The 72,089-nt window shown below is 32.2% G+C and overlaps 1 protein-coding gene and 2 long non-coding RNA genes across 3 annotated transcripts in view; all 3 read left to right on the top strand.

The window, feature by feature from the left end:
• LOC146999023 (uncharacterized) overlaps positions 1-10,714 on the top strand; it is a 12,225-nt gene extending 1,511 nt beyond the window's left edge. Inside the window, exons 2-4 of the long non-coding RNA XR_015039288.1 lie at positions 4,048-4,120; positions 8,697-8,725; positions 10,518-10,714. This is a non-coding gene — a long non-coding RNA (uncharacterized LOC146999023). The remainder of the gene's footprint in view (positions 1-4,047; positions 4,121-8,696; positions 8,726-10,517) is intronic.
• A 15,179-nt stretch (positions 10,715-25,893) lies between these two features.
• LOC146999022 (uncharacterized) lies at positions 25,894-30,487 on the top strand. Its single transcript, XR_015039375.1, has 4 exons — positions 25,894-25,927; positions 28,658-28,736; positions 29,120-29,166; positions 30,442-30,487. It is a non-coding gene; the product is annotated as an uncharacterized LOC146999022 (long non-coding RNA).
• Positions 30,488-31,117: 630 nt separating this feature from the next.
• Positions 31,118-55,782, top strand: LOC146999021 (uncharacterized). Its single transcript, XM_085810289.1, has 7 exons — positions 31,118-31,138; positions 32,720-32,938; positions 35,612-35,707; positions 40,483-40,650; positions 40,780-41,073; positions 51,675-51,749; positions 55,708-55,782. The coding sequence occupies exons 1-7, from the start codon at positions 31,118-31,120 to the stop codon at positions 55,780-55,782; spliced, it is 948 nt and encodes a 315-aa protein (XP_085666415.1).
• Positions 55,783-72,089: the final 16,307 nt, after the last annotated feature.

Below are 72,089 nucleotides of genomic sequence, written 5' to 3'. Positions count from 1 at the left end.
TCCCATTGGTCGTTCAAACATAATTTTCTGTAATTAATGATGCCCCTTTTCTTTGAAAAAATTCTATTGCAGACTTTTCGTCATGGGCAATTCCCAAATTATTAAATCCATAGAATATCAAAAAAGGATTTAAAAATTAAACCAGAAATATAGAACTGTCTACACAGTTTGAAATCAGCGTGTACGCTGGATTTGGTGCGCTGTTAAATGGGCATGTTTGCTAGATTGTTGTGCTTTTTTGTGCATACATATTCACTGCAATATTTTACGGTCCTCAAAACAGAATATTACCAGTTTCTCTTTGATGTATACAATAAAAACCCATGTATTTGTTCAGCAGTAAGTGAATTTCTTTATTTCTCACTACTCATTTGAGCTGCACCATCTGATAACCATCAGTTAGTCTCATTCTTGTCTTATTAATTACCAACTGCACAGAAAAAATTTTCACATCTAAATGTATGCTCAAACAAAGTGATTATTCTTGTAGCAAAAATTCACAACTTAGAATATTTTTTTTATAAGTATAAATAATATTTATTCAGATCTGTACCTTGAAATGTTTAAAAAAAGGGTTGGAGATGACTTTAAAGTACCCCTTGTATTATCGAGAAGTTGTTGTTTGGTTTATCGCCAAGTTGTTGTATTATTTATGGTAACTAGAATAGTAGAATTTTATGGAAACCCTATTAGGAGGTAATCGTTTGCATTATTCCGGGAAATTTTGAACCATGGGATGTTTTGCAAAGGCTTTTGTGGTGTGTGTTGCTTATGAAGTACATTGCTTGTTTCATTGTTTAGGCAGTATAATGGCTGAATGTAGTAGGATTAATTTGAAGTTTCTGTACGATTTAGAATGAAAGTGGAAAAGTGCATTAATTGGGTGAATTAATTGTGTAAATGTAGGTTTACTTAGTAGCCATAGTCCGAAACTATATAGTATATTTTTGACTCTTATTTTTGTGAATTTCTGTGGCAACGCCGATTTACGGATTGTAGATCAGATAGTTTTAGGAAGTTTTTGGATGCTGTTAAGGAATTTTGTGTGCCACAGACTGAAGATGAATGAATTTCTAAATAATGTAAGGGGATTTTTGCTTTGTGTAGTGCTAATATACATAACAGGTTTTTCATTTTTATGTTATTTTGTTTGGTTTAAAATGTAGTTTATTGAGATTATGCACTCTTTGTTTTCCTCTACTGTAGAATTGGGTGCTCCTTTGACTTTTTAAGTGAAAATATATCGATGTGTACATGGACAAACTCAAGGGAGTGCATAAAGCATAGTTTGTGCAATTCTCTGATCTTTTTTTAAGTGAGAATAGGTCGATGTGTACATGGATAAAGGGAGTGCACAATGCCATTTTTGTGCAATTTGGGAATTTTTTTTAAAGTGGAAATTGGTCGATGCGTACATGGATATACCGAGTTTGTGCAATTCTTTGGCTTCGTAGCAGCAGCCAAAATAACAAGTCAAAGAATTTCATGAACTCGGTATCCGTGTATCACAAAAAATCGCCAAGTTTCGCCAAGGGGTACCCTAAAATGTACTTTTCCCAAAAAAAGTTATATGAATTCAATATCTTTATATGAGTTATATTAAGCAAATTAGTTCCATTTGTGATTGGGCAATACTCATATTCGTTTTGAATTATAAAAAAAAAAAAATGATGTAAAACTCCAAATCGTTAAAATCTGGAACTTTCTCTTCAAAGTTCTGTCATAAGAATGCCAATTTAGTTGGTGGATATATATTCATAAGATACGTGAAATTGCTTTCGGGGTCACTTGAACCTTGCAGGCCACTAGTTTGAGATGACTGCCTTAGAAAAGTTCTTTTTTTGTTAATATACTTCATTTTCAGAAATCATCAAAATGAGATGTTTTATTGTATTTAATATACGACACTTTGACTATTTCTATCACATTTTAAGTTCTGCACAGGCCACATTATATATTCTATTGTTATGAATTAAGGAACTAAAGAATATTGCTATGAATTAACGATATAAAAGCAGTAGATCCAATTCGTAAGAATATTATTCGTTAATTTTTTAACATAATTGATCTAAATAAAAATACATTTAATTCATGAATTTTTATTTAAATCAATCGCATTTAAACAAATATTTTTATACAATTATATATATATATATATATATTCACTTTTTAAATGTACAGAAAATACATAATATTTCTCATGTCAGTTTAAATGGATATTCATCTAATTTCCTATGAAATGTTTTGCTCTTCCACCTGAGCTATGTCTGTTGACAGTCCTAGCTGATAAACCGTGGTAAATTTAGAATGATCCCTTTTGAGCAATTGTTAAATTTGAACTGTTTCAATTTTCCTCCCTTTTTTCTTTCTTGTTCATAATTTCATTATTTAATAAAACTGGCATCAGTATAAAGAAAATGCACCGTTATGTACACTGCTCAGCTGATAAGAGGACAAGCTATTTGAATAAAGAGATAGCTGCTGATAAATATGCTGCATGCTGTTAAATATGTTTATGAAAGTGAGAACTAAATAAAAATGTAAGAAAGGAATAAAATTGTAGGAAACATATCTATTACAGAAAACTCATTTTTACCCATATCTTTCAGATAAAAAAGAGGTATGCATTAAGGAATTCTGTAAGATTTAATTTAATAAAGATTGTAGACACGTTGAATCAGCGAGACACTAGGTTTCACGTCTGTGAGAAATTGAATCGATTACTTGATATATGAGGTTATGGGAGATTTTTCTCTTTCCCTACTGAAAGTAGCTGAAGTTAAAAGTTTTATCAACAATGTATCCCGTCTATATTCTACTAGATTCTGATGCTCTGTTATTTCATCCTCATGTGTTCAGTTCCCGAAGTTGGCAATTTTGATGTACAGAAAGAGTGGAAGCGCCAATGGCAGCACTGCAAGGCATTACCAAGATTTTAAAAATTTCTTCTGTGTACAATTTAAACCATAAGAGGAATCCAGTCTGAATGATTTAGAAGTTCATACATCCATATCTGCTGAAACAAACATGCAGCTTCAACCAAATGAGTTCTTTTTAGATTGTGTTGCATTAAATTGCACATTCTCTCCATATCAGAAGTCGTGGATTAGCCGTCTCTGGGCAAAATCTGGATTTCTAATGGAAGAATACTTGTCTGTGCATTTGTGCAGTCTCGAAATTTTTAAGTCCAGTACCTTAAATCCTAACCTCCACATGGAAAGATGTAAATTCTTTGTGTAAGCTTCTTGTAATAGCCATTGGACACTTTATTTGTAGCTGTGAGGCATTTTGTCACCTGTTCAGAGGGGTTATTATTTGCAGATAAGGGTCATTCTTTTGAACTGTTAACTTGTGAATGACTGTGACCAATATGTCTATAAATGCTTCCTGTCTCTTGGAATCATATTTGGGAGTGTTACTTAGCTCACTTCAATGTTGGCTAGTAGGATATATTGATAACTGGCATTTCATCTTGCTATGGTTCATCATATGATATTTTAATGCAGAATCCTGCAAAAATCTGCTGTTACTATAAAAAATGGCTGAAGTAAGCAGGTTTGAAAGAATCACTCATTTTATGAGATAATTTGCATTTTAATCGGCTTTTTACGCCAGTTTTTCCATTATCCAAAGTAATGAATTTTATTTCAAACCTGTTCAGTAAACAATGCTTTAGTGAACTGGTTTGGAAAAAAAATATATTTTGAAAGATTCTCTTATGTTGTTCAGCATCTGTATTATATAAGTTTCCAGTTTTTTGTTTCCCGTTTGCATTTTCTAATGCTGTACAGAAGCCCTGGTGTGAGAAAAACACTTTTTAGGATTTCTTTTTGGTAATCAAACACAAATCACAGTGGTTTGGTAATCGATCACAGATTACCAAATCATTGGTAATCAATCACAGTGGTGTAAACTATTATAAAGCAAAGAATATATGTGTTAGAGATTATATGAAGTACAATAAAATGCTTTCTAATTTACTAAAATTTTTATTTAAATGTAAAAATAATTTATATAGCACTCTAATTCTGATATTATCCTTTTCAGGCTGTCGGCCTCCAAATTCTGCTGGACCACGTGGCCGGAATAAGGAGCATTCTGGAGAGCTCCGCCACGTCAGGTAAATAAGAGTAAAAATGTTTTTTGGCATATGCTGAAATTGAATCTTTTAATATTCAGAGTTCGTACGGTGCTTAAGAGTCCTTAAAAGTCCTTGATTTTGGCCAAAATTAGCAGAAGGTCCTTAATTTGAATGATCTGAAATTTCTGTCAGTTTTTACGACTGCCATTTTGAGTGTGAATTAGCATTTTGGAGGAATATTTTTGGTGATTCACTGACATATAATATGGTTATCTTTTGAATGGGTTCATGAGACATAATTTGTTTCTAATATAAATGATGGGATATTCGAGTTTAAGCAAGAAGTAAAACATAAGCATTTCGAAAGTTATTTTTTCTAATGAAGAGCTTTTAAAATTTTTGCTTTTGGGGATGTGAATTCTTTTATTAAACGGTTCTAAATTTGGTGACTTTTCAACATTTTCGCTATTTTAAGATCGGTTTATATAGAAACTTTTTAATTCCGAGACCCGAGAATTTTTTGACGATTTTTTTTTAAAACATTGTAACATTTATAAATTTCAGTAAAATAATGGTAATATATTGAAATTATATTTAAAAAATAACATTGAAATGAAACATTTTTATTTTTCGCTGTCACATTATGAAGTTTTATTTTGGCAACTTATTATACAATATTTTTGAATCTGAAAAATAAACAAGGTATAATGCCATAAAGCACAATTTACGAAACAGCTCTTAGCAAAAGCAAAATTAGCTGTATAATTAATTAAAAATATCTTCTTTTTAATTTTTTCGTAGTAAGAGTTTTTCCCATGTAATTATCTCAGAATATTCAAAATTCTCAAAATGTGCATCAGTTTCCTCCATAAAATTAATTTTACATTTCTTCCCTCTTTTTTTTTTTCCAAAAGATTTCTGGCTTTTTGCTGTTACAGAAATGGTAGCAATAATTTTTCTTTAGGATTTTAGGCATTGCAGCTTGGAAAGTTTAGAAGGATTTGAAGGCAAGATTTATACATCCACGATTCTAGAAGACTCGAGAAATATGTGACAAAATGAAAAATGTCTCCGTGGTATCAACATGTTATGGGTATATTTTACAGAAAGTTTGCAATGAATTTCTTACTGAGAACGTCTGGAAGAACAATGAAAACATAATATTTGAATGTTTTACTTCCCATACTAGAACCTTAACCCCTTCGAGCCGGATAGCGCTTATCGCGGCAGTGTCTTACGCGAGCGTCTGTCCAGGGCCGGGGGCTTTTTTGCTACTAAGCCTAAATTCTTGAAATTTCCGAAGTATCAACGCATTGTTTAATAATGCTCTATAGAGTATTTAAACGGCTTATGCTTTATAGATATTTTTGTACTATATACTTTAATTACCTTATTTCTTGTTTAAATGCATATTTTACACGTTTTATTTTCATTACCCACCATTTTATGACTTTTAACATTATACATCTGATATATAAATATATTACTTAAAATTCTCTTTTCGTATGAAAAATTAGAAAACAGGGATCTACACACAGTCCTACGTTACATTCCTTGCACTTGTAATAACTTATTTGCCATTTTGGAGGATTTTTCCGGGAATGTGAACAAACGAAGTGTCGTCGTCTCATTTTCTTATCAGTCTCTTCTGAACAAAGTTTTGGAAAATGTCTTTCAGTTAATCTTTCAGAATCAATATCAGAATTTCAGAATCAATATCTGAAATATTTTGCATCATTTCTGCTATTTCATGCTCTGTTAAACATTTTCGACGCTTCAACATTGCAACAGTAAAAACAGAAAGAATTCATGTCTAACAAGATCTAATTATTTTCTAAAAACTGAACTGCAAACCAAAATACCCAACGCTTTAGCACAAATAAAACTTCTCTACTTAAATAAACAACTACCATGTGCGAATAAAGTTGAAATTTGTTCTAATCAGCAGGTCTCTTTTTAGTTAGACAGCAGCGGTGACAACATCCAGTCTTTTGTTATGAATGATGCTGATTATGATCTTACATCTCATTTTAACCTATGCTGTTTGACATAAAATCTACCTGCTATTTACTAAGCTTCTAGGCTGACCAAGTATGTGACAAAATGAGACATAAAAAAAATCAACATAAAGCTAACTGTTAGTAAATCGTAAATGTCACTTATGTTCTTTCAAATATGTGCAACTATTATGAGTTTAAAATATTTAATGCTACTTGATAAATTGCATAAAGTTTATTTTATTCTCAAACTTTATAATTAAGTTAATTAATTCATGTTTATTAATAATACATAGGAATCTATTTTATTTTTACAATGGCATTACAGAAAGGAAATTTAGACATAGATAATATTTTTAATTGAATTTATTCATTTCCCTTTTGCTCATAGGTCCTTAATTTTTTCATTAATGGTAACTTTTAGTCCTTAATTTCTGTGTGCAGAAATGTGTTCGAACCCTGATATAGGATATTTACTGTCATTTTCTTCTTCTTTTTTAACTAGGTGGTTAGAGTACTATTTCCTAGTAGTTGGCTTTAATTAATCTTATAATGGTAATAAAAGTTTCAATAAAATCGTGATGCTTCAGATGCAGTGAAGCCTAAGAACTGGTAGAATTTTGCATAATTTCCTTCTGTGGAAGTATTTGTCCTAGAGACAAGCAAGTTATTGTATCATTTATGAAATAAAAACTGAGTGACAAGAAAATATCTGAAGTATTTAATAGCGGCTAATATCGTCGAAACCTCTCTGTCCTATGAATCATATTTCTGTTCAGTATCACTGAATTTTCTGGAAAAGAATACTAGTGGTTCACGGGACTCAAGTGCCTATGTGTTGTCCTCAGGCATCACACATAAGAAAAAAATTCTTTTTTGGGGTCTGGATGTACTAAATTTGTAACTTGTTTCATATGCTGTTTCCATTGTCTTATGACCAATCTAACAGTATCTTGTCATTTTTCTGAGTGTACCTTTCAAAGGTAGCTGAAATTCAGCAGCATGATTTAAAAATTTCCTATAGAAATAAAGAATTCCCCAAAAAATGTCTGAATACATAAATAGTTTTCTGTTTTCGGGAAATCTTTGATAACTTTAAAAGGAATGATCCAATTTTTGTCAATTATGTGATTGTCATAGACTGTTAGATGGAGAAATCGGGACATGATGTCTGCGTTGGACAAATGGACGGGGTGCTAAAATCCCATAGCCTTTTTTACTTTCCAAACATTCTATTTCATTTATTATTGATGTTTTGAGAATGCTCAAAGAATCATTTATGTCTGTATGTCTTGCTGACTATGAATTATGAAAGTAATGGCCTTTATGTATGGTGTGCAGTATCTCCACTATTTCCTAGTAGTTGACTTGACCACTTGCTGTTTTACATGGGAAGTTCAAAATATCCATACCGCACTTGGTATTTTACACGGGAAATTCAAAATATCCAGACCGATCATGTCCATGTTTTTTTCTATACCTTATTCACAGAGATCAACTACTTTTCAAGATGGCGCTCCCCACTTCTAGGTTTGGTTTTTTTAAAACAGGCCTTTGAAGTGCATGATTATGAAATAGAACATTGTGTGTGCCATCTTTCATCCCCTAGTGTGAAAGTAGTAAAACAGACAGCAAAACTATATTTATGTGAGGTTAAGCTTTGAGATGCTTCAATCTGATTTCCAGAATTCTGATAGATACATTGTTGATCTGATGCCAACCTGGCAAATAATTATTTATTATACTTTTCCTTATCAAAGCGAGAAATTTCTGGTATGTGTTGTTCCGAAGAACAGCTGAGCATTATTTTCCTGGATTGATTAGGAGCCTCTGGGAGGTACATATAGAACATAGATTAGGAACTACGGGTTTAGAGATTAGAATTTGCTATCAAAAGTATGTTTCTGTGTATTAGAATTTTACGTAATGTAAGGTATATATTTCTAATGTAGAAAATGGCTATTATCTGCTATTATTATTTCCAAAATATGAGACTTGATTCTCTATCCCCCACCCCCAAGAAAATGTAAAATGTTTGGAATTGGTTTTTTAAGTCACAGTAATATTAACCCTCTGAGGTTTTTGCTAAAAAAGCACAAATTTCTCAAAACTTCTGCGAGTACAAATGATTTTTTTTTTTATTTTAATGTAAAAACTCTTCTGGTATTTCATACCTGTATTTCTATACTCTTGATGTATCGCCCTATATGCAAGTATATATAAGTTTTTTCAGATATCACGAAAAATATTTGCCGCTTAGAGGGTTAATAATATATTTTTGAGTTAGTCTAAAAAAAAGTAACTTTTATTTTTTCCTTTTAGCTGCTCATTGTGAAATGAACAAATCATTTTGATAACTAATTCTTTAAAGCATTAGTTGTCATTCCTTTAAACAAAAACCCTAAAAATGTTCAAAATATGTTCACTATTGTTTCTGCACTTTGGAATTTTACATGTCGCAAATTGCTCTTGCCATTCATATTTAAAACGATGGCTGTTATATTTGACTACAAATATTATCTGTAGGAAAAAGAGCTTTTTTTAAAATTTGAAATCAGTATATATTTTTCTTTAAATTTCAGATAATATCTTGATTCATTTTTTTTTCCCTTTAACAGGGGAGGCCTCGGGGACTGTCGTGCTGCAGGTATGTATAATCATAATAAAACTTTTTTAACACATTATCCATTTGATTTACTGTAGATGCCATGTAAAAGCAGTGGTCTCAAACATAAATTGATTGCACAATTTGAAAGCATTTTTCTTATTCCAAATAATTCTAGTATATTTCAATGCCTAACTTACTTAAACTGAAAATAAAGGATTTAAGAATTATTTCCAAGTATTTCTGGCTACAGATTTGAGGCATCAGTTAGTCTCATTTTTTCTTATTAATTTTCAACTGTGTAGGAAAAATGTTTACTCATAAATGTACACTCAAACAAAGTGATTTTTCTTTTTACAAAAATTCACAGCAGAGGATGTTTTATTTTTTGTTAAGTATGAATAAAATTTAGTCATGTCTGTAGCTTGAAATGTTTGAAAAATTTATACGAACTAAATATATTTATATGAATTTTATTAAATAAATTAGTTCTGTGTGTGAATTTTTTAGGAAATTCTCATACCTATTTTTAAGAAGTAAAATAATTTAAAAGTGGACTGTGAATCATTAAAATCTTGAAAAAATCTTGTCATAATAATGTTAATTAAATTACTCGGAATATATTAGCAAAGCATGCGAAATTGCTTCAGGGAGTCACGTGTAGCCTACAGGCCACCAGTTTTAGATAGAAAAGTTCTCTTTTTTTGTTAGTATACTTCATTTTTAAAGATGATCAAAGTTAAATTATTTTATCGTATTTAATATTCAACATTTTCGACTTCTATTTCTATCATACTTAAAGTTCTGGACAGGCCACATTGTTTATTAAATTGTTATGACTTAATTAACTTAATTATTTGATTGTGTGTCACTAAATTGTATTGAGTGCCATAGTCTCTCCAGATCCAAAGTCATGGATTAGCTGTCTCTGGGCCAAATCTGCATTTCTTTGAGAAGAAAGCTTGGTTGTGCATTTGTCCAGTCAAAGCTTGGATCCATTGGAAGCTTTCTTTGCAGCTGTGTGTCATTTTATCACCTTTTCAAAGAGGCCTTTAGTAGCAGATAAGGGTCATTCTTTGAAGTGAACTTGTGAATAACATCAACCAGTATGTCCATAAACTTTTCCTATCTCTTGGAACCATATTTGGTGGTTACTTCTTAGCTCCCTTAGCTCACTGGAATGTTGAATGTTAAGATTTATTGTTCACTGGCTTTCCATCTTGCTGTGGCTCATCATACGATGCTTTAATGCTTTAATGTGAAATCCTTTCCACTCAGGATTCTGATTTGAAGTAGGTGCAGAAATCTCCTGTTAAGACAAATGGTACAATTTACAGGTTTAAAAGAAACATTCGTTGTGGGATATTTTCATATCACATTAAAAAAGTGTCTCCATTGTTAATTTGCAGTTTAAACAGCTTTCTATGCCTGTCCTTCCACAATCCAGAGTAATGAAATTTATTTGAAAGCAGTTCAAAAAACAATGCTATAATGAACTGGATTGAGATAAGATATATTTTGAAAGACTCTCTTCTGTTGGCCAACATCTCTACTATGCAAGTTTCTCGTTTCGTGGCCCGTAAGTTGTACGTGCATTGTCTAATGCTGTACAGAAGCCCTGGTGTAAGCAAAACTCTTTTTAGGATTTCTTTTGGTAAGCAAACACAAGTACAACTGCAGATTTCTTGTAACATTACAGTGGTGGAAACTTAGAAAGCAAAGAATATATGTGTTAGGGCTTATATGAAATTAATGCTTTGAAATTTACTGAAGTTTTCATTTAAATGCAAAAATTACTTATATAGCACTTTAATTCTGATTTTATTCTTTTCAGTCCCAAAGAGTGCACCTGCAGCTGGACATGCTGGAAGAGTGGGAGGACCAACTAGAGTCCCTCATCCAAATAGGTAATTCACAGTAAAATGTTTTTTAGCATATGCTGGAATTGTATCTTTTATGTGTATTTAGTACAGTACAAAGTCCAAATTCCGGACGTCCATTATACGGAATGATCTAAAATCTGTACCTCAAAACCACCAACAAAAATTTTCTCCTAGGCTTTAAGCATGTGGATTTGATTTCCCCTCCTCGCATAAGAAAACATCTGGAGAGTCTCGATTCTTAATTTCACTTTGACACTAAATAAAATACCGGTACTTTTCTGCTTCGCCGGCGCAAATCTCGCCAAGCAGACTTTATTGCCGACAACATACAGTATACACAAAAAATATTTAAAAAATTTTAGTTCTAAGAATTCATTTTTTGAAGGCATAAACATTTTAATATTGCTTAAAACTTTGTAAAAAGCCAATAAATAAAGACAATAAATTTGTAAAAAGACATTAATTTAAGAATTTACTATGCTTTCATGGTTCAACATCCTAATTCGCCGGTTCGTATCACGTGACCCCAAGCGATCTCATCTCACGTAAACTACTTTACAAAAATCTAATGCTCTCAGTAATTATCTACATTAATTTCAAGTTAAATCTTAATTTGGAACACAAGTTTAAATGCAAGAAATATTTCAATGCGTATGAATAGCTTACTGAGAAATTATGTAAAACTGCAGTGCTTTACTTCACTAATGCATTCTCATTGATGAATTTAACCCATGACTTCTGTAGTTGCATATTTGCTTGGCACACATTCTCAAACTGAAACATTTGACATAGCTATATTGTTGATCTGATGCCAACCTGGTGAATCATTATTTATTATACTTTTCCTTTCATTACTGCAGGTTTATCAAAACATAACAACTTGAGTAGTGACTCATGTAGCGATGCCTAAAGAATTTTTTTATGTTAGCATTTGAAGAATAAAGGCATGTGGTAACCTTTTATGTTGACAGTACGCTTGGCTATGGTTACAGATTTCAGATAAATGCGATAAAATATGTTGAGGAAAAATTTACCAAAAATTTCTTTCTCTATGCTGAAAGTAGATTTTGTTGATGATACTCATAGACCTAAAGATTATGTTTAGGGCTATTTGAATTAAGAATAACTTATTTGTTTTTCGCATAAACGCAGAACCAGTGCCAAGGCTCGTATGGCCGTGCCGAGTCGCATAATTTAGGACCCACAGAGACTGCATCGGGCGGTAAGATATATAGTGTTGGCCCTCATTACTGCAGTAAGGCGGTAAGATATTAGTGTCGGTCCTCAATAAAGCTTAAATATATGGGAATTTATTTAGAACTCAAGCCTCAAGCATGGGAAAGAAATATACATAAATATAATAAATAATTAAGCTAATGCAATTCAGGCCTAATTGTCTCAGTGCGCATTAGAAGCAAGATAAAATTTAATGGAACAACTTGTCGTTAGTCGCCAAGCTCATGATGCATAGCCAAATACGTTGTAATGTATTTTGCAGTAATTAACAAAACAGGCAATCTTCTTAGTAGAACATACATTTTATTTCTAGTTCACGGAAATAGATAATTTGAAGAAATTCTTTAGCGGCAAAACTTTCGTACTACTACTTAACTTTAAGAACTTCACAATTCTAATTTTTAAAACAATTTCTTGCAGTGCTGAGCAACGGTTACATAATACAAATATGGCGTTGCCACTTCAACAATAAATTAATTAAATAATAAATAATTTTATTAAATAACAAGATATTAGAACCTCTTCCCCCTCCAGATAATCTTTAATTTATATTTTTTTATAAGTTTACGTTTTTTTTTCAAAACAACAAGATCAGCACAATACAGAATTGAAATAAAAGAATTTTAAGAAGAATTAAACAAGAAATAACATAACATTAACTGAGGAAGAGAGGAAGGAACAAAAACAATTTTTTTAAAAATCTATATAGAGAAACAAATTATTTAATCGGGCCAAGGAGTATGACTTAATGCGTCTACATTTTTATGGTTTTTACCACTTTGATGAGTGACCGTGTAATTGTAGAGTTGTAGTACTAATGCCCATCTCATAAGTCATGGATTTAGACTCACATTATTTTTGAGCCAAACTAAGGGATTGTGATCAGTCATGATGAGGAATATAGTATGCCCGTCTAAATAACATTGAAGTTTCTTTACAGCAAATATTATGACCGCACATTTCTTTTCTTTGGTAGAGTACTTTTTTCAGTTTCTGTAAACTTCTTACTCAGGTAAATAAACTCCTTAATCGAAATCAGGTGCATAGGTGCATGTAGTATGGGCCTTTGAGACAGTTTCTCCTTTAGCTCTTCAAATGCTTTTGTGCACTCTTCTGTCCAATTTAATTTCCCTTTCTTTAAGTTTCCTTTCAAAGTTTCTTTTAAAGGTGCTGCTATAGATGAGAACATGGGAATGTAATGATTATAATTCCCGCTAATCCTAAAAATGCTCTGACTTGACTTTTTGTGAATGGCACTGGAAAATCAAGAATAGCTTTTACTTTCACTTCACTTGGCATTCATATACCACGGCCGCCAATATTTCCTAGATATTTGTCTCTATCTTGAGCAAATTTACATTTTATAGGTTTAATAGTTAAACCAGCATCCTTTATTTTGGTGAAAACGGCTTTCAGGTGATTTAGATGTTCTTCCCAGGTGTTTGAAAAGATTGCCACATCATCTAAATATGGAACAGCAAAGTTTTCACAACCGTGAAGGGTTTCGGCCATCATTTTACTAAATGAAAATGGTGCATTTTTAAGTCCAAAAGGCATCCATAGAGGTCTAAATGTGCCAAAACTTGTAACAAAAGGGGCTAATCTTTGAGCATTAAGTGTTAAAGGTATTTGCCAGTATCGCTTTGTTAAATCCGAAAGAGTTATATATTTTGCGCCTGCTACCGTTTCTACTTGTTGTTCAATGTTAGGCAAGGGAAAGAATTGTGTTTTTGTCAACTTATTCAATTTTCTATAGTCGATACAAGGTCTTGGATCCCTCCCTGCTACTTCCACTAAAATCATAGGAGAAGTGTAATCTGAATCTCATATTTCAATTATTTTATGCTGAAGCATTTTATCAATTTCCGTTTTTAATATATCCGTTTGTCTAGGTGACATTCTGTATGGTTTACAGTGGATTGGGGTGTTTTCTGTCAATTGAATATCATGCATTATTAAATGAGTTTTTCCAGGCTTATTAGAAAAGATTTTTGAAACCATCAGCAGCATATCATATAATTCTTGAATCTGTTGTTCATTTAGCTTATCACTTAAGGAACTGTTTTCTTTAATGTCCTCAAAATCAAATAATGTTGGTTCCGAGTCAATTGTTGGGAAATTTTCCATTTCAGATTCATCTTCTGCAATCATAAGGTTAACCGATTCTGCTCGCCTATGATAAGGTTTTAGCATTTTAACATGGTAGACTTGATTAAAGTCTTTTTTCCTTCGAAACTCGCAACATAATTAGTTTCGGATAATTTCTTCTCAACCTTCTGAGGAGCTTTCTATTCAATTGCTAGTCTGTTTGGTTTATTCATTGATACAACTAATACTAAATCTCCTTCAGATAATTCTCTTTTAATAGCTTTACGATTTTATCACACTTTTCTTTTGGTTTGCATTTCCAGCATTTTATCTGTAGCCAGCTCTTTGCACCTTTTTAACCGATTTATCAATTGAAAAACGTATTCAACAACATTATTTCCTTCGTCTTCAGGATTCATCCATCGTTCATATAATAATGTTACAGGTGTTCTGAGATTTTGGCCATATACTAATTCTACAGGTGTAAATCCCGTAGTCTCGTGCGTTTTTGTTTTTAAAGCAAATAGAGCTGCCGGAACTAGTTTCTCCCACTAAGGGGCTGCTTCGATACATAAAGCTTTTAAAATTCGTTTGATTGTTCGGTGAAATCTTTCAACATAATTGTTCTGCAGATGGTGTACTGAGCTTCTAGTTACTTTTATTCCAATTTTTTCTACAAATTCAATGGATAGATTGCTCATAAAGGAGGTACCTTGATCAGTTTTTGCATTCTTTTTCTTTTTCTTCTCTTTCACATTCTCTTTCTCCTCTTTTGCGTTCTTCTTTTCTTTCCCTTTCTTCTCTAATTGCAGCCAATAGTTCTCGAGTAAACTCCTCATCATAACCGGGACTTTCAGCAATCATTTTATGCAACTGAGCAATCTTAAATTCAGGTTTCACGGTTAAACCTATCTGTCCTGCTAGTACTTTTATATCCTGTTTTTTTTACTCCTAGCTAAGAATGACATGTTGACACAAGTTACTTTTATTAGGCTTCCTTTTGAAATTGAATCTAAAAGATCGTACTTGTACTAAAAATGTATAATTTCTGGCGAGACTTAATTTCTCAAATACAAAATTCACACTATCCAATTGGAGAGAATTATGTAAACAACTTTGCCAGAATGGCACTAAATAATATAATACTACGTCGGGGTGACGTTTTAACTCCCTATTCACAAGCCTCGTTAGCTATATAACTATATAAATACCTTTGCCAGTTAGGCAATACAATGAAATTTTACCCACGTCAGTTTGACGATTTTCTATCTATCTCCACGCCTGGTTGCCGATAACAAAAACAATTTTTGCCAGTTTGGCAATACAACTTTTAGAATATATAATCTGTAATACGTTGGGATGACCTTAATATCTACGACACGCTTGGATGGCGACAACTAAGAAAAGACTTTTGCCAATTCTGCAGTATAATCAAATCACACTACGTCAGTTTGATGTTGCTACTTATTTTCCACGCACCTGCTTGGCAACAAATTCAAAACTCAGCTAGCAGTTCTTTTATTTTTATTTTATTTTTTTATAAACGCCGGGATGGCTTACACATATCAATTATCAACATAAAAATTCAGTACAAATAAAAGTAAAGCATAAATAATAATTTTAAAATACTTCTTTGCCACAAATATCAATTATAAATTTAAGCTGAATATTTTTAGTGTCAGTTATTTTAAACAAAATCTTACACGATAAACTATAATTCTGAAACAAAGTATTAAAATTCAATAAAAGTTAATCTAATCTTCAGAGATCAGCAATATCCTATTACACGATAAACTATAATTCTGAAACAAAGTATTAAAATTCAATAAAAGTTAATCTTATCTTCAGAGATCAGCAATATCCTATTTTTGACAATTTTTTGCTCGGACACAAGTTATAGAAGAACAGAAGATAACCTTTGAATGATCCGCTTCAAATCTGACTTTAAAACGGCAGACTTCTTACATCCATTTCTCCTTGAAATAAACAAAATTGGCAATTGGTATTAGCAAACTTGTTCAATTGAGCAAATTTCTGGGATTAGGAGACCAGCACCATCGAAATTGATAATTGCACTTCTTATTTCCAGTATCTCGGTGGAACCTCCAATTAATTAAGACTGTAATGTATTTTGCAGTAATTAACAAAACAGGCAATCTTAGTAGAACATAAATTTTATTTCTAATTCACGGAATTAGATAATTTGAAGAAATTCTTTAGTGGCAAAACTTTCATACTACTACTAGCTGGTAAGAACTTCAGAATTATAATTTTTAAAACAATTTCTTATGTTGCTGAGCAACGGTTATTATGTAACCGTTGCTCAGCAACATAAGAATGGCATTGCCACTTCAACAATAAATTAGTTAAATAATAAATAAATTTATTAAATAACAAGATATTACAAAATATAGTGAAGAATAGCTAAACTTGATGACAGACGCTAATTTTAAAAGGTTTTCTAATATCACAAAACAAAGGTGAAATTTTTCAATTAATGAATTTTTTAAAGAAATGTGGAGAAGCGGTAATAAATGAAGATGATATAAAAGTTTTTCATGGTGAAGACAATGCTTTTCAATCATCAATCAATTAACGAATGGAGAAATCTATAGTATGGTTCTAGATCCAGAAAATATCGCTACTGATAGTGACGAAGGTGAGAGAGAAGTTACTGAAAACGAGAAAATTTCGATTGACAAGTTAGTTGGAATCCTCAAAACAGCAGTTACAGGACTTCAACAGTGTAACTAAACAAAAGATTATGTCTGTCTACAGAATTAAAGAGAATATATTAGCACAAAAAACAAAGCAATTTAAAATAGTAATTTACATTGAAAGAAATGTTTAATAAGGTAAACAATTAAATGTTAAGCTTTTTTTTTTTTTTTGTAAATTTTGATACCCTTTAGATCATTAATAGTTCATTATTTCATAAATTGCGATTTCATATTTTTAATTTTATAATTTCTACATGCCATCTTATAGATTTAAACTGATGATCTATTATCTGGATTTTGATCTATTTCGGACTTTGTACTGTATTATTTTTTCTTTCTTAAGTCAGTGGTTAGTATATTATTTTCCAATTGGCTTTAGTTAATCTTGCAATGGTAAGAAAAGTTTCAGTAAAATCAGGCTGCCTCAGATGCATTGAACCTTCTTGGATATGAACTCGTAGAATTTTGCATTATATCCTTCTGAAGAAGTATTTGTGCTAGAGACATAGAATGAGAACCGAATTCCAAGAAGAATTAAGCAAACTGTTTTATTGTTAAAGCTTTATTTGAACCAAAAGCATGATTCTGTTGATGTTTTAAATTTCTGTGGCTTCTTGGCAATCAATTAGCAGAAAGTTTACCTTTAAATTTAAATTCATTTAATACTGGATGAATGCATTGGCTGGAAATTGCACTGGAGAAAGAGCATTGGCTGAGCAATTTTCTGCATCATTCACATGTAATAATGCGTATCAGTAGTGAACTGACCTATAAAATTAAGTGTTATTAATTTTGCAACGGGGGAAATTGTTATACTTTTGGGAAATTAAAAAAAAAAAAAAAACTTTTGGGAGTGCCGTATGTTCTGTAAACATGTAAAGAAGTTCATTCCTGCAAACAGATATCTGAAATATTTAATAGTTTCAAATATTTCCAAAAATCTCACAGTCCAATGTATTATATTTCTTTTTAATATTACTCAATTTTCTAGAAAAGTATCATAGTGGCTCCCGTCTTAGTAACATGGAGTTCCTGGACTCAAGCGCCTATGGGTTTTCTCAAGCCATTATATATGTATATATATATATATATATATATTTTTTTTTTCTTTTTCTTTTTTTTTTTTGTTTGTTGTTGTTGTCTGGATGGACAGAATTTATAACTTGTGCCATAAGCTGTTTATAAGGCTGAAAAGTGTTTTAGTGTCTTTTGACCAATCTAAGGATATTTTGTCATTTTTCTTACAACTTCATAGTGTACCATTTAAAGGAAGTTGAACTTCACCAGCATGATTTAAAAACTTCTTATAGAAATTAAGAATTCCCAAAAAATGTCAGAGTTCAAAAATAGTTTTTTTTCTTCAGAATATCTTGGATAACTTCAAAAGGAATGAATCAATTTTCGTCAATTGTAACCTAACCTAAGAATTTTACACGTCCTGCATTTAGGAAGGTTGACAGTCAAATTATGATTTTTTTCCCTCTTAAAAACTTCTTTGATAAAAAGGATATATTCATAGAGAGATGAAGAAGAAATCAAAATGTCCTTTCTATGTATACAGTCAAAAGTCGTTAATTCGGACACCCATAATCCGGAATGATCTATAATCCGAACCTCAAAGCTACAAACTTTCTGCGCATGCCTCGCGTTGACGCATGCGCATAAGCGTTTACGTGTGCGCATAAGACCTTTACGGCTGCGAATATCCGTGTGCGCATGCGCATAAAACATTTATGCATGCGCGTTTAATGTATAACAGACGGTATAAGCTAAGCTAAAATTATCTAATTCATTTAATGTTGCAGATTGCGTTGTTCCTTAATCTTCGAATTGGATCCGGCTTGTTATTTTTTGCAGACTGTTAGAGCAATTTTATAAAAGTTAGCTTAAACTTTCGATTATATCAAATAGAATTTCCAATACATATGTGCTAATATGTAAAGGATCTAAAGCGAAAATATGTTTCGAAATCCGAAATCTGTTTATTAATTTCAGGCTGCTTGGCGGGGGGAAAGCCGCAGCGCGCAATGAATTGGAAGTTGATCTGTCAGCACTATCCTTATCTTCAGGGCAGATGTTTTTATTTTATTTGGCTTATAATTCCTTACTAAATGTAGTATTTCATCTCGATGTACTCCGTCTTTGATATGATTTAAAACAAGTTCCGATAGTGAAGAAACTGACAGAGGTTATTGAAAACGAAAAAATTTCGATTGGCAAATTAGTCGGTGTTCTCGACACAGCAATCATAGGACTTGAACAGTGGAACTTTGTAACTAAACAAGAAATTATGTCTGTTTAATAGAATTAAAGAGAAAGTATTATCACATGAAACGAAGCAACTTAAACAACTTACATTGAAAGAAATGTTTAATAAAGTAAACAAATAAATATTAAGCTTTTTCTTTTTGTAAATTTTGATATCCTTTAGATCATAATTGTTCTTTATTTCATAAATTACGGTTTCATATTTTTAATTTTATAATTTCTGCATGCCATCTTACCAGATTTAAACTGATGATCTATAATCTGGAATCGCCGAAGTCCCGACGAGTCTGGATTAACGACTTTTGACTGTAGTAGACAATAATTTAAATCTGACAAAATTTGATCTAGTAATGTTTGTATATTTGTGCAGCATTACGTAAGGCAAATGTTATGCAGTCTGCATGGGAAATTCAAAATATCCAGATGGATGACGTCCATGCTTTCCTCTATGCTTAGTTGCTTGGAGAATGCCTGCCTTTCAAAATGGCTCTCCCTACTTTTAGGTTTGCTTTTTCAAGCAGTCCTTTGAAGTATATGGTTACAAAACATAACATTGTATCAGGCCTTCTTCATCCCATGGCATGAACAATTAAACATTTGGGAGGCTATTTCGTGTTCAAACTTTTCACTTGAAATTTGTCTCCAGTTATGCTTTCGAAATTAGATACTGCTTTACGGGAGGCTTGATATTCCATCAAATGCTTCCACTCTATATTGTGTACAGTGTGTTAAAAAGGAGTTATCCAAACTAATATTAATAAAGATGTTCTCCTAAATTAGAGTTGTTCTTCCCAGACACTCTTATTATCTTGCACACCATCTGATTTTATACTCCATCAGCTACAATAAAGGAAAGTAAATAAATTTTTTAACAAATAGTGTTGAATACACTAAATTTATACCATTCACGAGAACACACAGTATTAGTTTAAATCTAGGAAGCAGTAAAACACACAGCAAAACTGTATTTTTGGGGTTTTGAGAAGCTTAAGCAGATTTGAGAAATTCTGGAAGGACTGAGAGTGAAAAATTTCTCGTATGTATGGTTCCGAGGAACAGCCCAGCATTATTTTGCTAGATTGATCAAGGAGCCTCTGGGAAGAACACGTGGAACACAGATTGGGAACCAAGGCTTTAGAGGTTAGAATTCCCTATCAGAATTATGTTTATAAGAAGTTTATAAGAATTTTACATAATGTAAAGTGTTCATTTCTAACACAGAAAACGGCTGTTATCTGATTTTTTACAATATAGGGCTTCTTTGTTTCTCTTACTGCCCCACCCGTAAATTTAAAATGTTTGTAATTTATTTTTAAGTCACAGTAATATTAATTTAATTAATAATTTATTCTTCATTTAGTCTCCAAAAATTTATAACTTCCGTTTCCTCTTTTATATAAATTAACAAATCCTATTGATAACTATTTCTCTAAAGCAGCACCTTGAAAGAAAATCCCTTAGCATTTTCAGAGTTAACTGTTGTTTCTACATTTTTGAATTTTATATGTCATCAATTGCTCTTGTCATTGATATTTAAAGCCATGGCCGCTATTTTTGTATAGAGATATTTTAAGCCTTTTTGTACTCATAATCAGTACATATGTTTCCTTAAATTTCAGATAATACCTTGATTCCTTTTTTTTTTCCAGAGCATGGGGGCTTTAGAAGGCATGTCTACCTCGAGGTTAGTATAAATATAATGAAACTTTTTAAGATACTATCAATTTGATTTCATGTAAATGTTGTTATTGAAGAGGAGTGGTCTCAAACATGAATTTGGCCAAATACGTGATTTGAAAGCATTTTGTTGCAAATATTCTAGCATTGAATAAGTGATTAACTTACTTAAGCTAAAAATAAACAGTTTTCAATTTATTCCAAAGTATTTCTGGCTACAGATTTGAGCTGCAATGCCAGTCAATCTAGTTCTTTTCATATTAATTTTCAGCTGTGATTTTTTTTGATAGGTATGAATAAAATTTAGTTATGTCTGTAGCTTGAAATGTTTGAAAAAATTTATACAAATTAAATATATATATTTATATGAATTTAAGGAATTAATTCTCTATTTCAGAAAGAGGAAAAATTTTCTTTCAATTTCTGAAAATGAAATTTTTCAGAAATTGGAAAGATTCATTCCAATTTTCATGTTTATTTTTAATGATAAGGAAAATAATGCAAAAGTGGACTGTGAATCATTAAAATTTTGAACTTTCTCTTCAAAGTCTTGTCATAATAATGCTTATTAAATTGCTGGGAATATATTCCCGAGCCATGTGAAACTGCTTCAAGGGGACATGTGCAGCTGGTAGGCCCCCAGTGTGTTACAACTGCCTTGGAAAATGTTTCTTTTTGTTAATGCAATCTGCTGAAATGATAAGAGAGCAGGTAATTTAAACACACAGATAGCTGCTGATAAATATGCCACACACTATTAAATATAGTTATGAAATGAGAACTAAAATATAAAATATATGTTATAAAAGAATTCATTTTTTACCCATATAAGAAAAGAGTACCGTGATCTGTTTTCTGCACCTTTATGACATGTGCCACAGCAATATTTAGGAAATTGCCATAGTAAAAAGATCTTTCCGAAAAAAAAAAAAAGGTATGCATTAATGAATTTTATCAGACTTCAGAGTGTAGCCATCTTGAATCTGTGAGAGACTAGGCTTCCCATCTGTGAAAAACTGAATTGATTACATGAAGGATGAAGTTTTTGGAGTATTCTTAGCAGGTTTCCTGACTGGAAGTTGAAGACAACAATGTATCCCGATCATGCTCAATTGGATTCAAATCTGAGCACAATTCCATATCCTCTATTATTTCTTGCTCATGTATCACGTTTATGAACCTGGACATTTTGATGCATGAAAAGGGGGAAATCACCAGTGGCACCTGTAACATGCCATTACTAAGATTTTAAGAATTTAGTCTCTGTAAATGTGGATCATGGGCGGATCTATTCTGAATGATGCACAGATCTGTACATCCATATGCGCTGAAATAAGCAGGCTATTTCCAGCAAAAGGAGGTCTGTATTGATTGTGTTACACTGAATTTTATTGAGTGTCACATTATCTCCAGATTATAAGTTATCGATTAGACACCTCTGGGCAAGATTTGGATTCTTTGGGGATGAAAGCTTGGATTTGCATTTGTCTTAAGTGCAGTTTATTCAAGCTTTAAACTCCTCTGAAGACAGAAATGCACGGGACTAGCCCACACCTGGAAATACATTTGTATATTCTTTGTGTAAGTTTCTTGTAATAGTCATTGGAAGCTATTTTTGTGGTTGCATGACATTTTGTCACCTCTCCAGAGGGGCCATTATTATTAGCAAATAAGGTCATTCTATATAGAATTATATAACATGTTTTTTTTTTTTCTTCCAAATCTATAGAAAATACATAATATTTTTCATATCAGTTTAAATGAATATTCAACTAATTTCCTGTAAAATGTTTTGCTATTCCACCTGAGCTACGTCTGTACCCCGATAAGGGTTGCTATTCCACCTGGGATCATACTAAATTTAATACGGTCATCTGGTAAACCATCTTAAATTTAGTATGATCCCTTTTGAGAAATGGTTAAGTGGTAACTTGGTGGTAACTTTCGCAAGTGGTAACTTGCGAAAGACATTGACCAATATCGCTTGGTACCAAAGTTGGTGGTTACATCTTAGCTTACTCGAATGTTGGATACTAATATTTGTTGATGTCTGGCTTTCCATCTTGCTGTGGCTCATCATAAGATGCTTTAATTCGAAATCCTTTTGACTCGAGACTGATCTGAAGTGGATGGAAAAATATGCTGTCACTACAATAAATGATACATGTATACAGGTTTAAAAGAAACACTCATTTTAGGAGACTTTCATCTCACATTAAAAAGTGTCTTCATTGTTAATCTTCATATGAAACAGCCTTCTACGCCTGCCTTTTTGTTATCTAGAGTAATTAATTTTATTTCAAGGCAGTTTAGTAAACAACGCTTTAGTGAACTGGTTTGAAATGAAAGATATTTTGATAAATTCTCTTCTGTTCACCAGCATCTCCAGCATATACATTTTCAGTTTTTGTGGCCCGTAGGCTCTACTTGCTTTGTGTTGCCGTGCAGAAGCCCTGGTATATGCGAAACTTTTTCGGATTTCTTCTAGTAAGCAAACACAAGTGAGGTTCTTCTAAAAGCAAGCTGGTGTAAGCTATTTTAAAGCTAAGAGTATGTGTATTAGAGATTATATGAAGTGTAATATATTACATATATATAATATGATAATATATGAAATATATGCAAATGCTTTGAAAGTTACTGAAGTTTTTATTTAAATGTAGAAATAAAATTATACAGCATTTTAATTCTAATTTTCTCCTTTCCAGATGCTCGAAGTCTGCAGGGCATGTGCATTGCGTCTCCGAGCAGCTGCAGGCAGAGGTAATGAAGAGATATTTCTTTTTTGGTTTATGCTGAAATTGAATCTTTTATATGTATTTATTGTCATTTTTGTCCTTTTTAACTCGATGGTTAGTGTATTATTTTCTAATTGGCTTTTGTTAATCTTGTAATGGTAGTAAAAGTTTTAGTAAAATCATGCTGCTTCAGATGCATTGAACCCTGTCAGATATGGATTCTTAGAATTTTGCATTATATTCTTCTTCTGAGGAATTATTTGGGCTAGAGATAAGCAAGTTATTATCTGTAGTGGTCATACTGGAGTTCTGCCATATTAAAGCTGTACCTGAGGAAGACTCCGGGGGGCATGACTTGAAATGAAAGTACAGTAAGTGAATCATAGAACAGCAGAACATCAGTAGAAGAGCAGCAAAAAATGGCCTAAGTTCATAAGAGGCTTTGGAAAAAAGCGTAGATATGTCAGCATAGGTGTTGCCATCTGGTGGTGGTGGAAATGGTGAGAAGATCTAGGAAAAGCTGGATGGTGAAAGCTGGGTTGCTGAGGATTAGGAGGCAGCGAAGAACTTGGAGGAAGTAGCTCATACCTGGGAGAAAGGATAACAGAAATGGCATCAGTAACCATTTTGATGTGAAAAAGAGTGTCAACTGGTCAATTTAAGAAACTGGTCAATGGCCAACTGGTCAATAAGAAAAATCTTACTTTTGGGTCTAGATGTAATTGTGAATTTGTAACTTGTGTCATAAGCTACTTGCATGTCTCAAAAGCTGTACCTGCTGATATTGCCCCCGCCCATCTGAAGCAGCATGAGCTGTCAATTTTTTTTGAGATTTAAAATTTACAGCTTGGTTTCTAGATGATTATTAAACATCAATTTTTAAAGAATAATAAATTCTTTTAATAAATTAAGATGACATTAATCTGAGTAATGAACTTAGACATTAGCAAAGCAGCCTTCACTTCCAGAAAGTACCTGAAAGTAACCAGCACTTCTTGGAAAATGAACAAATAAGCACATCAATGGTAATCATTTTTTGTAATGCAATCTCTCTATGGGAGTGCAAAATTGCTTAGAACTACCGGTGTAGTCATTTTTTAGATGTTTCAGTACAGTTCAGTACATAATTTCTAAGTACAGGGAAAAAAATATGCGATTTTGTCCTATTTCTTTTAAGTAAAATGAGCTGATGAATGCACTATTCTATTGAGCTAATTGTAGCAAAGAATTTTAATTGATATTCATTAACTAGAAAAAGCTTGTATTTCTAGATGACCATATGTTCGCGGGGTAGGTTTGCAAACCACTTAACCCGCCTCTACATTTACCACTCATGTTTTGAGAATGCCCAGAGAACCTTTTATGTCTGTATGTCTGGCTGACTGTGAATTATGAAAGTGATGACCTCTATGTATGATGTGCAGTATCTCCACTGGAATCTTGCCCACTTGCTATTATATGGAAATTCAAAATACCCAGACTGATCACAGCCATGCTTTTCTGTATACTTTATACCTGGATGTCTTTCAAGATGGTTCTCCCCACTTTTAGGTTTGTTTTTTTAAGCAGGCTTTTAAAGTAAATGATTATGAAGCAGAACATTGTGTCTGTCCTCCTTCATCCTGTGGCATGAACAATTAAACTATTATTGGCATGAACAATTAAATCTGAGACTATTTGGTGTTTTAACTTTGTGCTTTAAATTTACCTCTTATGCTCTCGAAGTTAAATGCTGCTTTACGGGAGCTTCCACTCTAGTGTGTCAAAAAAAAAGTTACCTAATATTAATAAAGATGTTCTCCTATATCAGAGTAATCAGGAAAGAGGCCAATACAAATTTATTTGACTACATGAAAGAGGCAATTCTTTGTAATTCAATTTGATTTTGCTTATGCTATTACACTTTGGTATTTTAATGACATGTATTTTAAATTATTTCATGTTTTAGAATTTTACACTTGACATTTAATATCATCAGGTATCGGCAACTTCATCTGAGTACTGATCATTTCATCAGTTTTGGTTGTTATGCAGCTCATGTGGTTTTAACCATGTCTGTCTATTTGTATATCTATCCTGTTTCTATCTATCAGCTGTGTTTCAAGTGCCTTACATGTAGTTCGGCGCGTATAACGTTTAAGGTTTTGTGCCAGAATACCCCCACATCCATCTCTCCATTCATCCTCTCCCCCAAACCTAAATTTAAAAATGTTTGTAATTGGTTTTTAAGTTACAGTAATATTAATAATTTATTCTTGAGATAGTCCCTGAAAATTTTTAATTTTCATTTTCTCTTTTATACAAATTAACAAATCATATTATTAACTAATTCTCTAAAGCAGCAGATGTTATTCCATTCCTTTAAACAAAAACCCATAGCATTTTAAAACAGTGTTTAACTTGTGTGTAAGCAAGTAACTTGTTAAAGTTTTTTCTCTGCAATTATGTCGCCAATTATGTCGCTTTTGCCATTGATATTTAAAACCACGACCACTATATTTGTATAGAGATGTTTTTCAAGAAGAAGACAAACCTGTTTTTTTGCTAGAAATCAGTACATATCTGTCTTTAACTTTTAGATAATTGCTTAATTTTTTTTCAGGTCCTCGGAGAGTAAAGGAGGATCTGCTGAAGGTGTGTATAATTATGATAATCCTTTTTAAGACATTATCCATTTAATTTTTTGTGGATGTTAACATCTGAGAGCAGTGGTCTCAAATATAAGTTGAACTTTTGCCTGATGCATGAAACCAGCTTATTCCAAATAATTCTAATTATGTTGAATTAATGACTGACTAACTTATGGTAAAAATAAACAGCTTACAAAATATTTCCAAGTGGCCAAAACTTGAGGACTAATAATGACTACTTATTCCTCTTTCTTTTATTTATTAAGCTTTGCTTCTGCGTATACAGAAAAAATACATATATCTATACATCAGTAAGTAAATTTCCTTATTTTGGGCTACTGATTTGAGCTGCAACACCTAATGTAACCGTCAGTCGATCTCATTCTTTTCTTATTAAATTTCAACTGCTCAGAAAAAATGTTCACATATCAAATGCTCAAACAAAATGATTATTCTTATCACAGTAATTAACAATTGAGTGATAGGTATGAATAAATTTTAGATCTGTAGCTTGAAATCTTTGAAAAAATCTCAATTTAGTCAGATCTGTAGCTTGAAATCTTTGGAAAAATCTACTTCCGTTTATGAATATTTTTGAGTGATTCTCATGTTCGTTTTGAAGGGTTAGCAAAATGATGTAAAAGTGGACTATGAATAATGTTTATTAAATTGCTGAGAATATATTCCCAAGCCATGTGAAACAGCGAGCCGGCAGGCCACCAGTTTGAGACAGCTGCCTTGGAAAACTTTTCTTTTTGTTAATATACTTCATGTTAAAGATTATCAAAATGAGATGTTTTATTTTTTGTATTTAAGCTTCCACACTAGACAGCCACATGAAAAGCTCAGGACATGCCACATTATTTATGATATTGTTATGAATTAATGAGCTATAAAGCAGTTGATGCAATTGTTAAGAATATTGTTTCTTTCATTTTTTAATGTAAATGATTTAAATAAAATATGTTAAATTAATGTATTCTCATTTAAATGAATCAGATTAAAACATTAAATACTTTTATAGAATTATATAACTTATTTTTTATCACTCTTTAAATCGATAGAAAATAAATAATATTTCTCTAAATGAATATTAATCTAATTTCCTATGAAATGTTCTTTTATTCCACCTGGGCACTGTCTGGTGACAATCTGAACTGATAAACTGTATTAAATTTAAAATGATCCCTTTTGAGTTAAGATCTGAACCACTTCAATTCTTATCTTTCTCGTTCAGTGTTTCTTTATTTAATAAAACTGGCATCAATATAAAGAAAATGCTTTGTATGTACTCTACTCAATTGATAAGGGGATAGGCAATTTAAATAGACAGATAGCTGCTGGTTAAATATATTTATGAATGCTAGAACTTAATAAAAATGTAAGAAAGGATAAATTTATAGGAAACACAACTATTATAAAAAATTCATTTTTACACATGTCTTTCAGACAAAAAAGAGATGTGCATTGAGGAATTTTGTAAGACTTTTAATAAAGATTGTAGATATTTTCAGTTTTTGGGAACACTAAATTGATTTCATGATAGATGAGGTTATGGGAAATTTTCCCTATAGAATGTACAATAGCTAAAGTTATCCTGATTATGTTGTACGGGATCCAAATCTGAACACCATTCCATGTGCTCTTTTATTTCCTCCTCCTATGTTTAAGTTCATGAACTAGGCCATTTTGATGTATAAAAACCGTGGAATCGCCAGTGGCAGCAATACAAGGCATTACCAAGATTTTTAGAATTTGTGCATTTGAGCCATCAGGAGATCCATTCTGAATGATGTAGAAGTCAGTACATCCATATACGCTGAAACAAACCCGTTATTTTCAGCAAAACAAGCCCTTTTTTAAATTGTGTCGCACTAAATTGTATTGAGTGTTGCATTTTGTTTTTGTTCATGAATTAGCTGTCTCTGACCAAATCTGGATTCCTTCAGGTAAAAAGCTTGGTTGGACATTTTGTCCAATTGCAGCTTTCTTAAGTCCAGTTTCTTCAAGCCTGGCCTACACCTGGAAATACATTTGTAAATTCTTTGTGTAAACTTCTTGTAATAGCCAATGGAAGCTTTTTTTGCTGTTGCGTGACATTTTGTCAACTCTTCAGTGGGGCCATTATTAGGAAGGTCATTCTTTGAAGAGGTAACTTGTGAAAGACATTGCCAAAAATCTGTTGGTACCAAATTAGGTGGCCGCATCTTAGCTCACTCGAATGTTGGATGCTAATATCTGTTGATGTCTGGCTTTCCATCTTGCTGTGGCTCATCATACGATGCTTTAATGCGAAATCCTTTTGACTTGAGGCTATGATCTGAAGTGGATGGAAAACTGCTGTCACTACAAAAAATAATACATGTATACAGGTTTAAAAGAAACACTCATTTTAGGAGACTTTCATCTCACATTAAAAAAGTGTCTTCATTGTAAAAATTGTATTTGCATTTTAAACTGCTTTCTATGCCTGCTTCTTCATTATCCAGACTAATGCATTTTATTTCAAAGCAGTTCAGTAAACACCACTTTAGTAAACTGGTTTGAAATAAAATATATTTTGAAACGTCCTTTTTTCTGTTGGGCAGCATCTGTACTGTATAAAGTTTTTAGTTTTTGTTACCCATAAGCTCTATTTGCATTGAGTAATGCTGTGCGTCTGTGTTAGAGATTATATAAACTGAATGTAAAAATAACTTATACAGCATTCTAATTGAGATTTTATCCTTTTCAGGTGTTGGAGAAAGCCTTCAAAATGAGGGATGAGTTTGATGAAATCCTGAGAAAGGAAACTAATGCCCTGCTCGATGCAGGTAATTAATAGTTAATTTTTTTGGCATATGCGGTAATTTAATGTTTTATATAGTGTCATTTTCTTCCTTTTTAACTCAATATTTAGTGCATTGTTTTCTATCTGGCATCTTGAATGCATTTCAATATGCATTTTTGTTGATCATGTTTTCATACAGAAAAACTGATGATACAGATAAAGTATTGGCAATTTGAAATCAATTTCTGTTTCGATTTGTTTATAATTTTTGTTTTTATTTATTTATTTATTTATTTAAATGAAGTGCCTTTCCCAAGAATCCATTTCTTTGTTAGATTCCTATAGTTAATGCTAATTTTTTGTTGAATATGCATTTTTGTTAATCACGCACGCTACATGCAGAAAAGATTGATTTTTTTTTTAAAGGACTGGGACCCTATTCTCAGGATAGAAGACTAGAAGCAGTGGATGAGGTAAAATTTTGTTCAATTAATACTTTTCTAAAGCATATATTTAAAAAATCCATGAGTTTTCAGTTATTTTAAACATTCAAAGTATATTTTAATTGCTGCAGCTGTATTTTTCACAAGTATTGTATTTAGGAAATCCTTAGTAGATGTATTATTCATTTTAGTATAGAGATTCAGACTAAAAAAAGTTTCTATTTTTATAAAACAGGAATATTAGTAGTTCTTGAACACCATAATACTACCTAAGCAGTTTCTTTTTTCAAATTTTAAAGAAAATTTAGGTTACACTTTTCATGGTTTTAAGTAGACATCAGTGCTTAGTTGTAATTTCCCAGCTGAAGTTAAGTCTCGTTTATTGGGAGCATAATTTTGTTATGTTAATGTTTGAATAATGTAACATTCTATTTGGGTCATTTAAAACACTTTAATGGGAATTACGTATATCTGTGACAAACAGACAAACAGTTGTGCAAGTAAAGTTGTACCAGAGAAGGAATTTTGCTCGATTTATCATATGGATTTATGATGCAATTTGCACATATGTGTTATCAGTTTTGATTGAATTTTTACAACAAAATCTTGGCTTATGTGTAGGTTGGCTTATATTTGGAAATGTTTGGTAATGTGTTAAATGATTGCTATTGTATTTTTCTTGCACTTTTTTCAGTGTTGCAATAATAACAATTCTATTTTCTGTTGTCATTTATTTGAATCTAGTAAATATTTCATACATCAGATCATCTATGTTTCGTAATTTTATTTCTTGTATTATTGTCAAGGAATTGTATTGCCAAAATATGTCTGGTTGTAATGAAAGTTTTCCCATCAGAAAATGTTAGTAATAAAGTTAGGGGAAAAAAAAGCATGATAGCAGTGTCTTTAGTGCGAGTAGTAATCACCACCTAATTCCATAATTTTATGCCAATGTTTTGGTAGTTTTTCAAAACCTTTGGCCTGGAAACTTGGTGGCCGTGAGCTCCCCCCCCCCCAATAAAAAACTTCATTTTGGACATCGTGTGCAGAATGGAAGATAGCATCAACAAGATGTAGCTGCAGTTGTAAAAAAAGGTACAGTTCCAGAGAACTTCGAGAATTCACACCCAGCTAAACTGTACTGTTTCACAATTTATATTGGTTTTTACTTGATGTCAGCACCTCATATAAAAACTCCCATATTGCTTTCTCAGGGTTTTTGATATTTGATTGTAAATGCAAAGAAAATTTGTAATATGTGCACTAATTATACAAAGTTTCTAAATATCTTTGTTACTTTTACAGAGCGCCCCATTGCCTCCTCCAACACCTTCTGCTTTCCGAACTGAGGTAAGTTTCATGCTTCTTCATATATCTATAAGCAGAATAATTAAATATCTGTCAATTCAGATTTTGAATGATTCATGCTTTAACTAAAGCTTCCTTGAGATTTGATTTAGTTATTGGCATTAGCTTTTATTAGACATCAGTCCTAAATTTTAGTTTCCCAGTTAAAGTTAAGTCATTCTTTTTGGAAGCACTATTTATGCTAGTGTTTATGTAATGTAAAATAAAGTAATGTAAATAATAGCCTAAGAATAAAATGTAAAATAAAATAATATCCTAAGAATTTCCTCTAAAGATGTGTAAAAAGTGAATCCATAGGACTTATCATGTCAAGAAAATATCTTACACTATTGTAAACTTTCCAGAAACTTGGAAAATGATTTAAACTTTGTTCCATGTTCTAACTGGAGTCTAAGCCCTATCTGAGACTTGATGTAAGTAATGACTGACATAATCGTTCGTGGTGTCTTTCTCTTCCTCTACAGCTCTACTATCTAAACATGGGAAAGATTAAACACAATGAAATTTAAGAAGGATCAAAATGCTTCCCAAAATTTGAGAAAAAAAAAAAAAATGTAATAAAAATTTTGAAATAAATTTCATTTACTTTTGAATAGAATATCAATATAGCAACATGTGCTTAGGTACACATAGGGTATCCAATTTTGTATTCAATCTGAAAATTTAGGTGATAAATTTCAGAATTATCATAATCAGTTCTATTTAATTCATAATCTTGGGGTCTTAAGTTCGTTGTAATGTAGAATAAATAGTATAATGAAATCTGACAACCGCAGCTTGCCATAAATGCACACAAAGCTGTTAAAATCGAAAAATTTACAACCAGCAACTCATTATGATAGTTCCATTTCAAATACCTTATACGTTTTGTGATTTAGAGATGATTTTCATGCCATTGTTTTAGGGAAAAAATTCCAGATGAGTGTTTTTATGATCAGCAGGAGTTGCCATTATCACATGAAAATAACTTTATTTAGAATTTGAGAGAAAATATATTTAATAAAAATTTTGAAATAAATTTCATTTACTTATGAATAGAATCTCAATATAACAACATTGACGTAAATGACACATAGGGTATCATTTTTGTGTGGAATCTGAAATTTTAGCAGATAAACTTCAAAAGTAATAAATGTATACTCAATTTTATTTAATTCATAATTTTGGGGTCTTAAGTTCTTTGTAATATAGTATAGTAGGATTATTTCCAATTTATAAATTTTTGTTCCAGTGCCTGCCCGTAACAGGGTCAATATTGAAATCGCAGCGTCCTGGAATTGAGATGTTTCCGTAAAACAAATTTAGTTTAATTTTATGTTTTTCATATTTTCAATTTTTAATGAAGATATTTCGAGTTTTTATATATTTTCACCTTGCCTCAAAGTGAGAACTGAATGAGAAATATATCTCAAATTCAAGTAAATAAGTTTAAATAAAATGCAGCCAAAAATGTCTATACACCATACAAGAAAGTCGGGGTGTCCACGCCAGACATTTTTTTGGAAGTTTTCCTAAATAGGAATCTATGAAAGGGCAAAGAACTGTATAAAACATATGCAAATCCTTAAGAAGAAATTATTTTTCCACAATATTTATTCTGCTTATATTTCTTACATTGTAAAAGTTTCTATATATTGAACACAACATATTTTGAAAAATAATGCTGACTATATGAAACTAAATCTTTAGAATTTCCATCATATGTTAAATATACATATCTTGAAGATTATGCAATCATGTTTTGAACTGCAGTTAGGTTTTCTTTAACTGCAATTAAAAACTGCAGAATCCTATGTGGTTGGAATTTTCAAAATGTTGCTTTAATAGATTCTAATAGTTTATCAATATTTATTTAAAATTATGAATTCACTTGTTTTATTTAGTATTGTGATTCAGAGATGTGTTTTGCATGCCATTCTTTTAGTAAAAGAAACTCCGTTTTTGAAATGGGAATACAAATGTGTGATTTTATGATTTGTGGGCTGTTACCATTATAACATCAAAATGCTTTTCTAAAATTTGAGAGAAAGTAAATTTAATAAAATTTTGAAATTTCTTTTACTTTCGAATAGAATCTCAATATAGCAGCATAAATATAAATGACATGTTATAATCTAAAGGTTTAGATATGTGATTGTGAAGGTAAAAAAATATTTGTAATATGAGTACTAACTATTCTAATAGTTATTTCTTAATACATTTGTTACTTTTATAGGGCAGCAAAAAGAAGAGCAGAATGATTTGCTCCAAATTAAGCTCCTCCTCATCCCCTGGTCCAGCAAGCATAACTGGCACCCAAGGCATACCTTTTCGGCGCCCACCTCAACAAAGTGAGGTGATGCGATTCTTGTTTGGGGACCATTTGGCGTCTCTCTGCGAGCAGTGCCCTCCTTCTCCCCCCCTCGCTACGCCACTGCCATCATTCCCGCTCCAAGTAAGTTTTCTGCATCTTCATATATATTTTTAACTAGAAGTAACTGTTGGTTCTAATCTGGTAGCGTGATAGTTCCATTTCAGACACCTTATATAAAAGATTTTATTTCTAATTTAAAAACTTTATTACAGCGATTCATCAGGGCAGTGGCGAGGTCCCAGTGATCAGGGCACGAGGTCAAGTCCCTGGGATGAGGATATCATTAATTTAAGACAAATATATATTTTTATGTAATTTGTTTCATATTTTTCGATTTTTAATGAAGATATTTTGAGTTTTTATGTACTTTTGCATTGCCGCAAAGTGAGAACTGAATTAATTGAATGAGAAATATATCTCATATTCAAGGAAATAAGTTTAAATGAAATGTAGCAAAAAATGTGTATACTTTAATATGCTATACAAGAAAGTTGTGGTGTCCACATCAGAATTTTTATGAGGATTTTCCTTAAATAGAAAAGGGAAAAAAATGTATAGAATGTTATATTTTGTAATTTATAATGTTTTACATTTAAAAATGCCAAAACATGAATATTTGGGTCAAAATATTTTTGTAACCGGAAGTATGTATATCTATGGTAAACAGACAAACAGTTGTGCAGGGAAGGAATTTTGCTGGATTTGTCATGTAACTTGATTTATGATGGAATTTGCACATATATGTCTTCAGGTTTGATTGTGTTACTGTTTTGGGGGCAGAACTCGGTTTTGGAAAATGACAATGTAGACGTGCGTTTTGATGATCTGCAGGAGTTGCCATTTTGACATGAAAATTCTTTGTTTAGAATTTGAGAGAAAGTATATTTAATAAAAATTTTGAAATAAATTTCATTTACTTTTGAATAGAATCTCAATATAACAACATTGGCATAAATGACACATATGGTATCATTTTCGTGTAGAATCTGAAATTTTAGCAAATAAATTTCAAAAGTAATAAATGTATAGTCGATTCTATTTAATTCATAATTTTAGGGTCTTAAGTTCTTCATAACATAGGATAGTAGGATTATTTCTAATTTATAAATTTTTGTTCCAGTGCCGGCCCATAACACGGTCAATATTGAAATCGCAAGGTACTGGGACGGGCACGTTTCAGTAAAAAAAATTTAGTTTAATTTTATGTTTATTCACATTTTTAAATTTTTAATGAAGGTATGAGTTTTTATTATGTATTTCTGCCTTGCCATGAAGTGAGAACTGAATGAATGAGAAATATATCCGAAATTCCAGGAAATAAGTGTGAATTGAGATACAGCAAAAATTATCTATTATTTAATACCCCATACAAGAAAGTCATATTTTGTTCACATCAGATTTTTTTAAAATAAGGAATGCAAAATTTTTTCTAAATAAAAATGGAAAGAAATGTATAAAATGTTACATTTTGAAATGTGTCTGTTTGTAATGAAAGTTTTCCATCAAAAATTTCTTAAATTGTAGTCCAAACACATACCAACTTCAATTTGAATTTCCTGTGTAGAATGGAAGATAGCACCAGCTAAATGTAGCTTCAGTTATAAAAAATCTGATGTTTACACCACATGACTTCCTTGCACGGAATATTAAATTATACATCTTTCTTCTTGCATTTCATTTAAACTTACTGGATTGAATTAAATCTACTTTGTCCACAGCGCGTAAACCATGATAGAATAAATGCACTCTTTAAAATTCACTATATTTGTTTACCATAGCGACACTCTGGTGCTGGGTTCACTCGACAGAGTTACATTTTGTCCATATTATAACTTAGAACGCATATAAATTTATATCATTTGAAGAATTATCTAATTGTTGTCGCATGTTCTATTCAAATACTGTAATGAATCTAACATGATGTATAAAAGATATTAAGCAAACAAAACAAAAAAGAAAGTTTTTCACAGACGATTCAGTATTTCTCATTCAGTTAATTCAGTTCTTACTTCTTGACAAGGCAAAAATACATAACAACTCAAAATATCTATATTATAAATTACGAAATAAATCTGAAACTTTTATTTCCTCGAATAAATTCCAGAAAGGATTAAACATGATTTAATTCGCAATAATAAAAGAAGGCGTTATCTTTGTTGTTGCGAAGCTTAGTTTCTGTAGATTGGCAACAAATCCGCAATTTTGCCAGTTTTGAAGTGTAAACAAACATGTCCGCCATCGCAAAATTCATTAGGCTTAGCTGCACTTAAACAACTTTTAAATTGTTGCTAACTCCACAAATATTGCATGCAAATTTAAGCCTTAACCGGAAAATAAAAATAACATAATTCTATCATTTTTAAAGCAAAAAATGTACAATTTTCAAACATACAAGAGTAAAGAAACTGACATCACAGAGCCGGGTAGCAGAGTGGATATATATATTAATATATTTATATACGTTTCGAGTGGCCGATCACAACCAAAATACTAGGTGGACATCTACATGTTATAGCAGTCCTATATACAAAATTTCAAAGTTCTGATGCTACTCGTTTGAGTTATGCGAGATACGTATGTACAGATGCCACGAAAAATTCTCTTCAGAATTCATTTTATATCAGTTTTTATAATTTTTTGGGTGGAAAAGAGTCTTATTCTGCCCTTACATACAGTTATCACAACATGTTTTATACCTGATGGTAAATGTAAGAAATATTTGTAATATGTGCACTAATTTTTTTACTTTTATAGGAGAGAGGACACAAGAGGAGGAGGAGTTCCTCCTCATCCTCATCATCATCATCCACGACCTCCTCCTCGCATTCCCCATCTCCTTGCCCGCGACAAGTAAGTTTTATGCTTCTACATAGACATTTTTTGCAACAGAACTAGAAGTAAATGATAATTCTAACCTGTAGCATGATAGTTCCATTTCAGATATCTTATGCTTTTTATGATTTAGAGATATTTTTTATGCCATTGTTTTAGGAAAAAGAACACTCAGTTTTGAAAAATGGACAATGTAGATATGTGTTTTTATAATCTGCAGGAGTTGCCATTTTGACATAAAAATACTTTGTTTAGAATTTGAGAGAAAATATATTTAATAAAAATTTTGAAATAAATTTCATTTACTTTTGAATAGTCTCAGTAGAACAACATTGACGTAAATGACACATAGGGTATCACTTTTGTGTGGAATCTGAAATTTTAGCAAATAAATTTCAAAAGGAATAAATGTATCTCCGATTCCATTTAATTCATAATTTTGGGGTCTTACGTTCTTCATAACATAGGATAGTAAAATTATTTCTAATTTATAAATTTTTGTTCCAGCGCCGGCCTATAACACGGTCAATATTGAAATCGCAGGGTACTGGGACGGGCACGTTTCAGTAAAAAAAATTTAGTTTAATTTTATGTTTTTTCATATTTTTAAATTTTTAATGAAGGTATGAGTTTTTATTATGTATTTCTGCCTTGCCATGAAGAGAGAACTGAATGAATGAGAAATATGTCCGAAATTCGAGGAAATAAGTATAAATTGAAATGCGGCAAAAATTATCTATTATTTAATACCCTATACAAGAAAGTCATATTTTGTTCACAGATTGATCAGATTTTTTTTTAACAGAGAATGCATAATTTTCCTAAATAAAAATGCAAAGAAATGTATAAAATGTTATATTTTGAAATGTGTCTGTTTGTAATGAAAGTTTTCCGTCAAAAAACGTTCTTAAATTCGAGTCCAAAAACATATCAAGTTCAATTTGGATTTCCTGTGTAATATGGAAGATAGCACCAGCTAGATGTAGCTGCAGTTATAAAAAATCTGATGTTTACACCAAATGACTTCCTTGCATGGAATATTAAATTATACATCTTTCTTCTTGCATTTCATTTAAATCTACTTTGTCCACAGTGCATAAACCACAATAGAATAAATGCACTCTTTAAAATTCACTATATTTGTTTAGAATAGTGACACTCTGGTGCTGGGTTCACTCGACAGAGTTACATTTTGCCCATATTATAACTCAGAATTCATATAAATTTATATCATTTGAAGAATTATCTAATTGTTGTCTCATGTTCTATACAAATATTGTAATAAATCTAACATGATATATAAAAGAAATTAAGAAAACAAAACAAAAAAGAAACAGTTTTTCACAGACCATTCAGTATTTCTCATTCAATTAATTCAGTTCTCACTTCCCGACAAGGCAGGAATATATAACAACTAAAAATATCTATATTAAAAATTACGAAGTAAATCTGAAACACTTATATCCTCGAATAAATTCCAGAATGGATTAAACATGATTTAATTCGCAATAATAAGAGAATGTATTATCTTTGTTCAAGGTTCGTATGGTCCTTAAGAGTCCTTAAAAGTCCTTAAGTTTTTTGGAACCGATTTTTGATCCTTAAAAGTCCTTAATTTTAGCCCAAATTAGCAGAAGGTCCTTAATTTTAATCATCTGAAATTTTCTGTTTTTACGACTGCCATTTTGAGTGTGAATTAGCATTTTGGAGGAATACTTTAAGCGATTCACTGAGGTATATGGCTATCTTTCAAATTGTTTCATGTGTTATAATTTGTTTCCATTTCTAATATAAATGATGGGATACTTGAGTTTCTAAGCAAGAAGTGAAACATAAGTATTTCAAAATTCATTTTTTGTAATAGAGCTCTTAAAGAATTTCCACTTTTGAGAATGTGAATTCTTTTATTAAACTTATGAATTTGGCGATTTTAATGTCAGTTTGTATAGAGAAATTTAATTCTGAAATCTGAGAATTTTTCGACGATTTTTTTAAAACATTGATAAATTTCATTAAAATAATGGTAATATATTGGAATTATATTAAAAAAATAACATTAAAATAAAACATTTTATTTTTCTCTGTAATATTATAAAGTTTCATTTTGGCAACTTATTATACAATATTTTGAATCTGAAAAATAAGCAAGGTATAATGCTATAAAGCATAATTTACGAAACAGCTCTTAGCAAAAGCAAAATTTGCTATGTAATTAATTAAAAATGTCATCTTTTTAATTTTTTCATAGCATTTTCCCCATGTAATTGTATTGGAATATTAAAAATTCTCAGAATATGCATCAGTTTTCTCTATAAAATTAATTTTACACTTTTCCCTCCTTTCTTTTTTTTTTCTTCAAAATATTTCTGGCTTTTTGCTGTTACAGAATTGGGATAATTTATCTTCAGCATTTTTGACATTGCAGCTTGGAAAGTTTAGAGGGATTTGAAGGGAAGATTTATAGACCCATGATTCTAGAAGATTCGAGAAATATGTGATAAAATGAAAAATGTCTCCATAGTAGCAACGCGTAATAGATGAATTTTATAGAAAGTTTTCGAAGAATTTCTTACTTTTTGGAGAATGACTGGAAGAACAATGAAGACATAATATTTGAATGTTTTTATTCCTGACACTAGAATCTTTTTCTTAACATGTTTATCTTCCTTTTATTTTTTCTGCTATTCACTAGACACAAGCATGGAAAATATTAAAAATGCATCTAATCTTATCACTTGGGCAGGCATTATAGAAATGGATTTTTTTTTATTAATAAAGAAATCAAAAACTTAAAATTTAAAAGATCCATCTAATATGTCTTAATGCACCATACACATAGCTGACACTAGGCATTTTCCCATCTGATGCAATCTCTGTGGATCCTAAATTCGACTGCATAGTGATTTATAAGGATTATGTTAATTTTATTAACAGTTACAGTTTGATTTAATTTTGAATAAAGAAATTGCATTTTGAATTAAGGAAATCAATGTAAACTAGCCAAAATGCTTGGGAAGGCTTCAAATTAAAATGACGGTTAAATATTTTTTTGAGTGTTGTTGTTTGAGAATCAGTGTCATAAATTACATGTATTTTAATCTGTGAAATTTTATTAGATTTTGATTTTAATAGGGCTTTTTTAACAAATATTGCTAAAAAAATAAAATTTAATAGTTGCCATGTAAATCCATAATGACTAAGGTTATCTATTTACCTAATTTAATTATTTATAACTAACTGCTTACCCTTAAAAATTATCCCTACATATTAAAGCGAGTTATTTTCTTTCATTACTAAACTACTCACTGTGGTCACAAGATAAAATACAAAGATGTAGAAATTCAAGTAAAACTTATTCTTTGCATCTAGAGACACTTAAAATAATACAAAACAACTTATCACCTCTGGTGCTTTAATGGCTTACTGGAACCTGAAAGTATATTAACTGGGTTACAACTCCTAGAACTCTACACAAAGCTATGACACTAATTGCATCAAACAGAGCTTGACTAACTTTCAACACTTGCTTAAACGTGCCTACATCTGGCCTTTCAAATTTGTTCTAATCAGCAGGCCTCTCTCTCTCTAGACAAGCAGCAGCGGTGATAACATTCAGTCTTTTGGTTATTAATCATGCTGATTATGATCTTACTTGTTATTTTAATATATGCTGTTTGACATAAAATTTACCTGCTATTTACTAAACCTCTAGACCAGCAGTTCTCAACTTTTTGACTATGAAAACCTTTAGTACCACCGCTACAAAGTACTAGTACCATGTTTTGAATAAAAATGTTATGCTTAGATTTTTATCTGCACTATGCACACATGCTATACACAGATTTTTGGGGAACAGATTAGTGATGATCTTTATTTCTGCATTTGGTAAAGCAGATGTATGAATTTGAGCTTGAAGCCTCACGTTTGTCCAGAATAGCTTGGTGTTGACTTTTCAAAACACAGGAAATATATTGAGTTTATAATAATGCCAGATCGTAGTTTAGTGATTTATTTAATTTATTGGGGCAGCATAAACTTAAACTGAGACAGTGCAATGTAATTCAGGGATAAAAATAGTTTGTAAAGATTAATGGGAAATGGGACATATTTATCTTCAGTACAGCTGTTTTTAGCTTTTGAAAGTAAGTAGCTGATTGTATATTTATCTCATCGTTTAATTCTTCCCTTAGGCTGTTTCTTACTGCTTTCTCACCTGAAATTAAAACTGAAAAGATTAGTTCAAAGTGTTAGGACTTGCGTGACATCACAAGAAGTGTTAAAAATAATTATATTTAACCCCTTAACTGCCGCGGGTGTATATATACGCCTTGCTCAGCCGATGCGTTAACTGCCCCAGGCGTATATATACGTCCTTCCGAACTGCTATCATTTGCTTTGCGCTGCTACACCTAAAATTATTCGCAAAGTTAACGCATCGGCTGCGCATTTGGGGGGCAGTTAACGCATCGGCTGAGCAAGGCGTATATATACGCCCGCGGCAGTTAAGGGGTTAATCATATATAGCACCATTTCAAATCTTGGCAAATTCTTAGGAATTATTTCCTGCATTAACAAAGAAATACATAAAATGTATCATGCAAGCTGCTAAGAAATACGATTCATCGATTCATTTTTAAAGAGTAGTAAACATATATTGTATCATAAAATGAGTTCCTTAAACGGTCAAGTGAAATGAATCTCTCACTTCAGAGATCTGCCATTGAATATGCCATTATGAAATGTAAATTCCTTACTAATTGCTAAATTTCTTAATGTTAACATTATTATTTTAGTTGCAAGAACTAAAGAAACGAGCAGATGAGGATGCTCAGCAGGTTGCCAACCTTAAAGAAGTTTGTAAAAAACAGACGAAAGATATTGAAATGCTGGAGAGGCAGATAGAAGAACTTCAGACTGCTAATGGGAAATTATCCAAATCAAAAAAGAAGCTTCAATCTGAGGTGAGATAATTTTACATATATATAAGTTAACTAGCATTTCAACTGTATTTTCATATGAAGTTATGCAGTTCTTGTTTATATTCACTACAAATATATTCAATTTACAATTTTACTTCTAATAATTTATAGGTAGAAGACCTAAACATGGAACTTGAAAATCAGAGGACTAAAGTTTCTGAACTAGAGAAAAAGCAACGAAAATTTGCCCAGTTGCTTGCCCTAGAAAAAGCTGTATCTAAGAGAATTGCTCAGGAAAGAGAGGAGGCTGAAAGAGAATCTAAAGAAAAAGAGACTAAAATCCTATCTTTAACCCGGGCATATAAAGATAGCCAAGATAAAATGGGAGAACTTGAAAGGAGTAGAAAGCAGTTGCAATTAGAACTGGAAGAACTTGTCAGTAGTCAAGGAACTGCTGATAAAAATGTAAGTTTTAAGATTAATTTAAAATTTTAATTTGAATGTGTTTTGTTTAATGAGAAGATATGAAGAAATGTTAAACTGAAGAAAAAAATTTGTTTCATAATAAATCGAAGTTTGCAAAATATTCTAATTAAGTAAAAATCTATCTGTATTAAAAAAAGTATTAATTTAAATTGTTAGGTTTCAATTTTGTATCTTGCTGTAGTTGAATTTTTGCTCAGATCGTTGCAGATAAACTTATGAAATTGTAGTGAAGAATGTATAATTAACTACAACCTGAAGAATGTCTTTATTTGCCTGCTGAGTTTGTTCCAATTGTAAATCATTACTGATATTTCAAAGAGCTTGTAACTAGATTTGGAAAAACTGAAGACAGCTTAGTTTAAGAATCAAGAGCTAACAGACACAATAGGTTATCTTTAATTATTTATCATAGCCCATCAACGAATCGATTTGTGTGTAGTAAACCCAGCTTTAATTGAAACAGAGGAAAAAATTAACAGGAAACCATTGACTCTGATTTCAATTGTTTCCATTTTTTTAAATGACTTTTCCTGCATTGTTTCAGTTTTAAGCATAAATATGTTTACTTTTGAAAAATAACTGGCCAAAAAGGGACAACTGTAAATCAAAGTTTTCAATTCTACTTTGCCATATTCATGTTTAAGTTACCTCTGTATTTGGCATGCTATTAAACTGCTAGCAAGTTCTAATGTTGAAATTTGAATTTTTTTATTCTAGCATTTGTGTGTTAAAATTATCTGATGTTAATGCAAAGAATTACTCTCACATGTTAAAAATTATTTTCTTTCTGAAAGAGATAGAAAATTGCTCTTTAACTTTACCCATTAAATTGTCTTGTAGAGTTTTTCAGAAATTATTTTTTCTGCAAGTATGTTGTCTTTTTGGAATCTCATCTTCTGTCATTTAGTCTGCAGCTTGATGTCTTGCTACTCGTCTGCCTTGGAGAACCTTGTTTACTCCTTTTTTTGGATTTAGCTTTTATGGAATATTTCTAAGCTTGGGCCAATTTTGGAAAATTTATATAGTATTTTTAGGTTTTAAGCTGAAAATACTATATAATTATAAATGTATAAATAATAGAAAGTTACTTGTATATAATATTATAATAACAAAGTAGTTTGTGATGTTATCTATTCCTGAGAGAAAGTTGATTGCACTGCAGTGCTTTAGCATTTAAGCACCATGCCTGCTTTGTCTTCCTTTCTTATTTAGACCATGATACCCAGTTTCACCAGTATGGTTGCAGCCAAGAGATCTGTGCATCATTTGATAGAAGAGATAGTTTTTTAAATTGTGTAACGCTGGTGACTGGTGCAGTCCAAATAAAAAATATACTGTGTTGGCCTTTGGTGACTGACATCATCTGAATGGAATGTATAGTGTTGGTCACCAATGACTGATATTTCAGTTACATGTTAAATCACAATTTGATGTATTGGGAAAAAAGTGTAGAAAATTGCACATTTAATGTTTTATTAGAAGGTAGATTATTACTTTTATGATATGCAGAAATTTCAAAGCTTTTCTAATATCAAAATTTAAATAGTATGCAGGGGTGTTTGTGCTCCAGGGATTTTGAACTTCGATACCCGGAAATTCCGGGGATCGTTGTTCAAAAGGAAGTAGAAATAATAATGAATTATTTATTTTGATCTGGGTAATTATGTTTGCTTTGAAAGCAGAAAATGCAAGGTCAGTGTGTGTGTGGTGAAAACTTTTCCTTTCTTTCTCCAAAGGCAGTGATAATGCGTGAAAAGGGGGAAAAACTTCTTTTTTGTTCTTTTCTTATTGCGAGTTATGACTCATTCCCCCGGTTCTTGGACATTCTCTTCTGGATTCTTTTCCGCAAGTAGGCACGGCAGGAAAAAAAAGGGAGAGAATTCGTTCAAAAGGGAGAGACTTCGTTCGACCAGATGTGTGATCACGTGACTCTGGGTTCAAAGGTCTTATCTCTCCTGGTGTGGCGCCAATAAGTAGAGTAGGGGGATTTTTCGCTGTATTAGCTATTTGTCATTGATCGCTTCTCAACTTTTTTTTCTCCGCTGTGTAACGAAGTCGAAAAATTATCATATCAGCTGAACGAAGAGGCAGAGAGGACAGAAAGACTAATCAGGAGATTAAGTAAGGTGATGTACGGTAGCACATGCGCAGATATGCAGGTAGACGTAATGGGGGAGTGTCTGAGTAGTATAAAGCATGTTGTCGGTGTAAGATCAGTATTTCTGGCAAAGAGATTGCACGCCGTATAGCAGTTAAAATCACACCGAGTTACTGGCTCAGCGAGAAATGGCGAATAATCAATCTGTTAGACGACATGTGGATACTTTTACCCAAGGTCGAATCATTGGGAAGTTGGATGAAGGCCGCAGTGTGACAAGTGTGGCTGCAGAGTTCGGAATTGCTCACAGCATCGTTTCACAACTTTGGAAACAATTTCAAACTACAGGAACAGCTATCCGGGGGTTTAGTAGTCAGGGTTGCCACGCTACCTGGAAAACCAGGAGAACCGGGAAAAGTCAGGGAATTCGAAAATTGACCAAAATATTCAGGGAAAAGTCAGGGAATTTAAGTATTTTTCTCAAAATCTGGAAAAGTCAGGGAAGTTCATACAACGATCCCGCCAAAAAAAGCGATTTTTGCGCCGACGTCGGAAGAGATAACTTTTTTGGCGAATTATGTATCACATGAGTGTCATTCGGGTAGCTGGCATAGAGCCAATTTTCTCAGCTCCAATTTTATTGTAAATATTTTAGAAAAGCAAAGCAACTTTCCCGCAAGTTTTGGTTTCCAGTATTCTCGAGAATCGCATGTGCAGTGCATGAACTAAAGAAAGTACCTGTTCTCGTATAAAACAAAATGGGTTTAATCCTAATATACGGTACCATGGACGTTTGAATCAAAGAATATGTAAGAATCAAAGAATTGTAAAGAAGGAAAACCTCTCTGCAACAGACGTGGCTCCGTTCCATCATAGAGGGAAATAGCTGTGCATGTCTGATATATCTGTCGCCAAAGCTCGAAACCGGTGTCGAAGTTTGAAGGTCACGTTATCAAGAGTTCATAAAATGAATATCGTTTAAAATTTCTTTAACCACTTGCACTAAAAAGACGTGCCACGCACGTCGAGATGCTTTTGTCTCAAACCGCGAGCGACGTGAACACCACGTTGATAAGCATTTATCGCAAAAATGAAAATAACATGGTGCACACGTCGGCTAACAATGAGATTGTTTATTTCTCGAGTTACAGCTCTGGATTGCACTCGCAGATGCGGAGCGGCGTAAATGAGACACTTTACCGCTTGTTATATTGTAGCGCATGGCACCGCAACCGTGAAGTTTAGTCTTAGTGCAAGTGGTTAAACTTTAAAGGAAAAGAAAATATTTTTTGGTGCAAGTAAATTAATTCATGGATTAGTTATTTTCAGGAAAAAAAAAACTACGAAAATCTGTTTTTAAAATTATTGCGAAAAATCCAAGAAGAAACGCCCTTTGATAAAACGTTTCTTCTTGGATTTTTCGCAATAATTTAAAAACGGATTTTCGTAGTTTTCTTTTTGTCAAAGAGCGTTTCTTCTTAACACGTGTTTCTCAATTTCCTGTACACATCACGGAGAGGGAAATTCTGGCCGCCAGGTTCCGTCGCCAAATCCCTTGGCAAATTTTCCCTCCGCATTCTAGCGGGGTAATAGCATATTACTTGTATGGAACCTTTTCTTCTTTACATAGACGTTCTTTGGTTAGAATAATAATAAGATTTGGCGACATCATGATGCGCAGTAAACGGGTCATTTTGGTCTTGGTGACAATTTTCAAAATTTTGCCAAAGATGTAGAAAGATGCAATGCTAGAATTTTACCACAAAATCTTTTTAAACCTTTTTTTTTTCTTTTTAATAAATACCTTGCCATTTTGCAGTAAAATAAAAAAAATAGTAATCGGTCATCTAGGCTAGCCATGTAATATAACTATATTCGCTAAAATATCGTTGATTATTATAATTCAATTTTAAGTAATTATTTTTATGTTATTCATATAATTTAATGTTGCTTCTTCCCTCTAAATTTATTTATTATTAGTAAATAATATTTCCGAATTTCCGGAAATTTTCTCTGGCATAATCCTAAAATTAATTATAGCAGTATGATGACATACCATCACGAAATTTAATGCACATATTTTTTCCTTATGTATGCTGCGAAATTAATATAAAATACCTCAATTTATTAAAATAGATTTCTTTCTTGCATTTAGCTGCAGAATGTCTGCAAAAAAAGCCTTATTTTATTCCAGATTGGGAAGATTCTAATCTCAATCTTCAGTGGAGAAAACAAAAACGATTATAATTATATTTGTGTTTTCAAGTGTTAAGGTGCCTTTTAAGAACATACCTCACGCTAATTAAATTTACCTAAAATCTAACCTAACTATTTAGCATTGCATTGTGATTTATAAGGACCGGATTAGCCTCGTGTTGAACTGGTGATGATCATGAGTATTAATTAAATAAAACATACATTTGTTATCCAATGTATATATCTTAAATTTTATTAAGTTTCTTAAGTGGAAAACTAAACAAAATTATCAAAGTATACAAAGAATAATTAAGAATAAATGTCCTCTGGAATTTATTGAATAATTAAGTGAATTTGCTACACAATACAAGTAATACCATAATTAATTTACCTCTTAGCACAGCCAACGTACATTATGCGGATAGATTGGAATTTTCTTGAAACACACCTGGAAAAGTCAGGGAATTTCATTCTCCTGTTTGAGTGGCAACCCTGAGTAGTGGTCGTCCACGAGGAACCACACCCGCAGATGACCAGTATATTGCCTTACAGGCCAGAAGAAACAGGCGGCAGACAGCGGGAGAAATCGCTAGACACACGACACAGACGACTAGATGACCGATATCGTGTTTTATTTTGGCCAGAAGACTGCACGGTGGTGATCTGTTTGCACGACGCCCTGTACGGTGTGTACCTCTAACACCTGCCCATCGGAGAAAGCGTTCTCTGTGGTGCCGGGAACACCGGAAATGGAGAGACAATGAATGGGAAAGAGTACTCTTTACAGATGAGAGCAGATTCAGTCTGAGTAGCGATTCTTATCGCATACTCATCTGGAGAGAGCGGGGAAGCCGCAATCATTCCTCGAACATCATTGAAAGGGACAGGTATGAAGGTGGCGGTGTTCTCGTTTGGGGAGGCATCATTGCTTGGTAGTCATACAGACCTTCACATCTTTGACGCAGGTTCAGTCAACGGGACCCGTTATTGTAACGAGATTCTTCTTCCATAGGTGCATCTTTTTAGAGGTGCTATGGGTCCGCAGTTCCTTTTCATGGACGACAATGCACCATGTCATCGCACAGTAGCTGCCGAACAGCTCTTAGAGAGTGAGGATATTGAACATATGTATTGGCCGGCACGATCTCCGGATCTCAATCCCATCGAGCATGTATGGGATTTTCTAGGCAGATGCTTGGCAGCTCATAACTTACCACCAGTAACGATTCCGGAGCTTCGATTGGCGCTGCAAGACGAATGGGCAGCAATGCCTCAACAACTCATTGACACCCTCATTCTCTGTATGGGCAGACGCTGTGAAACCTGCCTAGCAGTCAGGGGAGATCATATCCCCTATTGAAGACCGGATTTTTCTTGGTGGACACCCATCACAGTGTTTCAGCCTTCAGTCGCATTGCGCTCTGTGCTACTTTTTGAATAAAGCTTCTTTTTATCCCTCTGATTTCTCTTTTTGTAAGTGTTGCTTACATTACTCGTGTCCTTACGTATTGGGGATCTTACGGTATTAAATGTGTTGTTTTGGAAAGCTTTTGTACAAAGTTATATTGAAAAAACTGTCTCGTCCTTAATTTTTGCACACCAGTGTATACAATTTATTGAATCTGAAAAATAAGCAAAGAATAATGCTATAAAGCACAGTTTACAAAACAGTTTTTAGCAAAAGCAAAATAGCTACGTAATTAATTAAAAATGTCTTTAAATTTTTTCATGGTAAGAATTTTCCCCATTTCTCAGAATGATCAGAATTCTTAGAAAATGCATCAATTTTCTTTATAAAATTAATTTCACACATTTTTCCTCTGATTTTTTTTGTAAAACATTTCAGCCTTTTTGCTGTTACAGAATTGGTAGGGGTAATATTTCTTTAGGATTTTAGACATTGAATCTTGGAAAGTTTAGAAAGATTTTAAGACAAATTTATAGACCCACGATTCTAAAGGATTCTAGAAAAATGTGATAAAATGAAAAATATCTCCATGGTAGTAACATACAGTTTCTTACATTTTGGAGAACATCTGGAAGAACAATGAAAACATAATAGTTGAATGTTTTACTGCTGATTCTAGAATCGCTGTCTTAACATTTTTATCTTCCCTTTATTTTCTCTACTTTTCACTAGATACAAGTACGGAAAATATCAAAAGTACTTCTAATTTTATCATATGGACAGGCATTATAGAAAGGAATTTTTCTATTAATAAAGAATTTGAAAACTGACAATTCAAAAGATTCATCTAATATGTCTTAATGCATCATACACAGAGCTGGCGCTAGGCATTTTGCCACCTGACGCAGTCTCTGTGGATCCTAAATTATGCTGCTTGGTGCCTTTCTAAAGTCTGCTTCCAAAGCCTGCTCTAAATTTTAAAAGTTTTGCCATTTCTAGATTTTGTTGCTCAGTGTCTCCTTAAATTCTAAGAATTATGCCACACCAGCTCTGTGACCAGACTTTACCATGTGTATTTCATATTTCTTCTGAATGTTTGTATTACTAAAGAAATAAAATTAGCAGTCTTTTAGAATAACAGAAATCTTTAATTAAATCCCAAAAATTTAAAGTGAAAAGGAAATGTGTTGAAAAAAGAAACTAAATATGTAAAGAGAAGGAAAATTATTTTTTAAAGATATGTACAGTTATTATTATGTAAATTACCCAGTTATTTACAGTTTCAGCCTTTACTATAATTTCCCTTTCTATTTCCTCACTTAAACAGTTTTGGAGTGTAAGATGAGTGTGTTTCTGATCTCTACTTGCTTCCTGCATTAGTTCTGTCAGTTCTGATAATTTGTAATTATTAGTCTTTCCATTACTGCTGTGGACATCTGAGTTTATTATGACAATAGAGTTACTGAACCAGATTAAATTGAAATTAAATTGTACAGTCTTTGACCCCTTAGTCCATATTTTTAGTTTGAATTTGACTCTTCTTGTTTAATTATATCACCACAAACTGTAATTGATTTTGTTAGCATAAGAACAGACCTATATGTTCCAAGTTCTTTTTGAATCAGAAGCTTATTTAAACTTTTATTTAAATTTATTATCTGATTTATAGTTACTTTCAGACATAGTGATAATTTGTTTCAAGTCTGTCGGGGAGGGGGGGGGGGGGTCGGACTATTTCACTTTTACCAGATCAAATAAACCCTCATAGGTAAGTACATTGTGGAGAGGTTGGCAGTTAGGAGATAAAACACACAGAAACTAATGAGAACATTGGTTTGCATATTGAGACAAATTTCTAATTGTCAGAAAACATGCTTAAGGACACGGAAGTCGATATAAATTAGCCAGAATGTCTAGGCAGGCCTTCAAATTAAAAAGATGCGTAATTATTTTGTTGAATTTTATGTTTTGTAGCTTTTAATGTGTAATTATCCTAATATTGTTTAAAAATCAATGTCATAAATTGCATGTATTTTAAACTATGAAATTTTTGAGATTGTGATATTAATAGGGTTTTTTAACAAATATTATTAAAAAATAAAATTTAATAGTGGCCATGTAAATCCATAATGACTAATTTAATTATAACTAAATGCATTCTCTTAAAAATTATCTCTCTATATTAAAGCAAGTTATTGCCTTTCGTTAACACGCTGAGCCCGGCATCGGTCCCTGAAAACCGGCACTGGAATTTTCGTTTGGCTGGCGTCTTTTCGCGGGACCGACAGTATTAAAGTTAAAAAATAAGTATAGTCTCAATGAAATGTGATCAAATGTAGTTTTAATGAAATTTATTGAAACATTCTAAACAAAAATACGGCTCAGTTTTATACATATTACAATATGAAACATTTATTTTGGTAACATTTTTGGCTATCTTGCATCCAAATAGTTTTGAATTGTCATCATAACATTTCGAACAATACTTTCGGACTTTATGTGCATCTCCTTCCTTTTTGTATAATTTATTAATAATTTAAGTCAGCAATATTGCACCGCTTGATCGCAATATTGCTGCCGGCTCAACAGAAAGGACAGCAAATTCGGCGTCAGGCTCATCGTGTTAAACCTTTACCGTAGTCACATGATATAAAAATCACTAAGATATAAAAATTCTCGTGAAAGTTATTCTTTGCATCCAATGAGACTAAATTCAAAAGAACTTATCACTGCTAATGCTTTAGTGGCTTAATAGAACCTTAAAGTATATTAACTGAGTAGTTACAACCCCTGGAACTCTACACGAAGCTACGACACTAACAGCATCAGACAGAGGTCAGCTAACTTTCAAAACTTGTAACTGTGCCTACATCAGGCATTTCAGGTTTGTTCTAATCAGGAGATCTCTCTCTAGACAAAGCAGCAGCGGTAATAACATTCAGTCTTTTGTTACGAATCATGCTGATTATGATTTTAATGCTCATTTTAACCTATGCTACTTGACATAAAATCTACTTACTGAACCTCTAGACTGAGCAAATATGTGACAAAATGAGACATTAAAAAAGAAAAAGGATAATTGTTAGTGAAAGGTAACTAAAATGTCTTTTATTTCCTTTCAAATATGTCCAGTTATTATGAGTGTAAAATATTTAATGCTACTTTTTAAGTTTTATAAAATTAATTTTATTTTCAAACATATTAATAAATATGTTAATTAAGTTATGTTTAATAATAATGCATCCTACTCAGGTTCCAAGCATAGATATAATATTTTTAATTGAATTTATCCAGTTCCCATTTGCTCATAGGTCCTTAATTTTTTTTCATTAATGGTCTATAAAAGTCCTTAAAAGTACTTAGTTTCCTTGTGCAGAAATGTGTACGAACCCTGGACACAGCCTTCAAGTTATCAGGCTATCACGGTGGAGACAGCTTCCTGCAAAGCAGCCGACTCTGCTTTTCGGAGTACAGCTCCCGACTCTGCTTGGTCGTTCTCGGAACTCCACGCACTCTCGAGACTCTCCACGCTACAACTCGCGATGCACTCGACGACACACGAGCACAGCCTGAATTTTCGGTTCAGTCTTTCCCGGAGCTCAACACGCTCTCTCGACGATGAACTAACCGCGATACACTAACAGGCTCCTTCAGTGAACTCGACCCACTCGGCACTCGCTGCCCGGCTGTCAACTCGATCGACTCCGCAGGGATTGACTCGCTAGACGAGGCACACACACTCTCGATGTAGCACACTTTCAGACTGCAGACCAGCATGGTTTATATAGCTTTCAGCTTGTGTTCGGGAACATTCTGGACTAAACCAGTAAGAATTCATTCCAGAAGTTTCTCCAACTGTCTATGGTATATTGCAAATTTTGTTGCCAAATGTCGCCAAAAGGCTGATTTATCGCCAAATATGGCAACCCTGCCTTCCATTGCCATTTTATGGTAACCTTAAAACTGCTTTGCGGGGAAGCTATCTTACTGGACCTTTACATTTCGTAACAATATAAAAGAAATTAAGCAAATAAAACAAAAAGAGTTTTTCACATTCAATTCTCATTCAATTAATTCAGTTCTCACTTCCTGACAAGGCAAGAATATATAACAACTAAAAATATCTATATTAAAAATTACGAAATAAATCTGTAACACGTATTTCCTCGAATAAATTCCAGAATGGATTAAACATGATTTAATTCGCAATAAGAAAAGGTATTATCTTTGTTGTTTTAAAGCTTAGTTTCTGTAGATTGGCAACAAATCCGCTATTTTGCCAAGTTTGAAGTGTAAACAAATTGTCTGCAATCACAAAATTCATTAGGCTTAGGTGCACTTAAGCAACTTTTAAATTGTTGATAACTCCACAAATATTGCATGCAGATGTACTAAAAGGCAGAAAATCTTATCCAAAAGATAAGAATAACATAATTCAATCCTTTTTAAAGTAAAAAATGCACAACTTAACAAACGTATAGGAGTAAAGAAACTGAGATCACTGAGCCGGTGAACGGAGTGGATATATACATCTCTTTATATGCGTTATACACGTTTGGTGCAGTTAATCGCAACTAAAATAAGAGGTGCACATCTGCATGTTGTAGCAGTCCTATATAAAAAATTTCAATATTCTGAAGCTACTTCTTTTTGAGTTATGTGAGATACGTACGTACAGATGCCATGAAAAATTCTCTTTAAAATTAATTTAAAAAATCAGTTTTTATAATTTTTGGTGTGGAAAAGAGTCTTTTATTCTTTCCTTACATAGAGTTATTTCAAGATGTTTTATACCTGATTGTAAATATGAGAAATATTTCGTATATGTGCACTAACTATTGTAATAGTTGTTTCTAATTATATTTGTTACTTTTATAGGCACCAGGACACAAGACGAGGAGGATTTCATCCTCCACAACCTCCTCGTCTGCCTCGCCACCTTGCCCAAGACAGGTAAGTTTTATGCTTCTTCATACACATTTTTTTGGAACAGAACTAGACATAAATAATGATTCTAATCCGGTAGTATGATAGTTCATTTCAGATATTTTATACTTTTTGTGATTTAGAGATGTTTTTCATTTTTTTTGGGGGGGGGGGTGGAACTCAATTTTGGAAAATGACAATGTAGACGTATGTTTTGATGATCTGAAGGAGTTGCCATTTTGACATCAAAATTTTGTTATGTATTTCTTCCTTGCCATGAAGTGAGAACTGAATGAATGAGAAATATATCCCAAATTCCAGGAAATAAGTATAAATTGAAATGCAGCAAAAATTATTTATTATTTAAATACGCCATAGAAGAAAGTCATTTTATTCACATCAGATTTTTTTAAAATAAAGAATGCATAATTTAAATAAATAAGAAATCCAGAGAATTGTATAAAATGTTACATTTTAAAATTTAGAATCTTTCACATTTATGACAAATCATGAATATTTGGGTCATTTAAAATACTTTTTTATGTAGAAGAATGTATATCTGTAACATAAGTAAACAGACAAACAGTTATGCAAGTAAAAGCCAGGAAAGGAACTTTGCTAGATTTGATGCCATTTGCACATATGTGTCTTCGATTTTGACTGCATTTTTGCAACAAAGTCTTGGATTGTATGCAGGTTGTCTTATATTTTGAAATGTGTGCTACTCTGTTAAATGGTTGCTGCTGTTCAAGTATTGTTTTCTTGTTCAAGTATTGTTTCTTTCTTATTTCAGTGTTGCAATAGCAATTATATTTTCTCATTTATTTTCATTTAGTAAATGTTTCCTATATATATATATATATATATATTTACTAAAGAGATATTGATTAGTTATCTCCTAAGATTAATTTTATATATATCATATAATCTATATTTCCTACAGTATTTCATAATTTCATTTCTTGTAGTATTGGCATGGAATTGTATTTTTGAAATGTGTCTGTAATGAAAGTTTTCTGTCAAAATACGTTCTTAAGTTCGAGTCCAAAAACATATCAACTTCAGTTTGGATTTCCTGTGTGGAATGAAAGATAGATGTAGCTGCAGTTATAAAACATCTGATGTGTATACCACATGACTTCCTTGCCGGGAATATTAAATTATACACATTTTTTCTAGCATTTCATTTAAACTTACTGGATTGAATTAAATCTAGTTCGTGCACAGCGCATAAATCACAATAGAATAAATGCACTCTTTAAAATTCACTATATTTGTTTACGTAACAACACTCTAATGCTAGGTTCACTTAACAGAGTTACATTTCGTCCATATACTATGTACATTCTCTCTCTCTATATATATATATGTATACTATGTCCATATACGTTCATCCATTACTCTGAATGCATATAAATTTATATCATTTGAAGAATTATCTAATCATTGCCACATGTTCTATTCAAATACTGTAATAAATCTAAAACCATGTATAAAAACAATTAAGCAAACAAAACGAAAAAGAAACAGTTTTTCACGGATGATTCAGTTTTTCTCATTGGATTAATTCAGTTCTCACTTCCGGACAAGACAAAGGTACATAAAATCTCAAAATATCTATATAGTCGTTCGGGGACATCTCGACACTTTTAAGGAAGTCCCTTAGTAGAGTGGTCTGCACCCTTGTGTCGCATATGGAAACCACTGTATTGGAATAGCCTAAGAATGTAGTGTGTCATTGTGAATCGAATGTGTTGTAAAGTCAGAGATTGATCAAGAAAATAAATATTAATAATCTGTCAGGTAAGTTCTTCATAATTTGCAATGCATAAAGTATAAGATTGGCTTTAATAATGATGATAAATGTGTACAATGGTTTCAATTTTTGGTGATTTCCAAATGACTGGTTAGTGAGATCAGGCATTCAGGAGCATGGATGTCTAAGCAAAAAGTTTTCATAGCCTGTCAGAGGGGGTTGCTGTCATCTCTCATAGAAATGTGTAACTCGTGAAGATTTTGACAGTTGATCACGGGAAGATCTCGACAGTCGAGTCGGGCAATTTTGTCAATGGCTTTCGGAAATGTGGAATATACCCATGCAATCCCGATATTTTGGAACTACAGCTACTACAAATGGCACCATTCCAGTTATGGTAGAGGAAGAAGACGATAACCTCCAGAGGTCATCACCACCATCTATTGCATCAGCTTCTACATCATTTTCGGAATTATCCCCTGTACCAGTAGTACAGAACCACTCTGTACAGAATAGGAGAAAAAACAAGAATCAGCCCTTATAACATCCGCAGAATACAGGAGTCAACTGCGCAGTAAAACACCAACACAGGGACCTAGACGTCAGGGAGGAAGTCAACCCAGTACCTCGACGGATCTCGAAAACAGTGAAAATTACTGTGGCTATTGCAGTGGGAACTATTTTGATGATACTGCCAGACAGAAGTGGGTGCAATGTGTTAGAGAGTGTAGTATGTGTCTCCATGAGGCATGTATACTAAATGGGAATCAATTCCAGTTTAGATGCAACAAATGTACATAGTTAAAAGAATGGATATATACTGTTGCATTGTTAATATGTGTTAGTTTCTTTTCCATAGTGCATTGTCCTTATTTCTTAAAAAAAAAAAGCCTATGTTCCACATTGTACCTGCCGCCCCGAAGATACCTGTCGAGATCTCCCGTTAAGAGATCTAGTTAAGAGAGAAGTAGACATCTGGCTTTTATTGATTTTCATTGCATTTATATGACCTAAGTTGTTTTTCAGGTAAGCCAAATTTTCATAATGTGTTACTTATACAGGAATAATTATTTTCTGTAAAAATAAATGATAAAATCCTCAAATGTCGACCAGTTATTCATAATTTTCCCTTAAGGTGTTGATATGTCTCTGAACGACGTTATTAAAAATTTCGAAGTAAATCTGAAAGAAAATAAAAGAAATTAAGCAAACAAAAAAGAAAAGAAAGTTTTTCACAGACGATTAAGTATTCAGACGTTCAAGAATGAATGATGTTTAACTATAAAGCTAGTCGTACTTTTAAAATTGCATCCGATCATCCATTACGCCATAATGTTCAGACAATTCAGTGTTTCTCATTCAATTAATTCAGTTCTCACTTCGCAAGAAGGCAAAAATATGTAAAAACTCAAAATATCTATATTAAAAATTACGAAGTAAATCTTAAATACTTATTTCCTTGAAAAAATTCCAGAAAGGATTAAGCAAGATTTAATTCGCAATAATAAATGAAGGCGTTATCTTTGTTGTTGCGAAGCTAAGTTTTTCTAGATTGGCAACAAATCCACTATCCTGCTGTTTCAAATGTAAACAAGCAATGGCTGCCATTAAAAAAATATTAGGATTAGCGGCACTTAAACAACTTTAAAATTGTTGATGATTCTAAAAATATTGCATACAGATTTACTAAAGGCAAAAAAACCATAACTGTAAGATAAGAACAACATAACTCAATCAATTTTAAAGCAAAAAGTGTACAATTTACAAACATATAAGAGCAAAGAAACTGAGATCACTGAGCCGGGTAACATAGTGGATATATATATAAATATATTTATATAAGTTTGGCGCGTGCAATTGCAACCAAAATACAAGGTGCACATCTACGTGTTATAGTAGTCCTATATACAAAATTTCAACGTTCTGAGTCTACTCGATTTTGAGTTATGCTGTACAGAAGCCCCGGTATAAGCAAAACTCTTTTTAGGATTGCTTTCGGTAAGCAAACATAAATACATATACAGGTTTTTCGTAAAAGTGCAGTGGTGTAAACTATTACAAAGCAAAGAATATAGGTGTTAGAAATCTCATGAAATATAATAAAATGCTTTCAAATTCACTGAAGTTTTTATTTAAATGTAAAAAAAAAATATTTAAATATATATGTTTATTTAAATGTAAATATATATGTATATGCAGCACTCTAATTCTGATTTTAATCCTTTTCAGACTCTCGAAAAGATTACAGCTCTCTGTAAAGAGGCGGAGGGCATGCTCCAATGTGCAGCCTCGCTAGGTAATTAATAGTATTTTTTTTGGCATATGTAGTAATTTAATGTTTTATATATATTTAGTTTGATTTTCTTCTTTTTTATCACATTTTTTTATTACAATCAAGGTGCATTATTTTCTGTTTGGCTTTTGTTAATCTTGTAATGATTATAAATGTTTGAATATAATGATGTCTGAAATGCACTGAACCATCTGTTAATGAATTTATACAATTTTTGATTATTTCCCTCTTCTGAGGATGTATTTGTCCTAGAGACAAGCAAGTTATTGCCTAATATATGAAATAAGAACCGAGTGCCAAGAAAATTTAAGCAAACTTATTTTTTTAAAAAAGCTTTCTATGAACAAAAGGCATGTCTGGTGTTCCTGTTTTAAAATTCTGTGGCTTCTTGGCAATCAGCAGAAATTTTATCTTTTGATTTAAGTTCGTGTAATACTGGAGACTAGCAATGTGAAATAAATTAGGCTAGCAAAATAAATTCATAGTTCTTTGTGGTGCACTACACTTTAAAGTCGGTATTTCAACAAGAAAAGTTGTATTCAGTCTATCTACGCCTAAAGGAGTATACAGATAAAATTTTGTAAAAATTGTACTTACCATTTCAATTCTGTGGGTGTTCCATGAGGTGGAATTGCAGTGAAGCACGGAAATTAGTAGAAGCTTATGTATAGTAATAAAAAAAAAAACACTGTATTATAGCTGTATACATGGTTTTCTTGATATGCACAACTTTCTTGAATATATATGGATAAACGAGATAAATATATGTATATACACAGGTCCTATATTAAAAAATATTTACACATTTTTCGATTTCGTAGCTTCGTGAAATTTTCAAAGCATGTCGCATCTTTTTGATAGAAGTACAAACCAACTTTGCAGGTTTTGAACAATAAACTTGTTTTGTGTGGCTTCTGTTCCGTGCAACAATATGTTTAGAATTCCAAGTAAAAAGAAAGAGAAAAAGAAATTCTTTCCTCTTCGGAAAGAGTTTTAATGCCATTTATGGAAAATTAATAATAAAAAAAAATTAACTGCAATTAATATTAACAATAAAAAAATAAGCTAAAAATTATACATGCACAAAAAATATCTACACAATTATTATAATAAACGGGAATGAGACTTAAAAGCGATAGCAAAATAATTCGCGCAGCTTCCCTAAGTAAAGATGACTCAAGCTACTGATAAAATTCCCACCTGAAAACTACTCACAAAAATTTCAAGATGTCCATATTAGGGCTTACATAGCACAAACCACACCTCACCCCTCAAAACTGCGTCATTCCGCAAAACAATGTAAATAGTAAACATATACAACACATGTTTTCTCCTAAGACAGATGTTCTGATACGTAATAGCTGCACATGCTTTTTGTATGAAAAATGTAAAAAAATATATAACAAGTGATATAGAGTACAGCCATCAAAATTATACAGAGTTTTTTTTCAAACAAATTTTGTTGCGTCACCAAAAAATATAGAGAATAAGTGGATTTTAATAACACATCATAAATGAAAATTCTGGGTCTTTCTGTGATATGCTGCCATCTACTATTTAAAAAGAGAAGTTTGAAGTATATTATAAAGGCATTTTTATCCATTTACGGTTGAATTTAACGGTTTCAGAATGGATTTAATTTGGGGGTTCCATGTAGTGGAACACTGAGCAACAAAGGGTTAACAGGAATAGCATCAGTAACCGTTTGAATGCAAGAAAGAGCATCGGCTGGTCAATTTTCTACACCGTTCACGTGTTGAATATCAGTATCGATGACACATCGGCAAACTTGATTATAAAATATATTGTTCATTCTGAAAAAACACTAAACTTTTCTGAATTCTTTCCATTTTATACGCAATAAGTTGCCCCCCCCCCATGATTATTTTCAACCAAAAAACGTTACCCATATGAGAAGATACGATGCAGTCTATCAAAGTAAAGATAATGTCATCAGCTGTGATAAATCGAGAGATGAAATTTATGGTGACTCGCTAATGACTGAAAAAGAATTTCTGGATTTATTGGCAGATTCTGAATTGAATCAGTATTTGAAGGATTTGAATGAAATTCCTTAAAAACTTTGTACATATTTTAAGATTTTATGGATTGGATTGAATTATTATGGCAAATCACACGAGGGCTATCTGCCTAAAGGGAGGAATGCCTTCGTGGAAGACTTTCTAAGGGAAACTGGCTCGTATACTTGTTACACATGGGGAAAACCATGAAATCGACAATGCAGCCAGCACGTTCTGAAGCAAATGCGCATTTAGGAAGGTTGCTAGTCAAATTAGGCTTTTTTAATCTCTTGTAAAACTCTTTATGAATGACATATTCATTGAGAGATGAGGAAGCAGTCAAAATATCCTATACATATATATAGAAAATAGTAACTGAAATCTGACAAAATTTGCATAGTTTGCGCAGCATTACCTAAAGCAAATGCCATGGAGTTAAAAGGAATAACTATTGCCAGTTTGGGTATGGCGTCTTTATTCATTGGCATCTGGTCATACACTTGAGGCATAAAGCCAGAAAATTTTCTTTATTGTTTAATTTTGACGTAAAATCATATTGATGCCTCATTGGATAGTTGTCTGGAATAGTGACAGAATTTAATTTAATGGTAGTTGTTGCAAGGTCACCAAAGACCCATCCGATTTGTTTTACCATATGCTGAGAGCTACTCCAGCAGCTTTTAGAAGGACTAAAATGCCTTTTTGTACTAAAGTGAAATCTGGTTTTGGAGCAGCGACTTTATGAGGCACTAAGGCATCTAAACTTAGCAGCTACTGGAGAAACTTAAGTTTTGATTATGTGTGTATTTCATGGGTATCCATATCCAAAACCTGTTTTAAAACATCTTCAAAGAAAGAATCCTATTTTTTAAGTAAGTATATAAATACATGTAAATTTTATAAAACTGTAATTTTGGTTGCAATATCTGGAGATATCTCACCATCTGATGCAGCATTAGCTGTCAGTTGTTTTTGAGATTTAAAATTAACAGCTTCATTAATTCATTTTCTTCAAATTAATCATTTCTAGATTATTATTAAACACCAATTTGTAAAGAATAAGCAGATTTTTTTTTGGGGGGGGAGCAGTTAAAATCCTGCAGCTTCTTTACCTTCCAAATCTTCTATTTTCTACTCCATTTAGCATTTATGTTTTGAGAATGCCCAGAAAATCATTTGTGTCTTGCTGACTATGAGTTATGAAAGTGATGGCTTCTATGTATGATCTCCACTGCACTTTTGCCTACCTGTCATTTTGCACGGGAAATTCAAAATATCCAGACCGATCACATCCATGCTTTCCTTTATACGTTATTCTCTGGAGATCAACTACGTAGCAAGATCACTGTCCCCTCTTTTAGGTTTGGTTTTTCAAGCAGGCCTTTGAAGTATATAATTATGAAATAGAATATTGTATCTGCCCTCCTTCATCCTCTGGCATGAGCATTTAATAAAGATTTGAGAGGCTATTGGGTGTTTCAAGTTTTGTGCTTGAAATTTGCATACAGTTATGCTTTCGAAATTAGGTACTGCTTCACAAGAGGGCTTGATATTCCATCAAATGCTTCTGCTCTGTGTTGCATAGAGCATATTGCATATAGTGTGTCAAAAAGAGGGATCCATCCTCCTATTAATAAAGATGTTCTATGTCAGAGTTGTTCTTCCCAGACATTCTTATCTTGTGATTTTATACTCCATAAGCTGCAATAAAAAAAGTAAAATTTTTAACAGATAGTGGTGGATACAGCATATTTATAACATTCACAAGAATAGACAGTATTTATTTAAGCACAGACAGAAAAACTTACAGCAAAAATCTATTTTTTTGAGACTAAGATTTGAGAAGCTTCAAGCAGATTTTGGGAATTCCGGAAGGCCTGAGTATCGGAGCGAGAAATTTCTGGTATGGTGTGGTTCCGAGGAACAGCCGAGCAGTATTTTCCTGGATTGATTAAGGAGCCTCTGGGAAGTACATAACATAGATTGGGAACCACTGCTTTAGAGATTAGAATTTGCTATCAAAATTGTGTTTCTATTTCTGAGAATTTTACATAATGTAAGGTATATACTTCTGACATAGCTATTCGCCCGCCCACGACGCGTGCGAATAGCCAATAGCCGACCGAGTTTTTATCACGTGTCATAATCAGAAAACCTTCTTGCTTACCTGTTTCAATGTGGCATCAGAGATGAGTTTTTGCTTAGAAATATCATAACTGTATACAGCAATAAAATAAACAGCTTTGTTCACGCCATACTGTATATTTATAAATCAATGATCCGACCAGTATATCCATATGCTTCACCTATTTATAACACCGTAAGTAATAGGAACCTAAATAAATTACAGTTTCTATGAAATCAAACTTTCTGCCTTACAAAATTCTCCTTATTTATTATAAATATTGGCTATATCATGTGTAATAAGAAGCTCTATAAGTATCCCAGTATTAAATACACCAAAAACTAACTTCAGCAATATAACAACTTCTAAAATAAAGCAGTTGACTGTGAAAGACTATTCAATAAAATACAATTACGAAATTTTGGAGGAAAGTTACAATTGTGTCATACAGCAACCATATATTGAAGTTTAATTAAATTACCTTTGCATTGACTTCTACTTGTTACATTATTTTTCACAAACACTGCTATCACAGATAAGCTGAGTGGTCAGCGCACTGCTTTGCAAATGGAAAGGTGGCAAGTTCGAACCTCACCATGAATCATTATATTCTTATTTTACCTATTATTATTGTTTTCATTTCTTACTTTATTCGTTACTAGCAGCTTTGCTGGTGGCCTTCGTCTGGCGTTTAAATGTACCGGAAAATTGGCTGCAGGGAACACCAAACGTTAAATTAAAAAACTGCATATGCATAGAACTTTACTCTGTAGAAAAACTTCATAAAAAAAGTTATTACGTATAACAAAATTACAATGAAATAGGCAATATCCCTTAATACAAATATTAATTATCCTAATAAATAAATTAACCAACTTCCCTTTGCAAAATCTTAAGAACTTAAATGGTATAAAGGAGGTTAAGAACTTTGTTTCCTAAAAATACCACTCAAAACTTTTCAATATCTTAAAAACAGTGAAATGAGCAATAAATAACATAAAAGAATACAAAAACAAAAAATTCTGAAAAGCAAAGTATAATTAATGATATTTTACCTTATATTTTCAAGAGAAAAAAAATTAGGTGCTACTTTGGTAGATGGTTGCATCGATTTTTGGAGATTTACATTGTTGGCGCGGTTTTTACAGTCATCAGCCATCTTGAAAAATGCTGTTTTTACGTATTTTTTGCATAAAGTATTAGAAACTTTAAAAAGTAAATATTGTTAAAAATAGTGGATTAATTTTTTGTTGAAAACGTTGTTTTTTAAGATGGCTGACAAATGTAAATAAATACATTTACTAAGAGTATAAAATGCTAAAGTAAGGTTAAATTATTACTTTCATATAATAGAATAAAATCACTGCTATAAAAACATTGCGCCAGCATTTAATTGGATTAAAATATTACTTAAATTGAATATCAAATTAAAAACATCATACCAACGTTTAAAAGAATTAAAATATTACTTAAATACTTTAAAATAGGTTTTATAGGATTTAATTATTTAACATTAAAACATATGTGGCAATAAATATCTCAGGAATTTTTGAAAACGTATTACTTTTTTTAATAAAAGTTGAAGTATACAATTATAAAGTAAAAGAAAATGATGTATTTACATTTTTTTAAAGTATTTTACCTGTCGTACATTGATAAGTACCACACACATCTCTTGCACTTCATTGAAGAAGCAATTAGCGAGGTTTTCTCCAAAAATTTAAAATAAATTTCCTCTGAGGCTATTAATAATTTATAAATAAATCTTTGATTAGGAAAGCCAGGTTGGCCAAAATTAGGTCTCAAATGGCAATTTTTTTATTCCAATACCAATAATTCTTGGTAATTACCAATAAGAACATTCATCTTCGAAACGGACATATCCATTCCATTTGAAACCTGAGGAATTTGAAGAGATGAATAATAAAATTTTAAAATGGCGCGGTAATGCACAAATATTCAGTAACTAATCAGGGAGCTGATTACATCACGCATAGAATTTAAATAATCATTCATAATAAAATCATTTTTAAAACAAATGCAAAATTAAATTGTTTTTTTTTTGCGGTTTTTCCTCTGCTTAATAATTGCACTTAGTAGTAAAGTTTCAGCTATAAAAGCGAAGATACAGCTGTGTTGATGCTTATATTACAGCATCACGTGATTTTTGTGCAAAGTAATTCTGTTGGTTAAACACACTCTTCGCAAGCGTACTGGTTTGGATGCTTTTACGCTGGTAACGTAAAAGCGCGTTCGTCAGCTACGTTTCGAGCGTACTCGTGTGGACGGGCCTTAACTTGTGTTTCCATGTCTCAAAAGTGCGACTTGACATGTATTAGATTTATACATAGCATTCTTCTAGCATACATATTTTGAGACAAAATCGGAATACCTGCAAAAAATTAAAGTTTTTTATTCAAAATTCCCTAAGATATTCGTGAATTTAAATTTTGGCGCGTTTTGAAGTTTGGCATATTCATTAACCCTTTCCAGCACGCAACCTTTTAAAGTTCGAGTTTTGATTAAAAAAAAAAAGAAAAAATGTAGGCAGTCTAACTAGGCCTAGAGAGTACAGAAGTAAAAATTTTTTGAAGATAGCACTTATCATTTAATTCTGTGGGTGTGCTTAAAGTGGGTGCACTGATTGAATAGAGTTTCAAAAAGAATTCTGAAACGAGCTTTGCTGTCAATGAACTGACCGATGAGATGCGGAGAGCAAAGAATACAGACTCTCAGTTGTCCTAGGTTATCTGTGAGCCCGGTCTGGGCACACCTAGGGTTCGCCGTTTGGTTTTAGGCAAGATTTCAAGGTAAAAATTTAAAATTAGTATAGAATAAGGAGATTAGTATTTAGCTAAAAAAATAACATAGAAATTTCTTTTCAAACAAACCTTTTATACCCTAAAAAAGTCTGGAAGATTTCTTTGAAAAATAAGGGTCTTAAAAAACTAAACATGGCTAAAATATATGGACTGGTTTGTGTTGAGCTGCCATCTACTGTAAATAAAGAAGGTTCAGTGTAACCTATAAACCCTTTTTAACTCAATTTTTGTGTGCGTACAGAAGGAAACTTTTAGGTGTGTCCAGACCGGACACACTGTGCCGCAAAGCTTAAAAGACATTAAATAATGAACAATATGCACGAATCTTTGCCTGTTTCTCGGTAACCTAGAGTCATCCAATTTTGAATATGGTAGTCCTTCGCCCGAAAATGGGCACCAGGCACACGAACATTTGCATTTTCCGTTACTTAAATATGCATTTTCTAAACATGCAGAAAATCTTTCAGTGATGTGCACGTTAGTATGCCTCATGCATTCAAAACTGCTATTCATTCAGTAGCATAGTGAAGCTTTGTTTTTTCATTTAACATTGGTATCCCAAATATGAAAAAGTAAAGCCATGAAAACTTAATAATAAATACCATAAATTCAAACATTACTATTTATAATAGGTTTTGGATGTAACACGTGAACACGATAACTGATTTTTGAATGGTACTAAGGAAGCAGCGCTGTCAGTTGCGAATACTATTAAGAAAGTTGTAAAACTTCATTTTGGGATTAATGTTGTAAAAATAATTTGTGCTCTTTAAATTTTTGGTTCATTTGAAGCAGAAAACTTGCTTTCAGTTAAAACTTTGGTGTAACTGTTGAAATAAATGTTTGAAAATATATTTTAATATTCTTACAAAATGTCCAGCTGCAGTAAAATAGTGCAAGGTGGATTTAGGGTTGCTAGAAAATGGCAAGGGAAAGCAGGTTGCCTTGGTGCAAAATCTCTGAGGCGAAAAAGTTGGCAATATGCCGTGGACTGACGGAGAACATTCTAGAACAAATTCTTACCGATTTGGCACGAATGTTCTCGAAAGGAACCTAAAAGCTATATAACCCTGCCGGTATGCGAAGTAGTAGTGTCTGATAGTCTATTGAGTTGATCTATTCTAACGTCGAGGTGTCTAGTCCGAGCATCGCGAGTTGATGCATCGAGTGCATCACGATTCGTAGCTCGGAGAGTTTCGATAGTACTCTCCGAGAACAAACCGAGTCGGGAGCCATTCTCTGTTGCTTCACCGTGAGGCTTTCTTTACCATTATAGCTTTATAGCCTGAAGCCTGTGTTGCTGATTGTTTTAGCGTTATTTGTCGTAGTATTTCGATGACTGTAAACATGTTTTTGGAGCTGTCCTGAGTAATATTGTCTCATAAATTGTGTTTCTATTCTTTATCAAGTGTTGTTATCCAAAATCTAAATCCACGAACTCGTAAGTACCCAACAATATTTTGATGACAATATTGGAAGAAATCAAAAGGTCGACAGATTTCGTTGCCATATAGTCAACTATTAATTAGATGCATTTTAAGAAATAAGGACTAAATGCTGATTTTCTCCTTTATATTATGCTTTTCATATTGTTTTTTTATAAATATTCTAAAAATGCAGTAACAACAGATATTATTAAAGGGAAGGTCTCTCAATACCATTTCTGTTTGAAATGGAAATGAATGGAATTAGAAGAAAAATGTGTGTCAAAGTAAGAGTGAACTGATGATACAAAGAAAGTATTGATAATTTAAAATAAATTTCCCTTTTGATTTGTTTACAATTTTGGTTTTTATTTATTTATTTACTTTTTAAATGAAGTGTTTTTCCCCCAAATCCATTTCATTGTTAGATTCTATGTTAATGTTAATTTTTTGTTGAATATGCATTTTTGTTTTATCATGCACTGTGTACATACAGTTCAATGAATTTTTTTTTTCTTTTTTTAAAGTGAAGGAAAGTCTGCCAGGACTTGAAGAGGTAAGAACAATTTTCCCTCCCTTAACATTTCTCTAAAGCATGTCTTTAAAAAAATTCATTAATTTTGATGTATTTTTATTTTAAACATTCAAAATATATTTTTATTGTTACAGCAGTATTTTTAGCAGTGGAAAACATAGTATTTTTCTTGAGTTTTGTGTTTAGGAAATTCCTAGCAGATTTATTATTCTTTTTAGTATGGAGATTTAAAACTCGGAAAAGTTTCAATTTTTATTAAACAGGAATATTATTAATGGTTATTGAACATCATAATACTATCTAAGCAGTTTCTCTTTTCAAATTTTAAAGAAAATTTACCTTATACACTTATGTATTGCCTGCACCCAAACTTTTCAGATAAAATTTATGTTAAAAAAGTGACCCACACAATGTCTGCACCCCCAAAAATTAAAGAATTTCTTACTTTAAAATATTTTTTAACATTCCCTTTTCCCCTTCAATCAATATCATTAGTCCATAAACATCTTTAGAGAAAGAATATGCATTTGTTTTGTCTTTGGTTGATGCCAGGATGGAAAGAGAGACTTTCGTGGCTTTCTGGTATCCTATAAATCTGTGTAAGAAAGCCTAAGATTTTCCTATAAATCTGTGTAAGAAAGTCAGTTCAAAGATTTTAAAATATCTTACTCTGTTGTAAAGCTGTGAGCAGCTTGGAAAATGATTTACTTTATTCTGTATCCTAACGGAGTTTAAACCCCATCTGAGACTTTAAGTAATGACCGACATAATGCGTCATTTGTGCAACTGCCTTTCTCATCCAGCTATAACATCTAAAGAGTAGAAAGATTAAACACGAAAGACATGAAAGATATTTGTCTTGATTATTTACTGTTACTAAGATCTTTGTAAGATCTTTTTTGATATAATATCTTAGCGGCACATTATTGCTGCACTGATCTCGTAAAAGCTCTCATATGTATTGTATTGAAATTTGAGTGTAGTATTGCATGAAATTGTATCTCTAATATGTATAGTATTGAAAGTTTCTAAGTATGTTTGTTGCTTTTACAGTGGGCGGCATCTCCTCCACCTGCACAATCTACTCCTGCTTGTCCACCACCTCCACCTGCACCATCTTCTCCTTCTTGTCCACCACCTCCACCTGCAACATCTACTCCTTGTCCACCACCTGCACCATCTACTCCTTGTCCACCACCTCCACCACCCTGCCCACCTAAGGTAAGTTTTATGCATCTTCATATATATTACAAGGAGTATGATTAAGTATCTGTCAATTAAGCTTTTGAATGTTTTTAATTCATAATTTAACTAAAGTTCTTGAGATTTGATTATCAGTAGAGATTTTTTATCAGTAGTCAGCTTAGTGTAGGAGCTTTTAGAAGACGTCTGTGCTTAGTTTTAATTTCCCATCTGAAGTGAAGTTTCGTTTATTGGGAGTATTGTTTTGTTAGGTTAATGTTTAAATAACATTAAGTATAGTAACTTTTTTTAATATTTCAAGTAACTTGGTTACTAGAATTTTCATTAGACTTAGTTTTAGAGCTTTTATTAGACATCAGTTTTTTGTCTTAATTTTCCAGTTGAAGTCTTGAGTAAGAGCATTGTTTTGTTGTGTACATGTTTAAATAATGTAATTATAAATAATTTGTAATCATTTGCTTGCAATTTCTATTTGTAATAATTAAAAATCGAGAAATCTAATGTTTCTTCATGTGTCCTATACTTACCAAAGATAAATTAGTTTTGAAATTTCAATTCTCTGTGTAAGCCAAAAATTTTTGATGGATTGTTTGTTATGATGTTGCTTGTATTCTGTACTCAAATTCAATATGATTTGCATATAATTTGAGCACAAAAGGTATATTTGAGATTAAACATTTGAAAAACAGGGTTCGTACGGTTCTTTAAAGTCCTTAATTTTTTCAAAAATGATTTTTGGTCCTTAAAAGTCTTTAATTTTGGCCAAAATGAATAAACGGTCCTTAATTTTGCTCATTTGACATTTCTTATCATTTCTAATGATTGCCATTCTATGTGTGAATTGCAATTTCTCGTGAATATGGAATTAAAATTGCACGGCTCTTAACCAATCTGTTGACGGATTTGGATTGCAAACGATTTATAAAAAAAAAAAAAAAAAAAAAAAAAAAAAAAACCAATTAGCTACCCGAACGAAAGTATCGGTGTCTGATTGGCTATTCACCCAATCTTTCGAAACAGGTGTTATCCATAAATTTAGGCAGATTGTAACGAAAGCATGAACCGGAAGTTCTTTATGAGGCGAAAGTGATGATGAAGGTGCTCGAGAAAGAAAAAAAAGGGTGGGGGGATTCTGAAAATATTTGTCAAAATTAGAGCAATCCCAACCTGGAAGGCCACAACCCTTCCGACGCCAATAGGAACGAGATGCCTGGAAAGTGCATTTTCAATAAACTGTGGCTTCATCAAGCTGACTACAAAGACTGGATATTGATGGATGACAATCCTTATAAAGCTAAATGTGGTCTTTGTCTGAAACAAATTGAAATTTCTATAATGGGAGAGTCAGCGCTGAAAATTCACATGAAAATTAAGTTTCGTTTTATCATTTCAATTTGTTTTACACGGTTTTGCTTAGCTTAATTTCTGTGTTTGTTTCAATTAAGCCCTAAATTAATTTTTTATCACCTTCCGCGGAGTTTATTCTCTTTTGCACATACTATATATATGGGATATCGGGATTATGAGTTTATTTCTGAAGAGGGTCTGTTATCGATTTTGCGGGAAATCTGTTGGCTCCATTTCGATTTTAGGTCGCCAAGGGCAAATTCGGTAACGCTAGCCGAGAAAAAGTGAAGTTCGGAAATACGTTTTGAAGCTTCAATAGACAATTAAGTATTTGGTTTAATCCTATGCTGTTGATAGTAATGCATTATTTTTGCTAATGGCGATACAATTATTAGTTGAAAACAACTAACTAATTAAAAAATTTTTAATATTTTTAAAGCTGAAAACAACTAATTGAAACTAAGTTTCATGAATTAAGTAGATGCAAAATTAACTCTCATGAATTACTAAAGTTATTGGGTAGAGGTTTAACTGAAAATATACATTCTGTATTATATATATATATATTTATACAGTACAAAGTCCGAGGTCGGGACTTCGGCTATCCCAGATTTGAGATTTTTCTGGATATTAGATCATTTTAAATCTACTAAGATGGCACGTAGAAATTATAAAATTGAAAATATGAAATCCTGATTTATGAAATAATGAAGCATTTATGATTTAAAGGGTATCAAAATTTACAAAAGAAAAGAGCTTAATATTTATATGTTTACTTTATTAAACATTTCTTTCAATGTGAGTTGTTTGATTTGTTTTCTCTGCTGATACTGTACTAGTATCACTAGTTCTCTGCTGATACTGTACTACTCTCTGCTGATACTAGACTAATACTATAGACATATAATTTCTTCTTGAGTCATTAAGTCCATTGTTCAAGTCCTGTAATTGCTGTGTCGAGAATTCTGAATAACTTGTCAATCAAAATTTTTTCTCGTTCAGTAACCTCTCTGTTACTTTCTTCACTATCGGTAGCTGTATTTTCTGGATTTAGAACCATACTACGGATTTCGCCCTCCGTTAATTGATTGATGATTGGGGCATTATCATCGCAATGAAAAACTTCTGTTTAACTTCCCTAAATTCTGCCGCCTGGTGCGAATGCGAGCTCTGGCGCAGGTTCTGGCTTTATGTGAATTACAAATCAGTTAAAATCATAAAAACAACCTTGTATTTTGCGTAAGTATATAGATACAAGTTGTTACTAAATACAAGGTTCTTTTTACGATTTTGATTGTCACATTAGCATGTTTCTCTTCTAGTCTAATAAATCAGTTATTCTTAATTCAAATAGCACTAAATATAATCATTTGTCCTATTAGTATCATTAACAAAATCTATTTTTAGCATAACAAAAGAAATTTCTGTTAAATCTCCCCTTGTCAACATTTTAGCGCATTAAACTTAAATCTGTAATCGGATAATACTCTGTTATTTGGCGTCGCTGCATGATTCATCACTCAAGCTGTCATCCGTTGATAAACATGCGGTGATGAAAGCAAAATACAATAAATAATGATTCGCGATTTCGGCATCAAGGATATAAAATATTAGTTGGTGTAAATATAACAAATGTTTCGGTTTGGGATTATGCCAAGCAGATACGCAGCTATGGAGTCATGTTACTAATCACACAAATTTATGCTAAAATAATTATTTCTTCAATAATGAGATATTTTATTTAGCGCCAAACTGAGATTAAGAATCGGGATTTCCGACATGTTTTTTTATGATGAGGAAAAAAATCTAATGTGTATGCGTCAAGCATACCCCTTCCCTCCAAAAAGCCCTAAAAAATTGGTTGGTGGTGGCTTTGAGGTCCGGATTTTAGATCATTCCGGATATTGGATGTCCGGATCTCGGAATTTGTACTGTATATATATACTGTACTATATACTATATATATGTATATAGTTAAAAATGTATATTTTCAGTATGCATTTCTTATTATATATATAGATGTCTTATTATATATATATATATATACATTTTGCGATACTTAATTTTACTAATGCCTTGCATATAATGCCCCTTTTAGCTGCAAAACATCTTTCCCTTCTCAACTGCAGTTTGTTCTAACACTATCATGAATTTTGTCAAGTTAGAAGAAGCGTCTACTTCAGGAAAAGATGTAACTGCTAATTCAACATCAATAAGTGTAAAAAATAATAAAATCAATTCTTTTCTTTTCAAATCTGAAGTTACAGATGCAGAAATATTGTGGTCTTTTAAGTGCATCAAAAGCCACTATTCTTTTAAATCGTGCGATGATATTGGGCCGTTATTCACTAAAATGTTCCCGGATAGTTCCATTGCAAAATAGTTTTCATGTGGTAAAAAGAAATGTACTTATATCTGTTATTTTGGTCTTGGCCCTTATTTTAAAACTTTGTTACTAAAGCATTGTAAAAATGCTGAGTTTTTTACATTACTATTTGATGAGACTCTTAATCTGACAAATCAAAAGAAGCAACTAGATATTTATGTGAGGTACTGGCATCAAGAAAATAAGGTCAGAACTCAGTACCTTACTTCTGCATTTGTAGGGCATGCAACAAGTGAAATTATTTTATCCAAATTTTATGAATGTGTTGAAAAACTAGACTTGTCAAAACTTTTACAAATATCGATGGATGGTCCTGCAGTAAACTGGAAATTTTATGGTTTATTGCAACAGGACTTGACAAAGGAATATAACATTCAATGCTTGACATTAGGGACATGTGTTTTACACATTCTTAACAATGCTTTCAAGCATGGGATGTCATCCACTGGCTGGGACATTCCATCATTCTTATCCTCCTTATATTGGATTTTTAAAGATTTTCCTGCAAGACGTGAAGATTTTTTAAGTATATCTGGCTTAAAAAAGCTACCTGTGAAGTTCTGCTTTTACCGATGGTTGCAAGATGTTCCAGCAGTTGAAAGAGCCATTGAAATATGGGATGACTTGCTACTGTACATTAAAGAAGTTGAAATGAAGTTTAAAAAAAATTTCATCGAAATCCTTCTCAAATATTTTGGAGGCAACTAAAGATGAAACATTTCTTATAAAATGAAATTTTTTCCTCTCTCTGTCGAAAATATTATTGCCTTTCTTTGAATATTATCAAAGTGATAAACCACTTATTCCCTTTTTTGCTGAAGATATCTTAAAACTTGTAAATGATTGCCTTCAGCACTTTAAAATTTTGAAACTAGAATATTCAAAAATGCCGCAAGAAGGACATTTCACAAGCTGAAAGTTTTGCATTGAAACAAGAAGGTCAACAATGTGTCTTAACAATAGTACAACACTTAATGTCTAAATGTCCAATAAATTATTCTCTTAATCGAAATGCATCTTGTATAGACCCGCGATTGATGGTTATAAAAGTCCAGAAAAAGCCCAGAAGAAAATGAAAATAGTTCTACCGGTATTAATGCAAAATAAACTTTTTTTACAAGATGATTGGGATGAAATTCTGCTGCAGTTTAAAGAGTTTCTAGACAAATTCCTATTCGTTTTTTTTTTTGTTTGCTGATAGGTCCTTAATTTTTTATTTGATGGTCCTTAAAAGTCCTTAATTTTCATGTAAGGAAATGTGTACGAACCCTGGAAAAATATCTTCTTTTTTTTAAACTCTAAACTACATACAAGTCATATTTCTTATTACGAGTGTCTGATTCAGAATCTGTTAAGAATTCTGCAAAGAAGGATAAAAATTTTTTTTTTCTTTCATATTAACATTATACTGCAAATCCTCAGCTAGTTGGGAAAACCAGCAAACTTATTTAAATCCATTGAAGGCACTAGGGCTGGAAGAGTAGCAGGGGCCGAGTCCCCTTGGCAGTATAGACAGGGTTCGTAGCGGTCCTTACAAGTGCTTATAAGTCCTTATATTTGAAAATAAAATATAAAGGCCCTTATAGGTGCTTACATTTTCTGCAAAGCCCTTATTTTTTGTTTTTAGTGCTTATTTTTTGCTTTTAGTGCTTTTTTTTAATCCCCCCCTTTTTTTTAATGAACGTGCATTTTTCCTCGTACTAAAGCCGAAACTAAATAAACAACTTTTCTTCCTTATATGCAACGTCAGATGGTGAATCATACTCCCGGAAATTGCTTCCCCCCTTTCTCTGCATTAACGTAACCTATATTACGCACGAGATTACAGACAGGTGCACGTCGTTCTATTGGTCAAAGAATTGGGAAAACGGTAGAAAATTCGGTACATTCGGTATTCTTTTCCTCCCATCAAATACTACACACGTTTGAATTTTTGTCAAGATTTTAATAATTTGCATTCTCGTTCCGCGTGGTCAGTTTATTATGATCGTTATGCTTATATTATGAGTATATGCATGAATATTTATAATAATATAGTTGCAGTAACTGGTGAAGTATAGATAAACTTCCAAAAAATGGGTGTGTTTTTACACATATTAGCTTTCTAAGGAATAATATTCGGAATGGCTTAAATAAAAGGAAAGTAATCAAATAATCAAAAGAATTTCCCCCCCCCCCAATACATCATACAGTACGGAGGTTGGGAGGTTCTTCCCTTCCTCCCCAAAATCTCTAATATTGAAGCAGCGGAATTTTTTTTTTTTTTTTTGTCACTGTCCAATCTGGATTGAATAGGACTAAAAGTTTTTGCGGTCTACCCAACCTAAGCGAAGATTGATTCTATTCCGGAAATTTAACGCAGTCTGTTGAAAATTAGAATCGGAAACACCCCAGATTAGTAAGTCTCTTTCTTTTCTTTTATTTTGTTCTTTATTCTCCGAATACCGGCAGCTGT

Source organism: Stegodyphus dumicola, chromosome 2, assembly GCF_044657685.1.
Source record: "Stegodyphus dumicola isolate Sdum_Otavi_A_Nest chromosome 2, ASM4465768v1".
Taxonomy (NCBI): domain Eukaryota; kingdom Metazoa; phylum Arthropoda; class Arachnida; order Araneae; family Eresidae; genus Stegodyphus; species Stegodyphus dumicola.
This window is presented reverse-complemented; position numbering and strand designations above follow the sequence as displayed.

Coding starts and splice junctions, on each gene's coding strand:
- LOC146999021 (XM_085810289.1), top strand. CDS start 31,118: ATGTGCTTAGGTACACATAGG. Junction 31,139..32,719: donor TGTGCTTAGGTACACATAGG/GTATCCAATTTT, acceptor TTACTTTTATAG/GGCAGCAAAAAGAAGAGCAG. Junction 35,708..40,482: donor CATCTCCTTGCCCGCGACAA/GTAAGTTTTATG, acceptor TTATTATTTTAG/TTGCAAGAACTAAAGAAACG.